The sequence below is a fragment of the Mustela lutreola genome, chromosome X (genome assembly GCF_030435805.1).
Source record: "Mustela lutreola isolate mMusLut2 chromosome X, mMusLut2.pri, whole genome shotgun sequence".
Classification (NCBI taxonomy): domain Eukaryota; kingdom Metazoa; phylum Chordata; class Mammalia; order Carnivora; family Mustelidae; genus Mustela; species Mustela lutreola.
Genome location: NC_081308.1, coordinates 48,330,928 through 48,403,016, shown reverse-complemented (window position 1 = coordinate 48,403,016; position 72,089 = coordinate 48,330,928). Strand labels below are relative to the sequence as shown.

The window sequence follows — 72,089 nt, the reverse complement described above, 5'->3', positions numbered from 1 at the left end:
TAAATTGGAAGGGGAGGTGAATCATGAGAGACTATGGACTCTGAAAAACAATCTGAAGGGTTTGAAGTGGCGGGGGCGGTGGGAGGTCAGGGTACCAGGTGGTGGGTATTATAGAGGGCACGGATTGCATGGAGCACTGGGTGTGGTGAAAAAATAATGATACTGTTATGCTGAAAATAAATAAATGAAAAAAAAATTAACAAAAAGACCTTAAAAAATGTCTACATAAAGGTATTGCAGAGGAAGAAAGAGAGCAGAGATGTAGAAGGCCAATGCTGAGAAAGCCTGCACTTGAAATAAATTCTGAATATCTGATTCCCAAAAAGTAAAGACACTACATACTAAAATTGCAAAAAATATATATATAAAAATAAATTCAACAGACAGAAAAAAGGACTAGAATGAACCATACATCTTTAAAGTGTAGAAGTGAAGAAAACTAAAAGTTAAAAAGCTACTTAAAAACATAAGGTGGGGTGTGAGTCCAAGACGACAGAGAAGAAGGAGACATTAATTTCATATGGTCCCAGGAATTCAGCTATGCAGCTATCAAATCATTCTGAACACCTGCAAACTCAAGTGGGGATCTAATAAAAGAATAGCTGCAATAGTATGAATAGAAAAGTGAGCACTTTCTGCAAGGTAGGAGGTGTCAAGAAGAGAATCTGAGGTGATATATGGGAAGATATACTGCAGGGGGAGGGAGATCCCATCAGCTGGCTATTGGTAAGTGATGTAGCAGCAACACACAAAAACAGAACTTTTAGAAGTCTGCTTCAGTCATGGACATAGTTCAGTCTGTTCAGTGGGTAAGGAACACTAGCTGGGGCTGTGTGGTCTCAGGATCTTCAGGGTCACAGGAAGCCTAGGGTTTCTTGAGTGTGTTAGAGCTCCCAGGCATTGGAGCCAGGAAGCCAGCTGTAAAGAGTAAGCCAAGAAGTGGGCTCTCGTCTTGGGGTTGCCATTAAACCACAAACTGTGGCACAGTTGGCCACCTTCTATCTGAGGAGGGGCCTAACAAGCAGCAGTACTGGGGACTCCCCGCCACCAAAGGAGAATGCAGTGTGGGAGTGCTACACAGGAGTCTCCAGGGTTTGGAGACTAGAAACGGGATCACATACCTGAGATGGGAACTTTCAGTCACAGCCCATGTGAGCATGGAGTGCAGCTGGAGACCAAGGAGAAAGGAGTGATTGCTTTTCTCTGAAGGCTTAGTGAGAAGTGGGAACCTGAGCTATCAGTTTCAGAGCCAGAAAGATGGGGAAGCTGCCATTTTCATTGTCATCTAAAGCTTCTCAGAAAGACTTCAGAGAACAAAAGCAACATACACAGATTACTTAGCCTAGCCCTGGAGCAAAGGGACTACACCTCTGCCAGGGGCAAATATACTTGAGACTCAATGTAACAGGCCCCTCCCCCAAAAGACCTCCAAGAACATCCAGCCAATATCATCAGGAAGTGCAAAACTTCACCACTAGGGGAATGTAGCCATAGAACTCATGGCACTCTTCCCATGATTCTTAGTCTTTCTTTTTCTTTTTTTTTTTAATTTTTTATTTTAAAAATTTTTTAAATTAACATATAATATATTATCTGTTTCGGAAGTACAGGTCTGTGATTTATCAGTCTTTTTTTTAAATTTTTTAAAAGATTTTATTTATTTGCCAGAGAGAGAGAGAGAGAAAGAGAGAGAGAGTGTGTACACACAAGCAGGCAGAGAGGCAGGCAGAGGCAGCGAACGAAGCAGGCTCCCTGCCGAGCAAGGAGCCCGATGTGGGACTCGATTCCAGAACCCTGGGATCATGACCTAAGCCAAAGGCAGCGGCTTAACCAACTGAGACACCCAGGTGTCCCTGTGATTTATCAGTCTTACACAATTCACAACCATAGCACATACCCTCCCCAACGTCCATTCCCCAGCCACCCCATCCTTTCCAGTCCCTTTCCATCCAGCAACAATCAGTTTGTTTCCTGAGATAAAGAGTCTGTTTTGCTTTGTTTCCCTCTTCAGTTTGATCTTGTTTCACTTTTCTCTCCCTTCCTCTATGATCTTCTGTCTTGTTTCTTAAATTCAGCATATCAGTGAGATCAGATGATAATTGTCTTTGACTGACTTATTTCACTCAGAATAATACCTTCTAGTTTCATCCATGTCATTGCAAATGGCAAGCTTTCATCACTTTGATGGCTGCATAGTATTCCATTGTGTTTGTGTATATGTATATATATATAATCACCTCTTCTTTGTCCATTTATCTGTTGATGGACATCAAGGCTTGTCCCATAGTTTGGGTAATGTGTATATTGCTACTATAAACATTCAGGTGAACATGCCCCTTTGGGTCACTACATTTGTATCTTTAGGGTAAATACCCAGTAGTGTGATTGCTGGGTCACAGTGTAGCTATATTTTCAACTTTTTGAGGAACCTCCATGCTGTTTTTCAGAGTGGCTGCACCAACTTGCATTCCCACCAACAGTGTAGGAGGGTTCCCCTTTCAGTGCATCCTCGCCAACACCTGTCACTTGTGGAATGGCTAATTTTAGACATTCTGACTGGTGTGATGTGCTATCTCAGTGTGGTTTTGATTTGTATTCCCTGGATGCCAAGTAAAGCACTTTTTCATGTGTCTTTTTGGCCATTCAGATGTCTTCTTTGCAGAAATGTCTGTTGATATCTTCTGCCCATTTCTTGATTGGATTATTTGTTCTTTGGGTGTTGAATTTAATAAGTTCTTTATAGATTATTTGTTCTTTGGGTGTTGAATTTAATAAGTTCTTTATAGATTTTGGATACTAGCCCTTTATCTGATATGTTGTTTGCAAATATATTCTCCCATTCTGTCAGTTACCTTTTGGTTTTGTTGATTGTTTTCTTCACCGTGTAAAGGCTTTTTATCTTGATGAAGTCCCAATAGTTCATTTTTACCTTGCTTCCCTTGATTTTGGTGATGTTTCTTGGAAGAAGTTGCTCTGGCTGAGGTCGAAGAGGTTGCTGCCTGTGTTCTCCCCAAGGATTTCGATGAATTCCTGTCTTACATTGAGGTCTTTCATCCATTTTGGGTCTATTTTTGGTGTAAGGAAATGGTCCAGTTTCATTCTTCTGCATTTGGCTGTCCAAATTTCCCAACACCATTTGTTGTAGAGACTTTCTTTTTTTCCCTTGGACATTCCTTCTTGCTTTGTTGAAGATTAGTTGATCATAGAGTTGAGGGTTCATTTCTGGGCTCTCCATTCTGTTCCATTGATCTGTGTGTCTATTTTTTGACCAGTACCATACTGTCTTGATGACAACAGCTGTGTAATAGAGCTTGAAGTCTGGAATTGTGATGCCACCAACTTCGGTTTTCTTTTTTAACATTCCTCTGGCTATTCAGGGTCATCTCTGGTTCCATATAAATTTGAGGATCATTTGTTCCATTTCTTTGAAAAAAGTTGATGGTATTTTGATAGGGATTGCATAAATGTGCATATTTTGTAGTAGATATGTAGCATAGACATTTTCACAATATTTGTTCTTCCAATCCACGGCTATGGAAAGGTTTTAAATTTCTTTGTGTCTTCCTCAATTTCTTTCATGAGTACTTTATCATTTTCTAAGTACATATTCGTTGTCTCTTTGGTTAGATTTATTCCTAGATATTTTATAGTTTGGGGTGCAATTGTAAAGGGGAACCAACTCCTTAATTTCTCTTTCTTCTGTCTCTTTGGTGTATGGAAATGTAACTGATTTCTGTGCATTAGTTTTATAACATGACACTTTACTGAATTCTTGTATGAGTTCTAGCAATTTTGGAGTGGAGCCTTTTGGGTTTCCCAGATAGAGTATCATATCATCTGCAAAGAGTGAAAGTTTGACTTCTTTTCCAATTCAGATGCCTTTTATTTCCTTTTGCTTTCTGATTGCTGAGGTGAGAACTTCTAGTACTATGTTGAATAGCAGTAGTGATAGTGGACATCCCTGCTGTGTTCTTGACCTTAGGGGTCAAGAACAGTTTTCCCCAATTCAGAATGGCATTTGCTGTGGGTTTTTCATAGTAGGATTTTATGATATTGAGGCATGTACCCTCTGTCTCTACACTGTGAAGGGTTTTGATCAAGAAAGGGTGTTGTACTTTGTCAAATGCTTTTTCAGCATCTCTTGAGAGTATCATGTGGTTCTTGTTCTTTCTTTTATTAATGTATCACAGTGATTTGCAGTTGTTGAACCAACCTTACAGCCCAGGAATAAATCCCACTTTGTTGTGGTGAATAATCCTTTTAATGTACTGTTGGATCCTATTGGCTAGTATTTTGGTGAGAATTTTTGCATCCTGTTTATCAGGGATATTGTTTTGTAATTCTCCATTTTAGTGGGGTCTTTGGTTTGGGATCAAGGTAATCCTGTCCTCCTAAAATGGGTTTGGAAGTTTTCCTCCCATTTCTATTTTTTTGGAATAGATTCAGGAAAATCAGTATTAATTCTTTAAATGTTTGGTAGAATTACCCCTGGGAAGCCATCTGGCCAGGCTCTTGTTTGTTGGGAGATTTTTCACTACTGATTCAATTTCCTTACTGGTTATGGGTCTGTTTTGGTTTTCTATTTCTTCCTGGTTCCATTTTGGTAGTTTATACATCTCCAGGAATGCATCCATTTCTTCCAGATTTCCTATTATGTCAGCATATATTTGGTTATAATATGTTCTTATACTTGTTTGTATTTCTTTGGTGTTGGTTGTGGTCTCTTTCATTCAAGATTTTGTTTGAGCTAGCTTGCTTGCTTGCTTGCTTTCTTTCTTTCTTTCTTTCTTTCTTTCTTTCTTTCTTTCTTTCTTTCTAAGTCTGGCGAGAGCTTTATCAATCTTAGTAATTCTTTCAAAGAACCAGTATCTAGTTTGGTTGATTTGTTCTTCTGTTTTTTGCTTTTGTTTCTATTTAATTGATTTCTGCTCTGATCTTTATTATTTCTCTTCTCCTGCTGGGTTTAGGCTTTCTTCGCTGTTCTTTCTCCAGCTCCTTTAGATGTAGGGTTAGGTTGTGTATTTGAGATCTTTCTTGTTTCTTGAGAAAGGCCTGTATTGCTATATACTTCCTTCTTAGGACTACCTATGCTGCATTCCAAAGATTTTAAAGAGTTGTCTTCATTTCCATTTGCTTTGATGAGTTTTTAAGATTCTTTTATATTGTGGTTGACTTATCCATTTTTTTAGTATGATGCTCTTTAGCCTCCATGTATTTGAGTTTTTCCCAACTTTCTTCTTGTGGTTAAGTTCTAGTTTCGCATTATGGTCTGAAAATATGCAGGTAATGACCCTGTTCTTTTGGTACTGGTTGAGAACTGATCTGTGAACCAGGATCTAATCTATTCTGGAGAATGTTCCAGTGTATATTCTGTTTCTTTGGGGTAGAATGTTCTGAATATATCTGTGATGTCCATCTGGTCCATTGTGTCATCAAAAGCCTTTATTTCCTTGTTGATCTTTTGCTTAGATGATCTGCCCATTTCAGTGAGGTGGTTGTAAAAGTCCCCTACTACTATTGTAGTATTGCCAATGTGTTTCTTTGATTTTGTTATTGATTGGTTTTTATAATTGGCTGCTCCCACTTAGGGGTACAGATATTTAAAATTATTAGATCTTCTTGTTGCCCTTTAAGTATGATGTAGTGTCCTTCCTCATCTCTTATTATATAGTCTTTGTCTTAAAATCTAATTCATCTAATATAAGAATTGTCAACTTAGCTTTCTTTTGATGTCTATTAGCATGGTAATTTTTTGTCCGGCCCCTCACTTTAAATCCAGAGGGGTCTTTGGGTCTAAATTTAGTTTCTTGCAGAAATCATATGGATGGGTCTTGTTTTTTTTATCCATTCTGATACCCTGTGTCTTTTGATTGGGGGCATTTAGCCCATTACATTCAGGATAACTACTGAAAGATAGGGATTTGGTGCCATTGTATTTTCTGTAGGTTGACTGTTACTGTATATTGTCTCTGTTTCTTTCTGGTCTGTTACTTTTAGGCTCTCTCTTTCCTTAGAGGACCTCTTTTAATATTTCCTATAGGGCTGGTTTGGTGTTTGCAAATTCTTTGGGTTTTTGGTTGTCCTGGAAGCTTTTTATTTCTCATTCTATTTTCAATGACAGCCTAGTGGATATAGTAGCCTTTGCTGCATGTTTTTCTCATTTAGGGCTCTGAATATATCATGCCAGTCCTTTCTGGCCTGCTGGGTCTCTGTGGATAGGTTTCCTGCCAATATAATATTTCTACCATTGTTGCTTAGAGACCTCTTGTCCTGAGCTGCTTTCAGGATTTTCTCTTTGTCTCTGAGACCTGTAGGTTTCACTATTAGATGATGGGGTGTTGACCTATTTTTATTGATAATGAGGGGCATTCTCGGTGTTTCTAGGATTTTGACACCAGTTTCCTTCCCCAAATTAGGGAAGGTCTCTGCTATAATTTGCTCCCATATATCTTCTGTGCCCCTCTCTTTCTTCTTCTGGGATCCCAATTATTCTATTATTGTTTCATCTTATGGTATCACATATCCCTCGGATTCTACCCTGTGATCCAGTGATTGTTTATCTTTTTCTCTGCTTCTTTATTCTTCATCATTTGGTCTATATCACTAATTCTCTCTTCTGCCTCATTTATTCTAGCATTAGGAGCCTCCATTTTTTAATTGCACCTCATTAATAACTTTTTTAATTTCAACTTGGCTAGATGTTAGTTTTTATTTCTCCAGAAAGGGATTCTCTAATATGTTCTATGCATTTTTCAAGCCCAGCTAGCATCTTTATAGTTCATTCTGAACTCTATTCCTGACACCTTACTAATATCTGTATTGATTAGGTCCCTAGTAGTTGGTACTCCAGCTTGTTTGTTTTTTTCCCTGTCATTTTGCCCAGAGAAGAACAAGTGAATGAGAGAACAAAATGTCAAAAGGGTAAAAATGACCCCCCCCCCCCAATACACACTAACTAAATCAGAAAAGACCCAAAACCAGGGGGAAAAGAATGGAAAAAAAAATATGCTGGTGAATAGAACAGAGCCACACATTTGATTTTGGGTGTATTTTGGCCTATTAGAAGAAACTGCATCTGTTACTTTTTAAGAAAGAAAAACATATGTATATATAAAAAAATAAGGTTAAATACAATGAAGGAATAAAATATGACTATAAAAAGGAAATTAAAAAAGATTTTTTAAAAGATATTGATAAAATGGTTAAAATAGGAATGAAGAAAAATTAAAAAAAAAAAGAAAAAAACCCCCCAAATTTAAAAAGTTTAACTTTGAAAGACTAAAGAATCATGGGGGGGGGGAAGGCATGAATTTTTTATTTAATTTTTTAAAAGAATTTATTTATTCATTTGACAGAAAGAGACACAGCGAGAGTGGGAACACAAGCAGGAGAGTTGGCGAGGGAGAATTCCCATGAAGCAGGGAGCCTGATGTAGGGCTCAATACCAGGACCTTGGGATCATAATCTGAGCCAAAAGCAGATGCTTAACAACTGAACCACCCAGGCACCCCCAAAGCAATGAATTCTATGTACTGTATTACCCTAGTGCTGCTATTTTGCAGTTCTCATTGATCAGTAAACTTGGTCTTGGCTGAATGTTCTTGCTGATTTTCTTTTGGAGTGGCCTCTTGCAGTGATTCTCTAACACCATCCTTGCCAGGGGCCAGGCTATGTAATCAGCTCAGGATTGTTCTTGGTAGCTTTCATTCCCTGAAAGGTTACTGTAGATCCCTGGGGGATGAGAATCAAAATGGTGGCCTCGCAGTATCCAGCCCCAGGAGAACCAAGAGCTAGGGAGCCCCCTCTTCAGTGAGCCCTCAGAGAAAAGCAGTCAATGACTCCTGTCTCCCTGGTCTATGGCTGCATTCTGAGCTCACCCAGACTGTGACTGAGAGTTTCAATCTCTGGCACAAAGCCCTGTTTGGATTCTCCAAATCTAGTGGATTCCTACAATGTAATCCTGCACTGCACCTCCTGATGGAGGAAGGAGGGGGTCTCTGCTCAGATCACAGTTTATGGCAACCCCAAGCTGAGAGCCCACCCCTTGGCTCTGTCTTTAAACCAAGCTTCCCTGCTCCTATACCTGGGACATTTGCCACACTCTGTCACTCCTCATCTTTCTATGACCCTGAGGGTCCTCACACTACACTAACCCAGTGAGGATTCCACTCCCTGCTTAGCCACTGGAGTGGTGTACCTCCTGGAGCAGACTTCTAAAAGTTATGATTTTGTGTCCAGTGCTCTCTCAATTGCGGGGAGTTGGCTGATGGAGTCTCCCATCCCCATGGTCTATCCTCCCATATATCACCTACGGTTCCCTTCTCATACATTTTACCTTCCGGAAAGCACTCATTTTCTTTCTTTTTTAAATTTTTTATTTATTTTCAGCATAACAGATTTCATTGTTTTGGACCACACCCAGTGCTCCATGCAATCCATGACCTCTCTAATACCCACCACCTGGTACCCCAAACTCCTACCCCCCCACCACTTAAAACCCCTCAGATTGTTTTTCAGAGTCCATAGTCTCTCATGGTTCACCTCCCCTTCCAATTTCCCCCAACTCCCTTCTCCTAACTCCCCATGTCCACCATGCTATTTGTTATGCTCCACAAATAAGTGAAACCATATGATAATTGACTCTCTCTGCTTGACTTATTTCACTCAGCAGAATCTCTTCCAGTCCCGTCCATGTTGCTACAAAAGTTGGGTATTCATCCTTTCTGATGGAGGCATAATACTCCATAGTGTATATGGACCACATCTTCCTTATCGATTCATCCGTTGAAGGGCATCTTGGCTCTTTCCACAGTTTGGCAACCGTGGCCATTGCTGCTATAAACATTGGGGTACAGATGGCCTTTCTTTTCACTAATCTGTATCTTTGCGGTATATTTACCACTTCATAGAGAAGTTCTATTTTTAATTTCTTGAGGAATCTCCACACTGTTCTCCAAAGAGGCTGCACCAACTTGCATTCCCACCAACAGTGGAAGAGGGTTCCCTTTTCTCCACATCCCCTCCAACACATGTTGTTTCCTGTCTTGTTAATTTTGGCCATTCTAACTGGTGTAAGGTGATATCTCAATGTGGTTTTAATTTGAATCTCCCTGATGGCTATTGATGATGAACATTTTTTCATGTGTCTGATAGCCATTTGTATGTCTTCATTGGAGAACTGTCTGTTCATATCTTCTGCCCATTTTTGGATATGATTGCCTCTTTTGCGTGTGTTGAGTTTGAGGAGTTCTTTATAGATCCTGGATATCAACCTTTTGTGTGTACTGTCATTTGCAAATATCTTCTCCCATTCCGTGGGTTGCCTCTTTGTTTTCTTGACTGTTTCCTTTGCTGTGCAGAAGCTTTTGATTTTGATGAAGTCCCAAAAGTTTATTTTTGCTTTTGTTTCCTTTGCCTTTGGAGACATATCTTGAAAGAAGTTGCTGTGGCTGATATCGAAGAGATTACTGCCTAGGTTCTCCTCTAGGATTCTGATGGATTCCTGTCTCACGTTGAGGTCTTTTATCCAGTTTGAGTTTATCTTTGTGTACAGTGTAAGAGAATGGTCGAATTTCATTCTTCTACATAGAGCTGTCCAGTTTTCCCAGCACCATTTATTGAAGAGACTGCCTTTTTTCCACTGTATATTTTTTTCCTGTTTTGTCGAAGATTAATTGACCATAGAGTTGAAGGTCCATATCTGGGCTCTCTACTCTGTTCCACTGGTCTATGGTTCTGTTTTTATGCCAGTATCATTCTGTCTTGGTGATCACAGCTTTGTAGTAAAGCTTGAAATCAGGGAACGTGATGCCCCCAGTTTTATTTTTGTTTTTCAAATTTCCTTAGCGATTCGGGGTCTCTTCTGATTCCATACAAATTTTTGGATTATTTGCTCCAGCTATTTGAAGAATACCAGTGGAATTTTGATTGGAATGGCATTAAAAGTATAGATTGCTCTAAGCTGTATAGACATTTTACCAATGTTTATCTTTCCGATCCAAGAGCATGGAATGGTCTTCCATCTTTTTGTGTCTTCTTCAATTTCTTTCATGAGTTCCTCCAGTACAGATCCTTTACCTCTGTGGTTATGTTTATTCCCAAGTATCTTATGGTTCTTGGTACTATAGTAAATGAAATTGATTCCCTAATTTCCCTTTCTGTATTTTCATTGTTAGTGTATAAGAAAGCAACTAATTTCTGTACATTGAGAAAGTACTCATTTTCTGTCTATAAAATTGCTGGAGAGGGGCAAGATGAAGGAAAAGTAGGAGACCCTGTTTCAACCAGTCACTGAAAGTGAGCCAAATATCTGCCAGAACACTCTGAACACCCATGAAATCAGCCTGAGATGTAGGATTATACACTTCTGTATCTCCATGGGGACAGAAGACACCCGTGTAGAGGCAAAGTGGAGTGGGAATGCTCATACTGATATTAGAGGATAAACAGAAGGGGGAGGGAACCATCAGAAGTGACCCATTTGAAAGTAATACTGCAATACTAAAGTGCCCTTTGATTGAGGACAAGCATTAACTTGGAATCTGGTTTAAAGCACTCAAAATGAACAAAAGATCTTAAGGGGAAACTGGTGGAATCAGGCAGTCACAGGCACGGGCGTAAGCCCATGGACCCAGGATGGCTGCTGCTGGTTACCACCCATACCACAGAGGGTGAGGTGTAGCCTCTATTTCCTGGTCCCTGAGCCCCATTGTTGCGCTTCTTGCACCGCTGCACAGCTGGGCCCGTTTCAGCATGCGCATGAGGCAGTCTGGTGTGGGCGCCAGCCTGTGCTCTCTAGAATCACAGCATTTTGAGTACTGTGCACACTGCGCAACCAGGGTCTGACCGCTCTCCCGGCCCACACCTGCAAGACTTCAGGATGGGTACTAGCCAGTGGTCTCTAGAACAGGCCAAGTGTCTGGACACTCCCAGATGGCACCTGAAGGAACTCGGTATGGTCTCTGTTCAGCATTCCTTGGCCACATCAGTCTTCTGCGACCTGCACAACCTAGAGGTCTGGACCCCAGACAGCAGTACCAGCAAAGGCAGTCTCCAGAAGTAGAATCGCTGGACCAATATTGCTCACAGTTTTAGTGGCACAGGGGTGCAGAGAGAAGCACACACTGTGGGTGACACATGGGACAGTGGCTGGGGGTGCACACTGCCTGTGGGAGGTTGCAGTGTTCGGGCCCAGAACGGGCCCAGCTGTGCACAGTTTTTGGAGGGGAAGTCTGTGTGTTCTGGACCACCCAGAGGGGGAGCAGACTGAGGCTTCTCACTGAGGCAGAAGTCTGGGTGCAGTTTGTTTCCACTAAATTCCCAAAAGCTACAAAAAGCCACCAAAGATCTAAAACCTCCAGAGAACAAAAGCCTGAAAAACCGGTTTCCACAGAGCCCAGCCCCTTGATAGGGGGCAGGATGACTCAACCCAAACAAGACTGAATGGAAAACAATGCTGCAGGCCCCTCCCTGAGATAGCAAGCCAAAATAATGAGAAGACAACCACCACAGTATCCCCATAAAACTGTTAAACCCCAACATCAGGGGAAAACAAAATATTAAGCTCCCGGTATTGCCCTAAAACCTGTATATTTCATAGATAAAACTTTTTTGTTTTAATTCATTCTCACAATTCTTGTTATTTTAATTTTTTAAACCTACTTACCATTACAACTAGAGGTTTAAGACAACATATTCCATAATAACGTTTTAACATGAACTTGTTTCATACATATACCTGTGTTCTTCTCTCTCCTATTTTCTTAATATACATATAGGTATAAGCTTCAAGGTAATCCTCTATCCCTAATCAATACTACCCCTATATATAATCCAGTTTTCATTGCCATTTATCTCTGGAAAGTTGAGTCCTTTAAAAAAGATATCAATATACACCCAGGAAGAATCAAACTAACCTTCCATGCCCACATCAAGGATTTATAACCACTCTCCCATTTTTTTCTTCTGTCAGTGTTTCTGTGTATTTGTTTTTGTTCTTGTAGTCTACAAATCTTTTCCTTTGGGTTCATTTTGGCTGGGTTCTTTTTATTCTACTCATTTACTTTTGTCAGTCTTTTTGTTTGACCATTTTTGTTTATATACCTTATAAATCTTACTTTTGGGGTTCACTCTGGCTGGGTTTTCTCTTCTCTCTTCATCTCTTTCTCTCTCTTTTTAAATTTTTTATTTCCTTTTGGTGGTTACTTCTGATTGCACTGAAGCATTTCAGGGTGCACTTTGCCTGGGTCGTGGTTGAAATATTCAGCTATACAACTCCTCAACCTCCTCTCACCAAAATGACTAGGAGAAGGAACACCCAATAGAGGAAAAATTCTGAGACTGTGCTGTCTCCCTCAGAACTATTGGATATGGATATAAACAGTATGTCAGAAAGGGGATTCAGGGTAACAATTATCCAGGGAATAGCTAGGTTGGAGAAAACCATTAATGACAACATAGGGTTTCTAACAGCAGAAGTGAGAGCCATCTGGGAAGAAGTTAAAAAAGCTATCAATGATATCCAATCTAATCTAAATACTCTAACAGCTAGGGTAACTGAGGCAGAAACAGAATAAGTGGAATAGAGGACAAAATGATAGAGAAAAAGGATCAGGAGGAGGTATGAAAGAAAGAGCTTAGAAGCCAGGAAAACAGAATTAGGGAAATAAATGATGTCATGAAACATTCCAACGTCAGAAGTGCAAGGATCCTTTGGGGGTGGGGGTGGATAGAGAAGGCTAGAAGATACAGTTGAACAAATTCTGGATGAAAATTTTCCAAATCTGGGAAATGGAACCAGCATTCGAGTCCTACAGAAGAAAGAACCCCCCCCCCCCCAATATAAACGAATCTAGAAAGATCCTTGAGGAACTTGATTGTGAAACTTCCGAATCATAATTACAGACTGGAACTCCTGAGGGCAGCTAGGGGAAGAGATTCCTTACATACAGCAGAAGGTCCATCAGAATAACGTCAGAAGTCTCCACAGAAATCTGGCAAGCCAGAAGAGTGCTGGCAAGACATATTCAGGGCACTAAATGAGAAGAACATGCAGCCAAGAATACTTTATCCAGCAAGGTTGACATTCCAAATGTATAGACAGATAAAGAGCTTCCAAGATCAGCAAGGTTTAAAAGAGTATATGACCACCAAGCCAGTACTGCAAGAAATATTAAGGAGGGTTCTATAAAAGAAGAAAGTACCCAGGAGTGACATAAAACAGAAATTTAGAGACATTTATAGAAATAAGGACTTCGCAAGCAACATGGTATCAATAAAAACGTATCCTTCAATTATCTCTCTCAATGTGAATGGCCTAAATGTTCCCATAAAATGGCACAGGGTTGCAGATTGTATAAAGCAACATCTATCCATATGCTGTCATATCCATATGACACATTTGGAACCTAAAGATACATTCAGACTGAAAGTGAAGGGATGTGTAAGGATTTCTCATGCCAATGAACCTCAAAAGGAAGCTGGGGTAAGGATTCTATAAGAAAATTAGATTTTAAACTAAAGACTGTCGTCAGAGATGCAGAAGGACACTACATCATTCTTCAAGGGGCTACCCACCAAGAAGATCTAACAATTGTAAATATGTATGCCCCAACATGGGAGCAGTCAACTACCTAAGCCAACTATTAATCAAGATAAAGAGTCATATTGATATGAATACATTAATAGCAGGGGATCTTAACATGCTACTCTCAGTAATAGATCATCCAAGCAGAAAATCAATAAAGAAACAAGGGCACTGAATGACACATTGGACCAGATGGACCTCAGAGATATATACAGAGCATTCTACCCTAAAAAACCAGAATACTCATTCTTCTCAAACACACATGGAACTTTCCCCGGAATAGTCCACACAGTGTGTCACAAATCAGGACTCAACTGATAGCAAAAGACTGAGATTATTCCCTGCATATTCTCAGACCACAATGCTTTGAAACTGGAATTTAAGCTCAAGAAAAAATTTGGAAGGAATTCAAACACTTGGAAGGTAAAGACCATCCTGCTAAAGAATGTTTGGATCAACCAGGATATCAAAGAAAAAATTTAAACAATTCATGGAAAACAATGAGAATGAAGACACTTTGGACCAAACCTAAGGGATATGGCAAAGGCGGTCCTAAGGGGTAAATACATAGCCCATCAAGCTTCACTCAAAAAAAAAAAAAAAAAAAAAAAAAAAAACCAACCTGAAAAATCCAGAATACATTAGCTTTCTTTACACCTTAAAGCAATGGAAAGTCAACAACAAATGAAGCCAAACACACACAGAAGGGAAATAATCACAATTAGAGCAGAGACCAAAGAGATAGAAACTAGAGATACAGTAGAACACATCAATGAAATTAGAAGCTGTTTTTTTTTTTTTTGAAAGAATCAATAAGACTGATAAACCACTGGCTAAACTATTCTAAAGGAAAAAAGAAAGGACCCAAATTAATAAAATTATGAATAAAAGGGGAGAGATCACAATTAACACCAAGGAAAAGAAACAATCATTAGAAATTATCAACAGTTATATGTCAATAAGTTAAGCAATCTAGACAAAATGGATGCATTCCTGGGAACCTATAATCTTCCAAAACTGAATCAGGATGAAACTGAAAACTTGAATAGACCAATATCAAGTAATGGGATTGAAGCAGTGATCAAAAAACTCCCCAAAATCAAGAGCCCAGGACCTGATGGATTCCCTGGGGAATTCTACCAAACTTTCCAAGAAGAAATAATACCTATTCTCCTGAAGCTGTTTCAAAATATAGAAACAGAAGGAAAACTTCCAGACTCTTTCTATGAAGCTGGAATTATCCTGATCCCTAAACCAGGCAAAGATCCTACCAAAAAGGAGAATTTCAGACCAATATCCCAGATGAATGTGGATGGCAAGATTCTCAACAAGATTCTAGTTAATAGGATCCAACAGTACATTAAAAAGATTATCCGCCATGACCAGGTAGGATGTATCCATGGGATTCATGGGTATTTCAACATTCACAAATCACTGTGATAGAACGAATCAATAAGAGAAGAGGGAGGTACCACATGGTCCTCTCAATTGATGCAGTAAAAGCATTTGACAAGATACAGCATCCGTTTCTGATTAAAATGCTTCAAGATAGGGATAGAGGGAACATTTCTCAACTTCATAAAAACCTACCTATGAAAAACCCACAGTAAATATCATTCTCAATGGGGAAAAGCTGACAGCCTTCCCTTAGATATTAAGAACATGGCAAGGATGCCCACTCTCACCACTCTTGTTCAACATAGTATTAGAAGTCCCAGCAACAGTAATCAGACAACATAAAGAAATAAAAGGTATTCAAATTGGCAAAAGATGTCAAACTCCCTCTCTTCATGATGACATGATAACTTTTGATGGAAAACCCAAAAGACACCACCCCCAAACTACTAGAATTCACACAGCAATTCAGTAATGTGGCAGGATACAAAATCAATGCACAGAAATCACTTGCTTTCTAATACACTAACAATGAAACAATAGAAAGGAAAATTAGAGAATTGATTCCATTTACTATAGCACCAAGAACTGTAAGATACATGGGAATAAACCCAACTTAGAAGGCAAAAGATCTGTAGTCCGGGAACTATAGAACACTCATGAAAGAAATTGAAGAACACACAAAAAGATGGAAAAGCATTCCATGCTCATGGATTGGAAGAATCAACATTGTTAAAATGTGTATAATGCCTAAAGCAATCCATACTTTCAATGCCATCCTGATCAAACTTCCATCGGCATTTCTCAAAGAGCTGGAACAAATGATCCTAAAATTTGTATGGAACCAGAAGAGGCCCTGTATTGCTAAGGAAATGTTGAAAAAGAAAAGAAAACTGGGGGCATCACATTGCCTGATTTGAAGCTTTACTACAAAGCTGTGATCACCAAGACAGCATGGTACTGTCAGAAAAAAAAAAAAAAAAAAAAAAAAAGACATAGACCAGTGGAAGAAAGGAGGGAGCCCACATATGGACCCTCAAATCTATGGTCAAATAATCTTCAACAAGCAGAAAAAATATACAGTGGAAAAAAGTCTCTTCAATAAATGGTGGTGGGAAAACTGGACAGCTATGTGTAGAAGAATGAAATTCGATTATTCTCTTACACCATACACAAAGATAATCTCGAAATGAACAAAAGACCTCAACATGAGGCAGGAATCCATCAAAATCCTAGAGGAAAACATAGGCAGTAACCTCTTTGACATCGGCTACAGCTATTTCTTTCAAGATATGTCTCCAAAGGCAAAGGAAACAAAAGCAAAAATGAACTTTTGGGACTTCATCAAGATCAAGCTTCTGCACAGCAAAGGAAACAGTCAACAAAACAAAGAGATAATCCACAGAATGGGGGAAGATATTTGCAAATGACAGTATAGACAAAAGGTTGATATCCAGGATGTATAAAAAACTCCTCAAACTCAACACACACAAAACAGATAATCATGTCAAAAATTGGGCAGAAAACATGAATAGATACTTCTCCAATGAAGACATACAAATGGCTAACAGACACATGAGAAAAAGTTCATCATCATTAGCCATCAGGGAGACTCAAATCAAAACTACATTGAGATACCAGCTTATACCAGTTAGAATGGCCAAAATTAACAAGACAGGAAACAACATGTGTTGGAGAGGATGTGGAGAAAAGGGGACCTTCTTACACTGTTGTTGAGAATCCAAGTTGGTGCAGCCACTTTGGAAAACAGAGTGGAGATTCCTTAAGAAGTTAAAAATAGAGCTTCCATATGACCCTGCAATTGCACTACTGGGTATTTACCCCAAAGATACAGATGTAGTGAAAAGAAGGGCCATCTGTACCCCAATGTTCATAGCAGCAATGACCACAGTCACTAAACTGTGGAAAAAAACAAGATGCCCTTCAACAGAGGAATGGATATAGAAGATATGGTCCATATACTATGGAGTATTATGCTTCCATTAGAAAGGATGAATATCCAACTTTTCTATCAACATGGATGGGAGTGGAAGAGATTGTGGTAAGTGAAATAAGTCAAGCAGAAAGAGTCTATTATATGGTTACACTTACTTGTGGAGCATAACACATAATTTGGAGGACATGAGGAGATGGAGAGGAGAAGTGAGTTGGAGGAAATTGGAGAGGGAGACGAACCATAGGAAACTGTGGAATCTGAGAAACAAACTGAGGGCTTTGGAGGGAAAGGGGGGGGGTTGGGTGAGCCTGGTGTGGGGATTATGGAGGGCACATATTGCATGGAGCAGTGGGTGTGGTGCATAAACAATGAATTCTGGAACACTGAAATAAAAACGAAGAAAAAAAAAGAACAGCTTCTAGTTTCATTCATGTGCTCTACTGTTTTTGTACTTTCTATTTCATTGATCTCTGCTCTAATCTTTATTATTTGGCTTCTTCTGCTTGGTTTAGGTTCTATTTGTTGTTCTTTCTCCAGTTTATTTAGGTGTAAGATTAGCTTGTGCATTCAGTATTCTTTTTACTTTTTTTGAGAGAGACTTGGATGGGTATGTATTTCCCCCTTAGGCCCACCTTTGCAGTATCCCATAGGTTTTGGACCGATCGATGTCTTATCATTCTCATTGGTTTCCATGAATTAATTTCTTGTTGGATTTCTTAGTTGACCCAAACATTCTTGAGTAAGATGTTCTTTAGCTTCCAAGTGTTTGAATTCTTCCAAATTTTTTCTTGTGATTGACTTCCAGTTTCAAAGTATTGTGGGTTTGAAAATATGCAGGGAATAATCTCAATCTTTTGGTATCAGTTGAGACCTGATTTGTGACACAGTGTGTGGTCTATTCTGGACAATGTTCCATGTGTGTTCAGGATGAATGAGTACTGTGTTGTTTTAGGGTGGAATGTTCTATATATCTCTGAAGTTCATTTGGTCCAGTATGTTATTCAAAGCTCTTATTTCTTTGTTCATTTTCTGCTTAGATGATCTTTTACTGAGAATGGAGTGTTGAGGTCCCCTACTATTAAAGTATTACTATCAATATGAGTTTTTATTTTGGCTAACAGTTGGCTTATATAGTTGGCTGCTCCCATGTTGGGGGCATAAATATTTACATTGTTAGACCTTCTTGTTGGACAGACCCTTTATGTATGATACTGTCCCTCTGTATCTCTTACTACAGTCTTTAGCTTAAAATCTAATTTATCTGATGAGAACGGTTATCCCAGTTTTGAGTTCCATTGGCATGAAAAATTGCTCTCCATCCCCTCACTTTCAGACTGGATGTAACTTTAGGTTTAAAATAAGTATCTTGTAAATAGCATATGGATGGGTTACATCTTTATCCAATCTGCAACTGTGTACTGTTTCCTGGGAGCATTTAGGCTGTTCACATTGAGAGTTATGATTAAAAGATATGATTTTAGTGCCATCATGTTGCCTGTGAAGTCCCTGGTTTTACAGATTGTCTCTGTACATGTCTGGTCTATATTACTCTGGGGGCCTTTCTTCTTTTATAGACCCCTTTAATTTCTTGCAGGTTTGGCTTGTCACATATTCTTTCAATTTCTGCCAGTCCTTTAAACTCCTTGTCTCTCCATCCATTCTGAATGACAGCCTTGGTAGATAAACTATCCTCGGCTGCATGTTCTTCTCATTTATTACCCTGAATACGTCTTGCCAGCCCATTCTGGCTAGCCAGGTCTCTGTGGACAGGTCTGATGTTATTCTGATGTTCATCCTTCCATAGGTAAGAAATCTCTTACCCCTAGCTGCTTTCAGGACTGCTGCCTTGGTTCTAAGATTTGGGAGTTGTACTATTATATGTCAGGGTGCTGGTCTGTTCTCATTGATTTTGGGATCTGTTCTCACTGATCTCTGCCTCCTGGAATGAATGCTTGTTTCCTTTCCCAGATTAGGGACGTTCTCAACTACGATTTGCTCTAATAATCTTCTGCTCTCTCCCTCTACCCCATCAGGGAACCCAATAATTCTGGCTTTAGAATGTTTCATGGTGTCATTAATATATCTGAGTCTGATCTCTTGTGCTTTAAACCTTTTTTACAGGCCTCCTTGGTTTCCTTCTTTTCTATGATCGTATGTTCTAGCTCACTAATTCATTCTTCTATCTCCTTTACCCTCGCTGTCAGGGTATCCAGTTTAGAGTGCATCTCATTCATACCATTTTTAAGTTTGCCCAGATCAGATCTCATTTATGTCCTTAGAGATTCTATACAGTCGCTAATATTTTTCTCAAGCCTAGATACCGACTTCATAATTGCTACCCTGAAATCTATCTCTGACACCTTGCTTATATCCATATCCATTAAGTCTGTGGTAGAGATCACAGTCTCTGATTCTTTTCTTTGTTGGGGGTTCCTCCTCCTAGTCATTCTATTGAGGGGTGTTTGAGGGAAGGTAGAGTCCAGAGTGTTAACCATGACCAAAACACAATGCACCATTTTTTAAGGACCTTAGGGCTGTCATCCTCTTGTTCTTCCAGCCTGTCTTCTGGGGGAGGGGCCTGCCACTCTGTTACTCATGCAACTCTGCTTGGGCAGAGTTGGCCTGCCTCCTGTCAGAGCAGGGTGGGCTCAGTGGAAACCAGTTTTTTGACCTTTTGTTCTCTGGCAGCTTCCCGTGTCTCTTCTATCTCTCCCAAGAGTGAGAGGTGAAATGATTACACCCAAACCTCTGACCCAGAGCAGAGAAATCATAGTCCTCTTCTCACTGAGCCTTCCAGGACACACAGTCTCCATTTCTGTCTATGCTGCTAAAAACCACAGCCTCCCTCTTGGTGCATCCCACAGCAATTCTCCCAGAGGTCAATCCCAGGGCTGGGCACGTCTCTGGCCTTTGTGCTTGTAAAACTTTGAGTTGCCCCTAGTTGAGTTGCTCCTGGATCCTCTCTGGGGCTGTACTAAAGTCCTTTCCCCGCTGCTACCACTCTGCGCGTCTGTGCCTGGTCTCCAGAGCTGGATGTTTTTGTCCTCTGGGGTTATAACACCTTCCCAGCGCCAGCTTATGGTGACTCTCTCCCCCTTCTGATTATCTTCCAACATCTGTCTACTGAATCACGGCTCTGCCCTTCATACCTCATGACCACTGGAGATTTTCTGCTTGTAGAGATCCGGATATATATTCTTACATCTCAGGCTGATTTCATGGGTGTTCAAAATGGTTTGGTAAATTATCCAGCTAATTTCAGGGGACCAGCTGAAATAAGTTCCCCTACTCCTCCGCCATCTTCTGTGCTTCTCCTAAAACAGAACTTCTTGAAAAATATTTTAATATTACTTGACTAGCATAATGAAGGCATGTCCCATTAGGTGTAATGAAATATATAAAATTAACCATTTCTGGACTACAGAGAAGGAAGTTTTACATCTCATGAATCCTTTTTTCCCTCAACTTTTTATTCATTCCTTCTCTAGCTGCATCCTGGAAAAGACTTTTCAACACACCTCAGGTGTACATTACTGCCAAAGCTTCCCCAAATGCCACCAGTCAGCCCATATAATCTAGGTTAATTTTCTTTCAAAATTCCTTCCATATAATTTCCCTCCTCAAAAGCCTTTAATGGTTTCCTATTTCTTATCACATTATATCTAAAACTCTTCTACCTAACTTTAAGGCTATAATCTACCTCCATCCTTCCTATCCTACTTTATTCTGTAATATTTCCCAACCAGCAGATCCCCTCCCCCTAGGATAACTGTTGATATTCATTTGCTCTTTCTTAGGGAAAATCTGAAGAAACAAGGAAAAGAAAAACAGACACTGAAATCCCTAACTGCAAATGTTTATTTATAGTTGAAGTTAAGTAATATTTTTAATGCATGCTGAGAAAACAGTAATATTCCAAACTTACAGATTATTATTGGATAAGGAAAAGAAGATGATGTTGGGAAAGGCTTTGGCATACACAACTATTAGAACCAGTTTATCAGAACACACACTATTAGAATCTTGTTATCAGAACACTTACATATCACATAATTTTATGTCACATCAAGTCCATGAACAGCTCATCTTCTAACTTCTTACTGGCTATTTTAGTAAACAGCATTCAAGGTTAAACATTAAGACTAGAGAGTAAGAAAGAAATACAGAAGTGGTAAGCATCACAGTTCAGAGCCTACATATATGAATACCTTAAGATTAAGAAACAGTATCTCTAAGTTTTTTGAAACAACATTTGGCAATGTTTAGCGCATGAGAAGACACTGCTTTGGTCCATCCACCCTTTCCAGCTTTTCAAAGTGTTTTCTGGCATTGCGGATGTTGATCAGAGTAGCTGCAGAAGCTGAGGGTAGGGATGGAGGAGACAGCCAACAGAATAAGTACAGGTAGCCAAAGCAATGTCTGACTAATAAAAACAAATAGAAAAAAGAGAGCCAAATCTTTCAATGTATGTCACAGAGAACATACAGAAATAGGAAGTCTCAAGTTAACCATGACTTAAGTTTTCTGAATAAGTAGATGATTTGTTTATATACTAAATACTACATTTCCAAAATAAAATTTCAAAATATTTTGGTTTACTTTTAGAATAAAACCCATTATCTTATATTGCATTTTAATATTAACCTAAAATAGGAAAAGCAAGTGGATCAGAGATAATTTAAACTTCTGAGAAAATCCTAGATATACTCAACTAATGAATAATTGAACATTATATCAATAACTAATGATATAATTTGGCTAATTGAACTTAAATTTAAAAAAAAAGAAATACTGCTAGAGCCTTTATTTCAGTGGTTATAATGAATATGGCTACTATGGCATGGAAGTACCAAATACCTCCCTGTATATACGCCAATAACACAGATATGGGACTATCGTACTTAAGAATATACAATGACAAAATCGTTCAATATTTAGTCGTTCAGAACTTAGATTGATTAGTCTTTTAAAAAAATGTTACTATGTGAAGCATAAATCATACATTTCATTATCTTTTCTTTAAAATTCCTTGATTTAGTTACTAGATTTTTGAAATACCATGAAGAAAAAACAAAATACCCTAGAGTCTAAATTATTTTTAAGCTACAAAATGTAAGTCTATGAAACAAAAAACTATTTACTACTAATACTGAAATAGCTTTTTCATTGTGATAAATATACATAACAAAAAATTACCATTTTAACCATTTCAAGATATACAGGTCAGTGGCATTAAGTATATTCATACTGCTTTGCAACCATCCCCACTACAAATTTTTTTTATTATCTAATAAAGTACTACCTCTAGGTCAATTAAAGAATGTGGCTTTAAGGGTGCTTGGGTAGCTCAGTGGGTTCAGCCTCTGCCTTTGGTGCAGGTCATGATCTCAGGGTCCTGGGATCGAGGACTGCATCAGGCTCTCTGCTCAGCAGGGGACCTGCTTCCCCACCACCACCACCCTCGCCTGCCTCTCTGCCTACTTCTGATCTCTCTCTCTCTTTCTAATAAATAAATAAAATCTTTAAAAAAAGGAATGTGGCTTTAAGCCTATGTCTATGTCATTTAAGTTTAAACTTACGAATGGATGGATCAGACATCACGACCATCACATAAGTGTTGGATGTAAAGATGTCAATGAAAGCAGCAAAGTTAGAGTTCCTGACTTCCATGCTCTGAAAAGAAGCAGCTAGTTTGCTATAGGAAAAACGAGAAAAAGGAGAATATAAAATAATATCAATATAAAACATTTTTACCTTTTATGTTAAAAATTTCAAGGTATAATGATACCTTGACTCTCCACTTCATTAAGACAGTTAATCACTAACCCACTTTGTTTTCCAAGGAAACTCTAATGCTGAATTTAGTATGTTCTGGAAAGTAACTTAGACATAAAGTGGATTAGGACCTGATATTGACTGTAAAATGGGCTTAGAACCAGATCCATGTTAAAATATTATGTCACAAAAGATTTCTCTAACATTTAAGAAGCTTAAGTTGAACCTTTCCTATCACTGTGATTAATAACTATATTTTTGAATGTTAGTTATATTGCAATTCAAGAAATGCTCCCACTTCTTCAAAAACAAATAAGGTAATTATATTTGTATGTCATTTGCTATTTCTTCTCAAAAATGTAGGCATAAACACACCATTAAGTCTCAGAGAGTGCTAAGGCATAAAAAGAGTAAACTTATACCAGTACTTAGACCTGTTCTTTTTCTGGGCATCAAAGTTTTACCAGGATAAGAAATTTGCTGATTAAATCTTTACTAAATTATACTGTTCCATCATTCTTTCTTCCTATATTCACAATGCTATGATTCAAACTTGATTTTATCAAAGGTGAGACAACATGATCAGGCATTTCTAGAATCTATTCTATACTATTCTTGAATCATTACTTATTTTAATTACTATAGTTTTATAGTAAATCTTATTATTTGGTAGGATAAATTCTTTCTTCTTTTTCAAAACTTTCTTGGACATTTTCTGTTTATTTTTTCCTAAAGAGGATTAAGTATTTCAAAGGGTATTCTGCTTATTCTTCAATGCTTCTTCTCTATCAGTTGAGTTTGCATTAAAGGACAATGACTTTTACCTAAGTGAATTGCAGGCTCCCTTAGAGGTTAGCTTTCTTTTCAATTAAATGAACTTTTCTGAATACAGAAGTACAGTCTACTATAGTTATTTGAACCTCTCAAAAATGACAATAATTTCTTTCTAGACATAAATAAATCACACAAGATAGCTTACCTACAGCTCAGCTTAAACTGTTTAATAATGTTGCTGATTTTCTCAAATCTGTGGGCATCACGCTGCTCTTTACACTGATAGTGAGAAATCACCTATGAAAAAGAGCAATGCCTTTAAATATGCAATGTAGTCATATCACCCTCTGCTACTTACTCCTTGAGGCAGACCTCTGCCAGTCTCCTGGTAATTCTGATTTTCAAGGTAGATTTGGCACCTGGCTTACTGTCTCTTCTTTCCCATATTATGCCAATGTTTGTACAATTTAAATATCCCTATAGATAACCCAAACAGTAGTGTTTCATTATAATTTTATTAGAGAATTAAAGTATTATTTATTTTGGTTCAATGCTATTCTTCCTCACTTACTTTTAATCATTAAATATTACCTAATGTATTAATTTTAATGAAAGCTGTAACTTATAGTGGCTTTTGGTATTACATTTAAAAATCTTAAGTATGCAGTGAAGAAAGCCCCCATCTGTCCCTACCTCTTTCTTATCAGCACCCTCTCCACACTCCTGAGTGTCCCATGGGCCTGAAGTATTTACTTTGAAACAGAGTGTTCAAAGCAGGACCATAAAGTATAAGCAAGATTTTTTCCATAGCTGCCTGGATAGGCAGCTAGTAATAATGGAATAAGACTGGTTCCATTTTGTTGGTTTTCAGAATTGAGGGCATGACTAAACGGAACAGACAGGGCTATTAATATTGCACTGCTACAGGTCTAATTCTTGGATGGACATAGACCAGAGTGAAAACATTTGCCAAGAATGTTTTCATTAATTAAGAATGTTGGAGGTTCACTCATATGTGGAACATAAGCAATAACACAGAGGACCACAGGGGAAGGGAGGGAAATCTGAAAGAGGAGAAATCAGAAAGGAAGACAAACCAGGAGAGACAAAATAGCTGGGAAACAACTGAGGGTTTCAGAGGGGAGGAGGGTCGGGGGGATGGGATAACAGGGTGATGGGTATTAAGGAGGGCAAGTGTTGTGATGAGCACTGGGTGTTATATGCAAATAATGACTCATTGAACACTGTATCAAAAACTAATGATATACTATACAGTGGCTAACTGAACATGAGATATATACATCTATATATATATGTATATATATACAGATGTATATAAACAAAAGAATGTCAGAGGTTCAAAGATGATCAGATACTGTTGTAGTTCCAACCACAAATGATGCTGAATGATGATGCAGCAGCATTATAACCAAGACCTGTGAGGTAGCTTCTAGTAAACCAAAGTCTTTGGGTTCCAAAGGGAACCTTTGGGTTCCAGAGGTTACAAAGCTGCAATTTAAAGGAATTGAGGAAAGGGCACCACCATTCCAGGAGCCTGTGGCTTAATTTGATTCAACACTGGAAACCTCACCCAGCCTGGACATGGACAGGATTGACAGTGAAAGGTCCTTCCCAGTTCTGTGCATGGTGGTACATGGCTGTTCTTACTCAGTGGAGTAATTTTCGTGGTTAATTCCGATAATGAACAAGACTTTGGCATGTTAACTAGTTACATGACTCCCAAGCTAGGAGCACCCAAAAATATAAACCAGTTAATAACAAACATAAAGGAACTAATCAGTAATAATATAATAAGAGTAGGGGACTTTACATCACAGTTACATCAATGGACAGATCATTCAAACAGAAAATCAACAAGGAAACAATGACTTTCAAAGACATAATGTAATAGATGGATTTAATAGATACATTCAGAACATATCATCCCTAAACAGAATACACATTCTTCTCAAGTACACACAGAACAATCTCTAGAAAAGATCACATATTAGCCCATAAAATAAACCTCAATAAATTCAAGATTATTGAAGTCACACCATGTGTATTTTCTGGCCAAAATGCTATGAAATGAGGAGTCAACCACACACACAAAAATCGGAAAGACCACAAATACATGGAGGTTAAATAACATACTACTAAACAATTAATAACCATTAACAACCAAGAAATCAAAGAAGGAATTTAAAAAGTACATGGAAACAAATGAGAATGAAAACACAATAGTCCAAAACCTCTGGGATGTAGCAAAACCAGTTCTAAGAGGGAAGTTTATAGCATTACAAGACTACCTCAACAAGATAAATCTCAAATAATCAAGCTAACCATATACCTAAAGGAGGTAGAAAAAGAACAATGAACAAAACCTAAACCAGCAGAAGGAAAGAAATAATAAAAATTAGAGCAGAAATAAATGATAAAGACATTTAAAAAACAATAGAACAGATGACTGAAACCAGGAGCTGTTCTTTGAAAAAAGTTAATAAAATTGATAAACCTCTAAGCTGGACTTATCAAGAAAAAAAGAGAAAGGACCAAAATAAATAAAATCATAAATGAGAGAGGGGAAATAACAACCGACCATACGAACATAAGAGAGTATTAATTAAAACTATATGCCAACAAACTGGACAACCTAGAAGAAATGGATAAATTCCTAGGAACATGTAAACTACCAACACTGAAACAGGAAGAAATCGAAATCTTGAACAGACTGATAACCAGCAAAGAAACTGAATCAGAAATAAAAAAATCTCCAGGGACGCCTGGGTGGCTCAGTTGGTTAAGCAGCTGCCTTCGGCTCAGGTCATGATCCCAGTATCCTGGGATCAAGTCCCACATCGGGCTCCTTGCTCGGCGGGGAGCCTGCTTCTCCCTCTGCCTCTGCCCGCCATTCTGTCTGCCTGTGCTCGCTCTCCCCCTCCCTCTCTGATAAATAAATAAAATCTTAAAAAAAAAAATCTCCCAATAACAAAAGCTTAGGGCCAGGTGGCTTCACAGGTGAATTCCACTAAATATTTAAAGAAGAGTTAATGTTCATTCTCACAGTATTCCGAAAAATAGAAAAGGAAGGAAAACTTCCAAATTCATTCTCGGAGGCCAGTATTACCTGGACACCAAAACCATACAGAGACACCAATAAAAAAGAGAACTATAGGTCAATATCCCTGATGAACATAGATGTAAAAACTACCAATAAAATACAAGCAAACAAAACTCAAAAATACATTTAAAAAAATCATTCGCCATGATTAAATGGGATTTATTCCTGGGTTACAAAAGTAGTTCAATATTTGCAAATCAGTCAACATGACACATCACATCAGTAAGAGAAAGGTAAGAACTATATGATCATTTCAATAGATGCAGATAAAGCATCTGACAAAGTACAACATCCATTCATTATAAAAATCCTCAACAAAAAAAAAGGTTTACAGAGAACATACCTCAAAATAATAAAGTCCATACATGAAATACCCACAGTTAACATCATCCTTAATACAGAAAAACTGAGAGCTTTCCCCCTAAAGTCAGGAATAAGACAAGGATGTCCACTCACACCAGTTTTATTCGACATAGCAATGGAAGTCCTAACACAGCAATCATACAGCAAAAAGAAAAAAAAAATTATCCAAATTGGTAAGGAAGACATAAACAATTGATTACTGGCAGGGCACATGATACTATATACAGAAAACCTGAAAGACTGCATCAAAAAACTGTTAGAACTGATAAATTCATTATAGTTGCAGGATACAAAATCAATGTACAGAATTCTCTTGCCCATGTATATACGAGTAATGAAACAGCAGAAAGAGAAATTACAAAAGCAACACCACTTACAATTGCAACAAAAATACAATGATACCTAGGAATAAACCTAACCAAAGAGATGAAAGACCTGTACTCTGAAAATAATGAAACACTGATAAATTGAAAAGGACACAAAGAAATGGAAAAACACTGCATGTTCATGGATTGGAAAAGCAAATATTGTTAAAATGTTCATAATACCCAGAGCAATCTACATATTTAATGAAACCTCTATTAATATACCAATAGACTTTTTCAAAGAACTATAAGAAACAATTTTAATATTTGCACGGAACCATAAAAGATGCCAAATAGACAAAGCAATCTTGAAAAAGAAAAGCAATGCCAGAGGTATGACAATTTTGGACTTCAAGTTATATAATAAAGCTGTGGTGATCTAAACAGTATGGTCATGGCACAAAAACAGAGAGCAATAGGACAGAATAGAAAATCCAGGAATACATCTACAATTATATGGTCAGTTAATCTTTGACAAAGGAGGAAAAAACATAATGGGAAAAAGACAGAATCTTCAACAAATGATGTTGGGAAAACTGGACAGAAACATGTAAAAGAATGACACTGAACCACTTTTGTACACCATACACAAAATGATGAAAGACCTATATGTGAGACCTATAACCATAAAAATGCTAGAAGAGAACACAAGCAGTAACTTTGTTGACATCGGTCACATAATCCTGTTGCTAGATATGTCTCCTGAAGCAAGAAAAACAGAAGTAAAATCAACTACTGGAACTATGTCAAAATTAAAAGCTTCTGTACAATAAAGGAAACAATCAACAAAACTAAAAAGCAACCTATGGAATTGGAGAAGATATCTGCAAATGACATATCTGATAAAGGATTAATACCCCCAAAATATAAAGAACTTATATAACTCAACACCCCAAAAAATGAATAATCCACTTAAGAAATGGGCAGAAGACATGAACAAACATTTCTCCAAAGACATAGAGATGGGCAACAGACACATGAAAAGATGCTCGACATCATTCATCATCAGGAAAATACAAGTCAAAGCTACAATAAGAGATCACCTCACACCTGTTAAAATGCATAAAATGAACAACACAAGAAAGAACAGGTGTTGGTGAGAATGTGGAGAAAAAAGAACTTTCTTGCACTGTTGGTGGGAATTCAAACTGGTGCAGCCACTTTGGAAAACAGTATGGAGGTTCCTCAAAAAGTTAAAAATAGAACTACCTTATGATCCAGGAATCACACTTGTGGGTATTCATCCAATTAATACAAGAACACTAATTTAAAGGGATATACATACCCACCCCTAAATTTATAGCAATGGTATTTACAATAGCTAAGATATAGAAGCAGCCCCAGTGTCCATCAATTGATGAATAGATAATAAGATGTCACACACACATACACAATGGAGTATTACTCAGTCATAAAAAGAAAGAAATCTTGCCATTTGCAATGACGTGGATGGAGTTGGAGAGTACCATGCTGAGCAAAATAAGTCAGAGAAAGACAAATATATGATTTTACTCATATGTGGAATTTAAGAAACAAAACACACAAGCAAAGGGAAAAAAACAGGAGTGACAAATCAAGAAATCAAGAAACATACTTTCAATCATAGAGAACAAATTTATGGTTACTACAGGGCAGATGGGTAGGGGGATGGATTCAACAGACGATGGCAATTAAGGAGTGCAATTCATGGTGATGAGCAGTGTGATATATGGAATTGTTGAATCACTGTATTTTATACCTGAAACTAATATAACATGTATATTAACTGGAGTTAAAATAAACATTTAGAAAATTTTAAGTAAAACAAGCACAAAAAACAATAAAAGTTTTAACTAAAGGTTTCCCAGCTCAAAGGATTTACTATTTATACATGAACTTATTCATTATGGACACCCATGTTAGCTAAAAACACTTCCTCTATTTTTTGCGACAATGTGGATGGAACTAGAGCGTATCATGGTTAGCGAAATAAGTCAAGCGGAGAAAGACAACTGTCATATGATCTCCCTGATATGAGGAAGTGGTGATGCAACATGGGGGTTTAAGTGGGTAGGAGAAGAATCAATGAAACAAGATGGGATTGGGAGGGAGACAAACCATAAGTGACTCTTAATCTCACAAAACAAACTGAGGGTTGCTGGGGGGAGGAGGGTTGGGAGAAGGGGGGTGGGGTTATGGACATTGAGGAGGGTATGTGCTTTGGCGAGTGCTGTGAAGTGTGTAAACCTGGCGATTCACAGACCTGTACTCCTGGGGATAAAAATACATGTTTATAAAAAAAAAATTAAAAAAAAAAAAGAAAAGAAAAATAAAATAAATAAATAAATTTTAGCTCTAAAAATTATTTAAGTGTATATTATATACATGAATACATATTCACATAGCACATGCATTACATAATTAGATTAATAACACAAGACCAAGCTGGTGCAGCCACTCTGGAAAACAGCATGGAGGTTCCTCAAAATGTTGAAAATAGAACTGCCCTATGACCCAGCAATTGCACTACTGGGTATTTACCCTAAAGATACAAACGTAGTGATCCAAAGGGGCATGTGCACCCGAATGTTTATAGCAGCAATGTCCACAGTAGCCAAACTATGGAAAGAACCTAGATGTCCATCAACAGATGAATGGATCAAGATGTGGTATATATACACAATGGAATACTATGCAGCCATCAAAAGAAATGAAATCTTGCCATTTGTGACAACATGGATGGAACTAGAGCGTATCATGCTTAGTGAAATAAGTCAAGCAGAGAAAGACAACTATCATATGATCTCTCTGATATGAGGAAGTGGTGATGCAACATGGGGGCTTAAGGGGGTTGGAGAAGAATAAATGAAACATGATGGGATTGGGAGGGAGACAAAGCATAAGTGACTCTTAATCTCACAAAACAAACTGAGGGTTGCTGGGGGGAGGGGGGTTGGGAGAATGGGGGGTGGGGTTACGGACATTGGGGAGGGTATGTGCTTTGGTGAGTGCTGTGAAGTGTGTAAACCTGGCGATTCACAGACCTGTACCCCTGGGGATAAAAATATATGTTTATAAAAAATAAAAAATTAAAAAATTAAAAAAAACCCAGAAAAACACTTCCTCTAACACTTTCAGATTTTAATAAAACCATGTATTTCTTACAGGCTGAATATTCAGATATATAGTTTCCAATAGGAAGCAAAAGTGAGTTGCTCACCAGAAGAAAATTCACAGGGCAATTTACTGAAACCATGTGAAACTTTCAAAAGGTAATTTCTAAATCAATGGTGAAACAGGTTCCCCTTGCTTGACTTCAAACCCCTCAGTGAAAATGGTCCATCACAAATAATCTTGGTCTTCAAGAGAAACCAAAGCCACCTGTTACTGTTACTGAGGATAGGGAGCTTATACCAGGTTAACCTCTTTGATCACATGTAATGGATAAGGCAAGAGAGTCCTGCTGAAAGGAGGATTCTGCCATGTTGTGTACACCAAGATGATCAGAATAGCTTACTTGTTTGTTGCTTTTTACATTATCAGAAAAAGAAGACACAGGGTAGTATAATTGCAAGCAAGTGACCCCTGCCAATGGGCTCAGGCAGAAAGACACTCTAGTTAGGACTCCTTGCCATAGCTGTACCACTTAGAAGGAAGTATGACTCACAATCATGGCAACAGTTACAAATAATGTTTCCACAAAGGAAGGAGTAAAAATTACAGTTTGCATTCTCTGCCCTCTGCTGTAATAACAACAGAAGGAACCAACATTTAATAGTTTGCTGACTATATGCTAAGTTATTTATTTATTTATTTATTTGATAGACAGGGAGAGATCACAAGTAGGCAGAGAGAGAGGGGGAAGCAGGCTCCCCGCCGAGCAGAAAGCTCGATGCGGGGCTCGATCCCAGGACCCTGAGATCATGACCCGAGCCAAAGGCAGAAGCCTAAACCACTGAGCCACCCAGGCGCCCCTATATGCTAAGTTTTGCATTAGGGCTTAACATTACATTGTCCCATTTTAACCCATACAATAAACTTACAGATATGTGATCTCCGTTTTATAGAAGGGGAACCAAGCTCGAAATTTAAAAATGTGTTTTAAAATCACCAGACAGGGGCGCCTGGGTGGCTCAGTGGATTAAGCCGCTGCCTTCGGCTCAGGTCATGATCTCAGGGTCCTGGGATCGAGCCCCGCATCGGGCTCTTTGCTCAGCGGGAGCCTGCTTCTCTCTCTCTCTCTCTCTGCCTGACTCTCCGCCTACTTGTGATCTCTCTCTCTGTCAAATAAATAAATAAATAAAATCTTTAAAAAAAAAAAAAAAATAAAATAAAATCACCAGACAATCAGCTAATCAATCAATCAATCAATAAAATTCACCAGGCACTGATAGAGCTTACAAGCATATTATTTACTGTGAGCTGCTCTTAGAGTTATATTTATTAAACTGATCAGCAATTACTTATGCAGTGCTTTGTGACATCTCAAATTAGTTTGTTATTATTCTTTAAAATTTTACTTATAAACACAATATTGCATCCCCCTCGTGCCATGTATACAGTAGGCTCCTCAGTTAAGCTGAATTTATGTAAGAAAAATAAAAATACCAAGGTGCCTCTTTTCCCTTCCACCTCTCCATCTGAATTCTTAGTTATGTCACTGAGATAACCATAACATCTCTTCCATGTTAAAAGTCTTCATATCAGTCTTTTGGAGAAAGGAGTGGGATGAGAATTTTATCAAAAGGAAAATACCCCTCATTTTACAATAAAAGTCAATAGGAAATTAGGAATTCTTTAACACAAATGAAGTATTAGCAGAAATAATCTAAACTCTATAGTAAGGCCGGCTTGTAAAAATCTAAATTTTACTAACTACTAAAGAGCTACACACCAAAGGACTTCTTTGAGGTCACCTGCTAACAATACTACTTTGTAATTAAGGTTATACATGCTGACGTAAAGACAAAAGGAGAAAAGGTTTTTCCTGAAAATAGCAACGTGTTGTTCTCTGTTGCTTGACAGAAGAAAGTTAAGCGTGAAGTATATCTGCAGAATAGAAATTTCTCACCAGAAAAGTAGCTCTTTCAAACAAAAGCACTTCATCAGCCTCAATAATTTCAGCAAAATTCCGTAGGTTCATTTCCAGCTGCTGAACATTGGGAATCAGCTGATAAACAATGCTGGACCAAGCCTAACAGAACAGAAGTACAGTGTAATATTACTAACAGGTACCCAGTCCTGGACCTCTGCAAATGAGTAAGTACACTACAACATATGGACAGCAAAATATAGTAATATGAGTCCCAAACAAACATTGGTAACAAATATGATATAACACAAATAAAATGAGAAGATGAAGCTACTATTTGATTTTTATCTTTCAGCTGGAATTTTTTAAAGTTCCAAACATTTGTAAAATGCTAGAAAACTTCTTTCCATTGATAATTTTCAAAAAAATATTAATTTAGTTCCACATTTGCCTTAGGAATAATTGAAAACTCTGATTTACTGGGCCAAATAAAAAGTTTCTAATCCAGCCATTGAACAAATATTTAAGTCCAATAATGCAGACTGCTCTAAAGATCAGAACTTAATAATAATCACTTTTGTAAAAATATCAGAGTCACACAGAAAAATGGCCCCTCCCCTCAACATACAAAAGAAATTATAAGAGAAATTAGTAGCATTATCATTTCAAAAGGCTTATTGTCAGCTATATGTTATTGATCCAACTGAATTAAAAATGGTCCAGTGGTGTGCTTCCCTAAAGTAGACTTCATTAACCATACCCTCCCTCTATTCTCTTAAGGCTCTTTTATTTGCATTTCCATTGTAGTAATTCCTTCCAATTTGTCTAGTAAGCTGTATAATGTTCTTTTCTCCCCTACTAGAGGGCAGGAACCTGGTCTTAGTCATTCGTGTGTCCAAAAACATCAAGCAGATATGCAATGAGTGCTTGTAGAATAAAACAATATAAAAATTTAAGTCAGCTCTATGCAACATTGATGTAGAAGATAGTAGTGCTATGTCTCTGTTCCAATTAGTTTTATTACTTAAGCATGGGGGTTCAGGTTTCAAGTTCCCAGGTCGGTGTTAATGTCACTGCTGAATTTACCTTGGAGAAGGCACCAAAGCTAACCACAGCAGAGACATTGTCACTCACAGCAGTGTTGTGATTAGCCAATTGTCTTTGGTCGTGTTATGTATTGCCATCCTTCACACCGCAGTTGGTTCTTATCAGTGCGTCATGTCCATCCTTATTCACGGTTACCTGTTCTATGGGAATAAGGCTTTGAGAGAAATTCGGCCCAAATTAATCTAGAGCAGTATTTCCTAGACAGGTATCTCAAAATGATCTGTTATTAGAGTGAGGCTGGGTCAACATAATATTGGGAAAAAAATAATTAGTTGAAAAAATAAATCAATGGCTATTTTTAAGGTCCATTGATTTTTCTCCTTGGCAAATCAGGTTTTCGTGCTTCTCTGGTTGTAGATACTTGTCAGATGCAGTTGATACTGAGGCTGTAGCTACCAATGACAGAGAAGGATGCTTTCCCACTCAGAGTCAGACTTCTCAATGGATACTAGTAGCAGTCTGAAGGAAAGGTCTGACCATGAAAGGGCCCCAAAGAAGCCAGTCTTTCAAATCACTAGACCTCATAGGAGAAAGAGAGGAAGCAGGATAAGGAGCCTATGTGCTAGTAAGGTAATTTCAGTTTTTTCCATAACACAGCTACTGTTGTAACCTCTACAACTACTGCAGGCAGTATGGTATTCTTCCCAGCAATGGAAACAATCCTGGTTGAAGAATGCTAATCCCCACTTTGGCATGAAAGTTGAAGCTACCATATTCGAGGCATAAAGTATCTCATTATAAGACTCCCTTCTCCAAACTCTTCCCTAAATATTGCTATTGTAATGCCATCCAAACTGAAGCAGACTAGTTTATATCCTGAAGAGGTACCTCAATATTTGATACAGCTCCAATCAGCATTGAGATCACAACAGATCACAATGGATGATGGTCAGTGAAACCTCTGCTGTCACAAACATCAGTATCAAATTAATCATCATAAAACTGACTAATTCAGTGTGACTTGGTAGATATTGCAACACAATCTTAAGATCAAACCCAAAATCTCTTAAAGTTAAGTTTGATAGTTTTCAAACAATTTATTGTAGATTATTTCTTTTTTTTTAAATTCAACACATCTAAATGGATATAACAGAGATTAAAATCTTTTACTTTTGACAATACCCTTTTAACTTTTTCTCATGATCTTAAAATAAGGGAGCTCAGGGAAACATACACACCTTATAAAGAGTTTCATCCCAGATAGATGTTCGGAAACAAGAACATTCCAATGGGCGAGACAAACGCCTTAGATCTTCTTCTCGCTCTTTAAAAATCTGAATTAAAAAGTCCAAATATAGATCAGCATATAACAGGTCTTCTCTTTCACTGCAAAATCTGAGATGTAACTATTTCAGTGTATTTTAAACAGGACCATTTCCTCTTTCCTCAGAGGAATTTTTCAAGTAATTTTTCATTACTTCATGAACTAGGATGGCAGAAATCATTTCAGGTCAGGTCTAAAAGTACAACAGCTACTAGAATTCTTCAGGTCTCTGCTGCTTCTGCCAAGTACTCACTGAGAGCACTGTGTTGGGGAAAAAAAAAATCACCATACAGAGGAATGTTAATAAAATATATCTAACATTCCAAATCACCTAATCTGTGTCATTTTTAGATAGTATTATTGTAAAATAAAATAGTTTTACTTTTGTAGATATTTTTCTCTCACACAAATATATGCATATACTCATATATATTACTTCTGAATGGACTTTTTATTTGGCTATATAGATATAACCCCCCACACACAAATACAAATATCTATCTTACACATATTTATGTACACACACCCAAATACACATTAAAGAATATCTATCTAATATATACAAATATGTATCTACAGATATTTTCCATGACTGGGTGGATTTGTAGTAAGCATTATGTACACACTGTGACAGCCAATTTTATGTATCAATGTGGTTAGGCCACAGTACCCAGACATCTGGTCAAATACCAGTTTAGATTTTACTGTGAAGTGTTTTTAAGTGAGATTAATATTTATGTCAGTAGACGAAGCAAAGAACATTCCCCTCCATGATGTGGGTTGGCTTTATGCAATTAGTCGAAGGTCTTAAGAGATAAAGACTGCCATCCCACAGGAAGGAGGAATTCTGCCTCCAGTCTGACTTCTGATATGCGATACAACATTAGTCTTTCCTGGATCTCCAGCCTACTAGTCTGCCCTGCAGATTTGGACTTGCCAGTCTCAATAGCTGTGTAAGTCAATTCTTTAAAAATCCATCCATCCATCCATCGATCAATCAATCAGCCAATCCCTTTCTTTACCCCCCCCACGCACGCACACAGTCTTATTGGTTCTGTTTATCTGGAGAACCCACACACATACAGAGGGAAATATCTATCTTGAAATTGAGATTTAAGGAGGCACCCTAGCCACTCTGACTTCAAGATTTGAAAGTTTGAATCTTTAATGAAATGGGGTATACTTTTATTAATTGAGTTTAGAATCCCACAAAGAACATTAATATATTTTTGAGGATATAACATGTAAGCATGTAGGAAACAATACGCTGATTAAAAAATAATGAAAAGTAATTTAAAAAATCCATAAGGACCTCATTTGTTGGAATGTTGTTTTTCTATTGCAAACTGGGCCAGGGAATGAAATCATTTTTAAAGGAAACAGAACAGAAAACAAAACAACAGCAAGAATAATAATAACACAGCCCTCACAATCTGAAAACCCAGCCTACATACATAATTTTCTGCTGAATTACAATGGAATTAATACTTAGTGAGAAAAAGAGAGGGAGAAGGAAAAAAGACTACCTACTCAAATGTAATTTTTCAAATACTGAATCCTGCCAAGTCATTTGTGAAGGCCTGTAAGCTTCCTCAGAAACACCAAAACATGCCCAAACACTGAAACACTGGAGGCAATACTGCAACTAGTTATAGAAAAAAAGTATTCCTGACCACAGCTGTTACCAAAAAAGTCATTTAAATAAAGGATATCCTTAGATTCCTAGGCTCCAATCCAAAAAGGAACTGAATTCTTCTACATCACCAAAATATTCTAAAACTGCCTTTCTTACCATTATTCTTAGAGGATCTTCTCTTTTAGCTTAGAAAGAGAAAATCCTATTTTAGACCATATAAACTAAAGCTGGACTATATTTGTTTCTTGGTTTAAATTTATGTATACTAATCCCCATGCTAGAAAAGAAGGCAAAGATACCACACATTGCAATTAAAAAGGACTTGGCATTGAGCTTAACACAATGTGATTGCACTTCCACTGGTGCATACATGTTTCCTAAGTCAACCCAGTGACAGCTATAATCTTTTTTCATCTCGTCCCTGGTGGGTCTTCTAGCCTGGGCAATAATTGCCTATTCTGAAGAAAAATAAAACAGGGGCAGCAAACATAAAGGTATATAAAGGAGGATATAAATGGGGAAGATGGTGGAATAGGAGGATACTAAGCTCATCTTGTCCCACAAACATATGTATAAAACAGCCACATCAGTGCCACCAACCCAGAAAATGACCCAAAGACTGGCAAAACAGACTTTCTATAGCTAATCATGGAGAGAACACACTGAAAAGGGTAGGGGGGGCAGAGACATGGGGAACCAAACTCTCAGACAGACTAATCACAAATGAGAGAGACACCACAAGAATAAAGAAGGGAGAGAACTAGACCCCACACTAGGCACCCCAGACCTAGGTGCACTAGATGCACTAGGAAGACGAGTCCCCATAACATTTGGTTTGAAAACAAGGAGGGCTTAATTTCTTTCAGCTTTTATAACCAGGGAACTTAACTTCATGTACTTTAAAATCAGCTGGCTCAGCTCTGTGAGAGTTGGAAGGTAATAGGGAACTAAGTCTTCATCCTCAAAGAGCCAGCATATCAAACATCTCCACGAAGATACAGTATAGAAACAGCAGTGGAAAAGTGCCTGGGGTACACATAAAAGAGATTAATTTACTAATCTCAGAACACATGAAAGAGGGCAAGGGATCTTTAGGAGACTTCTCTAAGAATAAAAGAACTGGTAGGCACCATTTCTCTCTGCATCCCCAGTGTAGATAGCTGGACACTTGCAGAAAATACCACAAACACTCTCTACTTTCCATACTAGCACTATGTACCTCACCACCACAATCTCCTGCAGATCCATCCTATCCAACCTGCTCCATGCAGCAGGAGTCCTTCCAAAGCAGCTCCTGCATGTTTCATCCTGAAGGGAGCCTTGGCAGGGGCTAGCGCAATTCCTGTCTCAGGGAAAAGGGAAGATAACAATAAACACAGCCCCAGCAGCCAAATCTTATAACTGGTAATGAAAAGAAAGTACCCTGTCAAACAGTACCTCTGTAGCCCCTGCAGGAAACTGGCCTGACTCCTGGGCCTACACACCAACAAAAACCTCTCAGGGGACAAGGCAGGGAGAGCACCCTGCAGTTTGGTATTACTGTAGCTCCTGCAAACAAGCTGAGAGCAGGCGTCTGATCTGACTGCTGAAAGCATCCAATAATGATAAGTCCACAGCAGCCTCAGACTGACCCCTAACAGCACAGGGACCAAATCCTACCAAGTGTGTGCACAACAAGCAAAGTGGGCCATTGTAACATACTGATCTAAAGGCAAATGCAGCTCAAACAGAAGAGCATGGTGCACACAATCCACGTAGGAGCCACTCCTGAAGCACCTGGTTCTGTTAAACAGGGGACATGGCTACAGGCCACCAAAGGAGCTTTTCTTCATAACGTCTTTACTTCCAACATCAGGAGATAAAAACAATGTTCCTAATACACAGAAACAAACACAGAAAACTAGATCAAATGAGGAGACAGAGGGATATGATCCGAAAGGAAAAAAAAAAAAAAAAACAGGACAAAACAACAGCAAAACAGCTAAATGAAATGATGATAACCGATATGTGTGATAAAGAACTCAAAGTAATGGTCATAACGATACTCACAGGATTTCAGAAAAGAGTGGAAGATCTCAGTGCAACTCTTACCAAAGAGAAAGAAAAGCAAATAAGAAACGAAGAACTCAATAACCAAAATTAAAAATACACAGGAGGCGATCAACAGCAGATTAGAGGAGGCAGAAGAATGGATCAGAGAGCTGGATGACAGAGTAGTTAATAAAAAACAACCAAACAAAATAGCAAACAAACAAACAAAAAGAATAAAAAATAAGACTAGGTTAAGGAAACTCATCAATGTAATCAAGTGTAACAACACTTAGATTACAGGGATTCCAGAAGAGAGAAGGAGGCAGAAAATTTATTTGAAGAAATAACAGCTGAAAAATTCCCTAATCTGGAGAAAGAAATAGATATCCAGATCCTGGAGGCACAGAGAGCACCCAAAAAACCCAACCTGAGGAAGTCCACACCAAGAGACATAAAAATTAAAATGGCAAAAAGTAGTGATAAAGAGAGAATTTTAAAAACAGCATAAGAAAGTTAGACACAAAGGAAATCCCATAAGGTTACCCACTGCATTTTCAGCAGAAGCTTGGCAGACTAGAAGACAGTGGCAGGACATAGTCAAAATACTACAAGGAAAAAATCTACAACCATGAATACTTTACCCAGCAAAGCTATTATTTAGAATAGAAAGAAAGACAGAGTTTTCTAAACAAACAAAAGTTAAAGGCTTTCATCACCATTAAACCAGCCTTACAATAAAAGTTAAAGGGAATTCTTTGAGGGGAAAGAAAAGGCCATAATCAGGAGAAAGAAAATTATGAAAGGAAAACATTTCATAGGTAAATAAAAACATAATGAAAGTAGGAGACTAATCACTTACAAAACCAATATGGAGGTTAAACACAAAAGGAGTAAAATCAGTTATATCTATAAAAATCAGTCTATGGATTCACAAAATAAAAAGATACAAATTATGACATCATATGCATAAAACATTGTTGGAGGGGTGTAAAAATATAGTACTTTTAGAATGTGCTCAAATTTAAGGGACCATCAACTTAATATAGACTGTTATATGCATCAGATGTTATATATGAGCTTACTGATAAACACAAATCAAAAACCTGTAATAGATAACCAGATAAATGGAGAAAGGAATCCAAGCATATCATTAAGGAAAGCCATCAAACCATAAAGGAAGAGAGCAAGAGAAGGAAAAAAAACACAGAAAAAGTACAAGAACTGTGAAATAAATAACTAAATGACAGTAAGTCCATATCTATCAATAATTACATTGAATTTAAATGGACTAAATGCTCCAATTAAAAAACACAGGGTGACTGCATGTATAAAAACCAAGACCCATCCATATGCTGCCTACAAGAGACTCATTTCACACCTAAAGACACATGGAGGTTGAACATGAAGGGATGGAAAAACATTTACCATGCACATGGGAGCAAAAACAAAGATGGGATAGCAATGTTTATATAAGACAAAATAGACTTTAAAATAAACACTGTAACAAGCGACAACGAAGCACACTACATGATGATAAAGGGAACAATCCAACAAGAGGATAGAATAATTATAAATATGCATTCAACATGGGAGTACCTAAATAGAGAAACATAAACACAGGGGTAACTGGGTAGTTCAGTAGGGTGAGTTTCCAACTCTTGGTTTCAGTTCAGGTCATGATCTCAGGGTTCTAATACTGAGCTCTGTGCTCAGGCTCCACATGGAGCTTGCTTGGGATTCTCTCTCTTCCTCTCCATCTGCAACCCCCACCAACCTACCCATGCTCTTGCTTCTCTCTTAAAAAAAAAGAGAGAAACAAAAGAAACATAAACACATAAACATAAACATAAAGACAAGAATTGAGAGTAATAAAAGTCGGGAACTTTAATACCCCCACTTACATCCATGGATAGATCATCCAGACATAAAATCACCAAAAAACAGTGGACATTGGACCAGATACAACTAAGATACACTCAGAACATTCCATCCCCAAACAGCAGAATACACTCTTTTAAAGTGCACATGGAACATCTTCCAGAATAGATCATGATATGCCACAAAACAAGTCTCAATAAATCAAAACAGTGTGAGAGTATATCATGCATGTTTTCTGACCTCAGTGGTACAAAACTAGAAATCAATCCCAAGAAAAAAATCTGGAAAGAACCCAAATACATGGAGACTAAATGACATGGTACTAAACAATGAATGGATCAACCAAGAAATAAAAGGAAATAAAAAACTACATGAAGATAAATGAAAACACAATGATCCAAAATATTTGTAATGCAGGAAAAGCTGTTGTAAGAGGGAAGATAATAGCAACAAAGGCCCATTTCAAGAAGGAAAAATCTCCAATAAACAACCAAACTTTATACCTATAGGAACTACAGAAGTGTAGGGTGGTTCAGTTGGTTGAGCATCCAAATCCTGGTTTTAGCTCAGATCGTGATCTCAGGGATAAGGGTCACACTCTGTACTTAGCACAGAGTCTGCTTGATATTCTTTCCCCTCCTTCCTCTCCCTCTTCTTTCCCTGCTCATACTCTCACTGAAAGAAAGAAATAAAATCTAAAAAAAAAATAATAAAGGAACTAGAAAAAAAATGCTCAAAGGTAGTTAGAAAGAAATAATAAAGATCAGAGCAGAAATAAATGAAATAGAGACTAAAAAAATGACAGTACGGTCAATGAAACCAGGAGCGAGTTTTCCGAAAAGCTCAAAAAACTTGATAAAATTTTAGCCAGACTTATCTAGGAAAATAAAGAGGACTCAAATAAAATCACCAATGAAAGAGGAGAAATAACAACCAGAACTACAGAAATACAAAAGATTATAAGACATTATGAGAATTTATGTGCCAAAAGACTGGACAACCTAGAAGAAATGGATAAATTCCAAGAAATATATAACCTCTCAAAACTTAAACAGGAATAAATAGAAAATATGAACAGACCAATTACTGGCAATGCAACTGAATCTGTAATCAATTAAAATCCCAAAAACAACAACAACAAAAAAGTGCAGGGTAAGATGCTTCACAGGTGAATTCTACCAAACATTTAAAGAAGAGTTAATATCTATTCTTCTCAAACTATTAAAAAAAAAAATAGATGAGGAAGGAAAGCTTCCAAATTCATTCTATAAGGTCAGCATTACCCTGACACCAAAACCACATAAACTACAGAAAAGAAGACTACAGACAAAATCACTGATGAACAGAGGTGCAAAAATCCTCAGCAGAATATTAACAAACTGAATCTAAAAATACATTTTAAAAAATCACTCACTGGGATGCCTGGGTGGGCCAGTCAGTTAAATGTCTGCCTTTGGCTTGAATCATGATCCCAGGTTCCTGGGATCGAGTCCCACACTGGGCTCCTTGCTCTGTGAGGAGCCTGCTGCTCCCTCTGCCTGTTCCCCCTACTTGTGCTCTCTCTCTGACAAATAAGATCTTAAAAAAAATCATTCACCTGGCTAAAATCAACAAGTCAGGAAATGACAGATGCTGGCGAGGATGTGGAGAAAGGGGAACCCTCCTACACTGTTGGTGGGAATGCAAGCTAGTGCAGCCACTCTGGAAAACAGCATGGAGGTTCCTCAAAATGTTGAAAATAGAACTGCCCTATGACCCAGCAATTGCACTACTGGGTATTTACCCTAAAGATACAAACGTAGTGATCCAAAGGGGCATGTGCACCCGAATGTTTATAGCAGCAATGTCCACAGTAGCCAAACTATGGAAAGAACCTAGATGTCCATCAACAGATGAATGGATCAAGATGTGGTATATATACACAATGGAATACTATGCAGCCATCAAAAGAAATGAAATCTTGCCATTTGCGACAACATGGATGGAACTAGAGCGTATCATGCTTAGCGAAGTAAGTCAAGCAGAGAAAGACAACTATCATATGATCTCCCTGATATGAGAAAGTGGTGATGCAACATGGGGGCTTAAGTGGGTAGAAGAAGAATCAATGAAACAAGATGGAATTGGGAGGGAGACAAACCATAAGTGACTCTTAATCTCACAAAACAAACTGAGGGTTGCTGGGGGGAGGGGGGTTGGGAGAAGGGGGGTAGGATTATGGACATTGGGGAGGGTATGTGCTTTGGTGAGTGCTGTGAAGTGTGTAAACCTGGTGATTCACAGACTTGTACCCCTGGGGATAAAAATATATGTTTATAAAAAATAAAAAATTAAAAAAAAATCATTCACCATGATCAAGTGGCATTTGTTTTGTGATGCAAAGGGGATTTAATATTTGCAAATCAATTAATGTGATATATCACATTAGCAAGAGAAAGAATAAAACCCGTATGATCATTTCAACAGGTGCAGTGAGAGCACCTGACAAAGTGCAGTATCAATTCATGATAAAAACTCTCAACAAAGTAGGTTTACAGGGAACATACCTCAACATAATAAAGGCCATACATGAAATAACCAAAGCTAACATTCTCAATGGTGTAAAACGGAGCTTTCCTCTATGATCAGGAACAAGACAAGGATGTCCACTCTGACCACTTTTATTCAACATAGTATTTCAATAGTATTGAAAGTCTTGGTCAGAGCAATCAAACAAGAAAAAGAAATAAAAGGCATCCCTATTAGTAAGGATGAAGTAAAACTCTCAATGCTGATAACATGATACTATATAGTGAAAACCCAAAAGAATCCACCAAAAACTATTAGAACTGATAAATGAATTCAGTGAAGTTGTAGGATACAAAATTAATATACAGAAATCTATTGCATTTCTATACACTAAAATGAAGTAGAAGGAGAAATTAAGAAAACAATCCCACTTATATTTGTACCAAACAGAATAAACTACATAGGAATAAACTTAGCCAAGGAGATGAAATACCTGTACTCTGAAAACTGTAATACACTGAAGAAGGAAATTGAAGATGACACTAACAAATGGAAAATATATTCCATGCTCATGGACTGGAAGAACAAATGTAGTTGAAATGTCCATACTACCCAAAGCAATCTTCAGATTTAAGCAGTCCTACCAAAACACCAATAGGATTTTTAACAAAACTAGAACAAGTAATCCTAAAATTTATATGGAACCACAGAAAACCCCGAAAAGCCAAAGCAATCTTGAAAAAGAACAAAACTGGCAGTATCAGAATCCCAGATTTCAAGATATACTACACAGCTGTAGTAATCAAAACAGTATGGTACTGGCACAAAAACATACACATAGAACTATGGAACAGAATAGAATAGCACAAATGCACCAGTGTTTATATGACCAATTAATCTACCATAACAGAGGCAAGAATATACAATAGGGAAAAGTCTCTTCAACAAATGTTGTTGAGAAAAGTGGGCAGCAACATGCAAAAGATTTAAACTGGACCACTTTCTTACATGATACACAAAAATGAACTCAAAATGGATTAAAGACCTAAATGTGAGACCTGAAACCATAAAATTCCTAGAAGAAAACATATGCAGTAATTTCTTTGACATTTGCCATAGAAACATTTTTCTAGGTTTCTGGAAAAGGAAACACAAGCAAAATCAAACTACTGATTTTATTTAAATTTTTATCTAAATTTTATTTAAAAATAAAAAGCTTTCACATAGTACAGGAAACCATCAACAAAACAAAAAGGCAACCTACCACATGGGAGAAAATATTTGCAAATGATATATCTAATGAGGGGTTAAAATCCAAAATATATAAAGAACTTGAACAAGTCAAGCCCTCCAAAAAACAAATAATCCAATTTAAGGAATGAGTAGAGGATCTGAATAGACATTTTTCCAAAGAAGACATACAGATGGCCAACACACATAAAAAGATGTTCAACATTACTAATCATAAGGGAAGTGCAAATTAAAACCAGAACACTGTATCACTTTACACCTTTCAGAAAGGGTAAGCTAAAAAACCAAGACATAAGTATTGATGAGGATGTGGAGAAAAAGGGACCCTCGTGCACCACTGGTAAAATGCAAATTGGTGCAGGCACTGTGGAAATCAGTATGGAAGTTCCTCAAAAATTAAAAATAGAATTACCATAGGATCCAGTAATTCCACTACTGGGTATTTACCCAAAGAAAAGGAAAATATGCATGCAAAACAATATATGGGTCCTATATTGCAGCATTATTTACAATAGCCAAGATATGGAAGCAACTCAAGTGTGCCTCCATAGATGAATAGATAAAGAAGATATGTTTATATATGTATGTTACATACATATACATATATTTTGTATGTATAAGTTATATATATATGTACATACAGTGTAGTATTATACAACCATAAAATGAATGAAATCTTGCTATTTTCAAGAACATGGATCAACCTAGAGAGTATAATGCTAAGTGAAATAAGTTAGTCAAGAGAAAGATATATACCATATGACTTCACTCATTTGTGGAACTGTAGAAAGGAAACAAAGCAACAAACAGAGAAAAAAAGAGAGACAAACAAGAAAACAGATGCTTAAATACAGAGAACAAACTCCTGGTTGACAGAGGGGAGTTGGGGGGGAAATAGATGAAATAGATAAAAGGGATTTAGAGAACACTTATCTTGATGAACAGTGAGAAATGTATAGAATTAGTGAATCATTATATTGTACATCTAAAATATAACGCTATATGTTAATTTTACTCAAATAAAAAAATACATAAAGGCTGCTTAATGATATCACATTGACAAATTCCTTACCTAAATCTGAAAATTATTTGCCAAATGGATATTATATTCCCTTTACCATTTTTTGCATAGAAAATTTGCTTATGAGTGTTTTTAAAAACCTGACAGAACTTTGAGCACTAATGCTGAAATTTATTCTTCCTGAAAATAATCATACTATTTACCTATTTCTCTATAAAAGAAGTTTAGAAAGCATGTCAATCATTTCATGCAGCATCCTTTATGCTTCTTACCAGGTCCCGTTGATCCTCCTGTACCAGATCCATTTTGTGTACCAAGCAAAAAACTTTCGCATCTGGAGAATTCTGCAGAATGGCTTCTAAGCATGATTGGTAATAGTGCATGTCTTTTTCCAGTTCACGGCTTTCCACATCAAACACATATATCAGAACCTCCACATTTCGGAAGATGTTATCTCGTTGGCTAGTAAAATAATTTTCCATGAAGGTATCCTGTCTAATAGGAAAAAATTTGGTAATAACCAAGTCCTCAGTTTAGTCACTCCTACTTACAATTTATTTTGTGTTGGATTAATCAATGTGAAAGATAATCTTAAGGCTTCAAATTAATAGGCAAGTAAGAGTAAATTGGTACAGTTTCAACTTCTTAGTTGAGCCATACCTGCCCCACTCTTTGCCCCACCCTTTGCCCCTCTCCTTGTATTCCAAATACACTATGACCTTCCCTCAGTTCCACTGGGCTGTGATGTATCCACCAAGAAGCATTTACACATGCTATTTAATCTGTTTTACATGCTATTCCCCTATTTCTACATCTAATTAACTCCTACTTGTCCCTTTAGATTTCAAATCAATCCATATTTCCTCACAGAAACCATTCCTGACCTCCCTGTCTTGAGCAAATCCAGTCACCTTAGGCCCTAATAAAATTACATTGTTTTATTTTTAAAATAAAAAAAAACAGTAGTTTCGTTTGAATTTAAGAAACAAAACAAATGAGCAAAGGGAAAAAAGGGAGAGATACAGAGAGACAAACCAAGAAATAGACCCTTAACTATTGGGAACAAACTAATGGAGGAGGGGTTGGGTGATACAGGTAATGGGGATTAAGGAGTATACTTGTCATGATGAGCACTGGATATAATATAACACTATATTAACTGTACTGGAATTAAAATAAAATAAAATAAAATAAAATAAATAAAACAGTAGAGTTTGGTCATGGGGGAAAAAAAAAACATGTACCTAGCTTTCAGTCTTGTACTTTTGCTATTAATTAGCTGTGTGACCTTGGTGGATTCTTAATATCATTGTACCTCAGCTGCCTTATCTGCAGAATTAATGATAACATCTTAGGGCCTAAAAGCAAGGAACTTGGACTAATCTCTTGAAAGAGATTACAGAATTAGAAGAATGATAAAGATGAAGGATTTGTATGGAAAGAGCTCTAGAGCACTAAGTGATCCATCTGCTAGCAATAATGGGAATCATTTTCTTTTCTTTTTTTATTTTTGATAAACATATATTTTTATCCCCAGGGGTACAGGTCTGTGAATCGCCAGGTTTACACACTTCACAGCACTCACCATAGCACATACCCTCCCCAATGTCCATAACTCCACCCCCCCTTTCCCCAACCCCCCTCCCCACAGCAACCCTCAGTTTGTTTTGTGAGATTAAGAGTCACTTATGGTTTGTCTCCCTCCCAATCCCATCTTGTTTCATTGATTCTTCTCCTACCCTCTTAACCTCCCCATGTTGCATCTCCACTTCCTCATATCAGGGAGATCATATGATAGTTGTCTTTCTCTGCTTGACTTATTTTGCTAAGCATGATACCCTCTAGTTCCATAATGGGAATCATTTTCTTATAGAATACTTGGCTATTTCATTATTCTTTCAACAAACAACTCATTGGGCACCTATCCATGATTGGTTCTATGCTAGGAGCTGGTAAACACTGAGCCAACAATAATGTCTATTTATTTTGTGAGGAACTTTACTATGCATTTGTATCTCATCTTACTTAATCATCAAAACACCCCTATGATTTAGTACCATCATTATCCTTATTATACAGATGAAGAAACTGGCTCAGAGAGTTTAAATGATCTACCCAAAGTAACACAGTTAACAGAGCTGTGTTACAAACCCCAGTCTATCTCCAGACCCTAGGCTCCTAACCACTGTGCACTACACACTGCTGCTGAAACATGGAGATGCAAATGGCCATAGGGTAAGGAGCAATACCTCCATATAAGCACAGTGAATATGCATTTATGATGGAATATTCTGGAAGTACCTCAGCCATGAAAGGAAAAATTATTTCCTACTTCTCCAACAGTTGGTAACTCAGTTGGAGAATATGAGCTTAGGGCTGATCTACAGTGCTTAGACTGCCTGGAGATTGAAATAATAAAGAATGAAAAGGTATTACGGTATGATGGCTAAGAGCTCAGCACTGATATTATGCCACCTGAGATAAAAATCCAATTTCTTCTCCTGCAAGAGAGGGGGATAATCTATCCCATACTACAGATCCCTAGACACAGCCTATGTTAGTGCTGATTAAATATGTCACACAGAGAGGGCATTTCCACAATTACATAAAAGTCAGAGATCTTTATTTAATCAAGTGCCAATTATGAAACAATTTCTATCAAATGTATCTATTACAAATGATAGCTACTGTAATGTATTTTCCATGCTGATTATACTAGGTGCCATGATTACTGCCACTGGTGCCACAAACAAGCAAACAGTACTCACCCACCACAGTCCCACAAGTTCAATACCAGGTTTCCCAGAAATCGAACATGAGAATGTTCTACATCAACTGGAAGACAAATATGACAAAGCTAGTAACTGCAGCACATGAGGTAAAATTCAAAATAAGCAAAGAACTAACCCATGGAATTTAGAAGGACCAAAGTGGAGTGAAATGCTCAAAGCTTCAACAAGAAGGTGATTTTCAGCTTAGTAATATGGTTTAGTGGCAAGGTGGGCACCTAAACTATTCTGAGCTACAGAATTGGCTCTCAATGTAAGTAATTTTACTTTTTAGTAGTTTAGTGGTTAGAGCAGAAACAATCTCCAATTATAATATTGTTAAAATTTCAACATGTAAGACAAAGACATATACTATTTAATAACTCTTCAGTGACCCACCAACACCCTCCATAAAACAAATTTTTAAAATGACAACAAATACCAAATACAAAACAAGCATAAAACATAACCCAACTTGCTCCCTCTATTGGTTTCCCTATTTCAATTAATGACCCTATTATTGTCCCATTTTGGGGAAGATGGTCATTGTCGACTCCTCTGACATTCATTGCTATTTCTTTGTAATTCCTCGATTTCACTCCTTGTTTTACAACGTGCCACTAACAATAAGGAAGGCCCTTAATTTCTCAAGCCTACACAACTACAATTGCTCCATAATTACCACCCAGCAGGAAGCCATACCCTCTTACAGGCTATTGTCAGATTCATCTTCTTAACACTACTTTGAACATGTCACTCCCCATTCAAAAAACTTGCAATGGTTCCTCCGTGCCTACAGAGGGGCATGGAAGGTCCTTCAAATTTGGCTTCTAATCTACCTTTATATTCCCCATTGAATCACATTAATAAAGACTTTTGTTCTAGTCCAATTTGGTTTATTTATAGTCCTCCCCTATCCCACTACCTCCCCAACCCTCAACATACCTTACACATCAGGGGTCGCAAACTTGCTAATATGGGCCAGGCCAGTAAATGTACAAAAGCAAAGATGATCATGTATGGAGAGTGAATATCCACCCAAGAGGGTGATAGAGAAGGTGGCAATTACACAGCTCTAGCTCATCTGTCAAGGCAGGAATGTGGGATCAAGATGATCATATCTTTACACTTTTCAATATTAGAGAGAAACCAGATTTTTATGGAAACTTTTACCTATTAGTACCTAATTCCAATTTTTCTAAGACATTGTAGAAGCCAAACAAAACATATCTATAGGCCTTATCCAGCTTACAGACTGCCTGTTTGCGACCTCTGCCTTACACTTCCCTCCCCACTCTATACTTTGCCTACTCTGTTCACCTGCCTAGAAAGTCCTCCCCACCTTTCGTTCAAAGTTATATTCATCTATTAAGACCCAGCTTAAATTCACTTTCTCTAAAGGCCCTTCCTGGCCACCCCCACTTACTGTCATCACTCCCTCTGAATTCATTCAAACATTTATTAAGCATCTACTCTCTGCCAGGCACCAAAAATCACAAGGAAAAATAATGAAAGTTCTTATCTTAAAAATTTCTTAAAGTCTAGCAATCATAATTTTTACAATTTTTGTGATACTCAATCACACAGTGATGTTGCTTCTATGACCATCTTGAATCTATTGATTATATTGACTGCTATCTAACTTTTGTGCAATTTTATCTTCTCATAACCCAGACCATAAGCAGCGAAGCATTAGACCATGGGTACTAAAAAAAACATGGGCATTGGAGTTAAACAGTTCTTCATTTAAATACCAGCTGTACCTCTTTGTGTGACCTTGGGCAAGTCACTTAGCCTCTGGGTATTAGTTTCCTTTTCTATTACAAAAGGTGGAAGGGATGTTATTGACCTCACAGGATTGTTGTGAGGATTAAAGAAGTTATATATAAAGTGCCTGGCACGTAGTAGGTGCTCAAACTACTTCCATTCTCCCCCTTACTTCCCCATCCTTGGAAAAGGAATCATATCTTACATGTCTTTGTATTTCCAACAGAGTCTACGAGAGAGTAGGTGCTCAAACTGCTATTAATTTGAAGACTATGTAAACGGTCTAGTACTAAAAAAAAAAAAATGGAAAGAAGTGCTACTGAGAAAGGGAAAGACAATAACAAAAGAAGTGACAGAATTCAGTAACTGTTTAGGTATGAAGCACATGGGACAGAAATCTGGTTTCTACTCCCATATCACAGAAATTGTTCTCATCAAGTGATCAACGGCCCCCTTACCAAATCCACTGGACTTTTTAGTCCTTGTCTTACTTTCTGTAGCATGACACTGTTGACTACTCTCTTCTCAAAAAATTCTCTTCTCTTGGCCTCTGATATCATACCTATAACCTTTCTGGTGTATCTTCCTATTCTTTCTTCTGTCCTTTAAATGTTGGAGCACTTCAGTATTTCACCTATGGCTACCTACTTCCCCCCAGGCAAGCTACTCTATTCATATTGTTTTAACTTAAGTGTTTATATCTAATACAGATGTCCCTCTCCCTTTTTGAAACATATACTGGACATTTTCACTTGAATAATGCATAAGTATCCCAAACTCAGTGTATCCAAATATAACTCATCTCCCCATTTTTTCCTACAAAATCTATTCTTCTTTCAGTCTTCTCCATCTTAGTGAATTTAACCAGTTGCCTAAGCGAAAACCTTAATTTCATCCTTGAGTCCAGCCTTTCCTCCATTATTCCACCCAAACCTTTCAACAAGTCCTACTGACTCTATCTCTTAAGTATATCCCAAATGTATTTGCTTATTATATCTACTACCACTACCCTAACCCAAGTTAAGGCCCCATCATCTCTTACCTGGTCTACTAAAATAGTTTCCAAATCTGTCAATCTGTTTCTACCCTTGCCTTCCTCTAATCTATCCTCCGTGTTAGATATAATAGTCTCTTCAAAATGCAGATTTTACCCCATTATTCTTTAAAAAGAAAAAAAGTCTCTGTGTATATGACCATATATACCCGGAAAAAAAAAGGGCCTAAAGGACAATCTCAAACTACTAACGGTGGTTGTCCCCAGGAAGCAGGCCTGAGAACAAGGGAAGGAGCACACTTTTTTTACTTCTGCAATGTCTGAATTTTTCACAAGTATTACTTTTGTAATCAAAGTTGAAAATTAAAAATAATAAAATCTGATCATGTTACTTTTCTATTTAAAAACTCTCTATGGGCTGCCCTCTACCCTCAGTTCAAACTATCTGACTTGGTTTATAAGGCAGTTTATGATCCAATCCCCACATTCTACCTTCCTTTTTAGTCTTAAGTCTCCTAAGTGGCCCTCTGGCTCTCCTAGTCTTCCTGTCCTGCTGTCGTAAGAGCAACTGAAAAGAACCAGAACAGAGCATTAGGAAATCACATACATTTATGGGGCAGAAAGAAGAAAATATTTTTTAAAGGGGGTAGGGATGGTTAAAGATAAAGGAAGAAAACCAGAGTAATAAAGCATTAAATAAAAGCCAAGGGAACAGAGAATTCTGAGAAGGTAGGAAATCTTGGAACTGTCAACAGTGTTTGTGACTAAAATATTTTATAATCTTATTTTTATTGAGAAGCTTACTATTCCAACAAACACATTTTAACAGCCCACAAATAAATTAATTATATCACCATGCTGTACCCTTACCACAAATTTTAAAACACAGTAGGCTCTAAGTTTAACAAAATAAAATTGGATCTTTTTTCAGCAATGCTAGACTAGAAAAACACTAAGGCATTAAAGGTGATATAATATTTTAGAAGTACTCTTTTGCTACTGTTAAAGAAAATCAACAACTTCATAAAAAGGAAGAATAAGTAAAAATCAATGCACTATAAGTATTTTCAATAGTCTGTAAGTTTAGCAATAGAACCCAGACCTTTTTTCAACAATGACAAATTAGGTAATGATACATTAAAGCATTAAGTCCAACATAATATTTTAAAGCATACTTTTATTACCTTTAAGGAAATACAGTAATTGCTAACAAAGTATATCAAGAAAGGTCCCATTTGAGACAAAGCCTTGTCCCATTCACAGTGCCTGGCACATATGATGGTCCAGAAAAGCACTTACTGAATGAATGGGATGCTAAAATGTATAGTGTACACATAATCTGCAATATTCTGTTCATAATTTTTAATGATGCTGCTAGATTACTTCAAAACTATTTCAAGTAGCTTGAACAGTTCTGAAATTTGGGTTGTATGACTATTCACTAGACCAAGGGTAGTAAATCAACTCTGCTGATCACCTAAAAATAAAAATATTAATTGACTAGAAAACTGACCATTGCTTCAATAAAACGTATAGAACTTAAACCACACAAAGAAAGAAATCCTCCAAGAATGGTGACTGTGGCACAGTGGAGAGAGCAGGAACACAGAGTGATATTCCAGTTCTAAGGCTTGCTAGGTGAATAAGCTCACCTTCTAGATCATCTATCAAAATGAAGTTAATATAAAAACTAAAGTAAATTAAAAAGCATGTAATACACAGAAGCTTCCTCTAATTTACTGAAACCATATGATTATTAGGTCCAGATCTTTAACTTGGGATAATAGAAAAAAATTAAAATTTACCAAATCAAGATAAAGAAATCTGGACTGGTCCTTTCTAGAAGGAAGTCTCTCAAGGCATGACAGGCTATAGGACCCTGTCCTGACCAAAATTTTTGATGAACAACTTAGATGAAAACTAGATGAGAGGCTTATCAAATGTACAAAATGCACAAAGTTAGGAAGAATAGAGAATCTATCAGATGAGATAATAAGCACCTAAAAAGAAAACAGATCTGATAATCTCTTTTCTACAGATAAGGGAATTACAGCCCTGAGAAATAATGAGTGGTCCTGGACTTCATAGTTAACAAATACTGGATACAAGAAGATAGGTGCTAAAATAAACAAAACTGAATAATTTAATCAAGTAAGAATTTATTCTTAGATTCAAAATATTAGCTGCACAAGAAGAAGAAGGATGGTATGTGTTTTAATAACAATGTATGTGAGAAGGAATTTAGTTTTTAGTATGACTCAGTATAATAAAGCCACTCCACAAAATAAGAGTAGGGGACTAGACTGTGTTAACAGCAGTGTGAGGCCCAAAATAAAAGATATAATAGTCCTTCCTTGCCCTGATCAGATCACATCTATATTCAAATCTCAGCACTTTAAAAAAATGTAGATATATTCAAACAAGTCTTTAAAAATGTTTCAAGATGATGTCGCATGAGGAATAGATGAAAGAACTGGACATGTTTAACTTAAGGAAGATAAGATTTGGGAAGCAAGGATGGCTAGGAGAGATTGAGACATCAATCATACTCAAATATTTGTAGAGACTCAGTGGAACAGAAAGGAAGAAACAAAGAGAAACAGATTCAGGGTTCTAAGAAATAGCTTTCTAACCACTAAGGCTGCTCCAATTATGAGAGTATATATAAACTCCAAGCACTTTATAAAGAAAAATACGGTTTCCTTCTTTATATCCTAGGGTCTGGAACACAAGTTGTTTTAAAAATGTTTGTTTTTTTGGAACCAGAGTGAGATACCTTAAAAGAAGTAGTGGGTGACTTGTCCCTAAAAGTATTCAAGATGCTAAAAACTCAGATCAGGAATCTTGGAAAGCCAGGTAGAGCAATGCTTTCATCACTGATAGGCCAAGGACCATGGCAGAATCCAGAAATGCCTGGATGCTGCAAAACAAAATAGCATTACACTCGAAACAGAAGAGGTCTCCCAGAAGCATAGATCCACTGAACGGCAGCCATGGTAGCCCAGCTAGGCCATTATTAAGAAACCAGACTTAACATTCACATTATAAAGGGCAATGAAACATTTCTCAAGTCAGCTGGAACTCCAATGAGAACATCTATGTATATCCAGGAAGAGAAGCAGCAGAGTACACATCAGGTTAACCTTCCCCTCACAGCCCTGCCCACCCCACTCAGAATGGACCTTTTAATGAAGATTAGGACTAATCTTTAAAAAAATCTTAGGAGATTTTGTTATGCTTGTTAATAAGTATCAATTAATTTCCCTTTATATAAAAAATTAAAAAAAAACTCTCACAAAAAATAAAAAAGCAAACAAAAGAGTCCCTATGTTTGTTTAATAAAGACCAGGATAAAAAAGCAAGTTGGACAAGGGTATCCCACTTGGTAAGCAACCTAGAAAGAAGCTCCCCAGACAGCAAGCAGTAATAACCAGAATTAGGCTGTACCCCTTCGAGAAAGAACGAAAAAACAGGAAAACCTGCTCCAAAACAAATGTCTCAATTTCTGCAACCCTAAGTTACTGCAACCAAGTGTGTTATGCGGATTATTAATATTTAAGATCATCTGATTTCGGAATTAGATAAAACATCTTACTTGTTGCACCAAGGCGACGTGTGTCTCGGGCAATATAATTTGCAAAGATAATAGACCTCATGCTGGTCTTACCAGACCCACTTTTACCCATTAACAGCACCTAAGGACAAAGTAAGAAAAAAACAAACTTAGAAATCTAGAGCAAATCAAATCTAAAAGGATCTGTTTCTCTCTTGTACTTGACGTTTTACTGAAGTTGACAGTACCAACAACCTATTGCCGGTACTTGTAACTAACTTAGTTCCCTGACCAATGGTAAATGCAGAGATACCAAAAATTCCAGGAGTCAGGCACATATGTCACACACCTCTTAGCGATAAAATAACACGAATTTATTATGGTAGCATTATACACTATCATTCATTCAGAACTATGTTAGAGAAATAACAACTTGAGGAAATTGAACCCTGATCTCTCATAATCTAATGCTTTATGCACTGAACTACCTGGCAGGAGATTTCATTATAACTGAAAGTTCTCTCCCCTGCTCAAGGTCAACCTTCCCATCTCTGCCCTTGATCTCATCTCTTCTACTTGCTCTATGATTTTTTTCATTAATTACTCTGAATCTTTTTTTTAAGGCGTCCCATGGCATACATAAAAGACCTTCCTTGATCTGGCTTATCTACTCCTCTGTCCTTACCTCCTGGCCTAGAACATTTAGAGTCCGGGAATAATAAACTGAACTAAACCTATTATAGTCCCTATGACTGCTCCCACAATTCCAGGGAGCCCAGTTCTATGTCTTTGTTTCATGCTGTACCCTCTGCCAGTTATTTCCCATTCCTTTTTCTTCCTTCATCTAAGCTCCACTCATCCATCCCTCAAGACTTGGTTCAGTAAGCGTCTCCCCAAGAAGCTTCCCTGACCTCAATGACCTAGGCTGGTGTAGGTGTGTTTCACGCCTTTCCTCCCATCACACTCCTATTGTATTGTAAAGACATAACTGCACTGCAGTTATTTGGGCTGTGTGTGTTTGTTTGTTTGTTGTTGTTCTTTGTGTTATTTTTGTCTGTGTCTCCCAAGACTGTGAGTTCTTGAATGGCAGGGAGAATTCCCTTTGTAACTCCAGTGCCAAATATATAACAGATGCTTAAAATATATTCATTGAAAGAATGAACAAGCTATCTAAACAAAGACAGAAGACAAATAAGTTTTTAATGATGAGAACTGTCTAATGGAAAAGGTGACATTATGAAGGTGAATAACCTTTATGTCAATATCAGCACCTAACAAAGACAGAAAAACACCTATCAAAGATGCTATTGATTCTTGCACAAGGAGGAAACTGTGTAAGGTGACATTTCAGAGTTTTTTCAAACTTTAACATTTATGGACTATAGTTCCAATTACCTTACTTTTCAAATGAAGGTGTTACAGGTTGTATCTTCACTCCCAAGAAATTTTTAAAAATTTTCTAATTACAAATACAGGGAATATTAATGAAAGTATACTTCACTCAGTGTCAATTTAACCTAGCTATTTAGGCACATAACTTTATTTCACTAAAAAAATGTTACTAACAAGACAGGCTAGGGTAGTTACAATTTCTTTTTTGTTTTATTCTTAGTCATGTAGAAATTTCTGGTATTTTTAGCCATCCTTGTTGATAACAACTTTAGATAACTTAGATAGGCTCATCAAAAACATTGCTTTAGGAAATTGAGTTATATAACTGAATTGTTAGATAAAGGATAAATATGGCATATTTCTTGTGTTTTTTATTTAAGAAATCTTCAACTGCTTATGAAAGACTAACCATGCATTTACTCACTTAAACTTCATAATGACCCTACGAGATAGGTAATATTATTATCACCATCTTACAAATGAAGAAAGAGAGTCCCAAAGGTTCAGAAATTTAGACCACAACTGTGTCCTTATTGATTCTGCCTAAACCCCAAAGTGGGGCAGAGCACAAGAGGACACTCAATTCCACCTGGAAAACTCATAAAAAGACCTTATATACGTATCATTTAAATTGGGTCCGCATAAATGTGCAGGAAGAGACCTGTGTAGTGTTTGTGCATGGCCCACAAAATGAAAATTTATAAATTTGGAGAAAAATTGGAGAAAAATAGCTTCTGTATGGCTATAATAGGGTGGTACAGATATGGCAGATCAATTTAGTCAGGAATAGAAGGGCATTCTATATGATGAAATCATTTGGATTTTATTCTTTGAATCTTGGGAAGTTATGAAACAGTCTTAAGTATGTGAATGACCCAATTACATTTAAATATTAGAAAAATTAAATCTGATAGCAAAGAAGAGGACAAGAGTCAAAGAGTACAGATAGAAGATTCCTGCAATGGTCCAGGAAAGATGGTACATATACATCAAAAATCTATTTCCTGAATCATAACTTACCTTTACTTTCATGAATTTGATCTACCTAATATGTCTTACCTTTTTCTTCATGGCTGTATTTGGTAGCACCCACCTGCAGATATAAACCAAAAGACAGTTTCCAGGATCCATTGCCTTAGAAATTGGAATTTTAAAAATACAAATAAATGTGGAGGTGCAAAAGAACATGCTTAGCACAACGGCTGAGTACAGCTGTGTGTAGGAACCCAGTTAAAGAGGCCCTTGTCTTCCTAAATTATAAAACTGGGTTCAAATTCCCTACCCCTAATTACAATACTCTGGAGATGGGTCTTAAGAAGACTGGCTTACTAATATAAATGAGCAATAAAATTCAAGATTCAATTTTTTTATCATCTTAAAAAATGCATCAAAGCAACACATACAAGTGCTTTAATAAATCAAACAATATTATCTTATTTGAATGTCCTTTATAATTTTTAAGTTAGGTTATTTTCAAAATGTGGGTATGTTTAGCCAGCTGTCCTTCCAAGTTAGATTTCACTCATTACAGGTACAAAGTATATAAAATACAAATCTCAAATTCAGGTACAAAAAGGTACTGAAATCACCTTTTAAGCCACTGATCTCTGCCCCCAGAAATACCAACCTTCTTCCTAGTCTTCTTATCCTCAACACGATGTTAAATCTCCTTTAATGAAAATTCAAAGCAACCCAGAACTGCCTTCTCAATTAGAACACTCCCCACCCCACCCCCAAACCTCGGGATTGACATCAGGCCCATCCCAAGGGCTGTTTCTATCCAGTTACCAACCAACCAGTCTTGCCAGTTTATCCTGACACCAAAAGCATGACGCCAATCAACCTTACTGGTAAATCAAAGCAATTTATCATAGGTGGGGTGTTCTAATTCACAGTATTTTCTTAGTTAGAACTCCATCACCACCTTCCAGGTTTTACATAATAAACTTCACCCACCCAAGCGATCCTTCCGGTTCCCCTATGGGAGGACCCATTCTTGGCCCCAGATTCTCTTTCTCCATCTTTCTCTCAGAGTCAGATTCTTCCATCGTGCAACAAGTCCTTTCCAGTTCTTTCTAGACCGTAGTACTTTCTCTCTTTTTTTTTCTTTTTCCTTGTTCACACCCTCAGTCGCTTATTTTTATTGCCTGTGGCCGCGAGGCCTGCTCTATTCTTGCCTCCGCCTTTGTCCACTGGGGGGGCTGTTTTCCCCACACCTTAACCACCTCAAACTTGGCCTCAAGGCACAGCCGAGTTGGCCACCTCAAAAGCTGAATGATGTGGTTGGTGGCGCAAAGGAAAAGACGGAGAATGAGTGGGAAGTGGGGATGGCAAGGGTTCGTGTCGAGTTTGGGCCTCAGGCCCCAAAGTCTCGAAACGCAAAGGTGACTTCACCCGGGAAGAGGTGGGGACGGCGGAGGTGGCAAAAAGAGCAGACCCGTGCGGTAGGCACTAAGTGGCCAACGCTTCCGCCAGATTATTGTTACCGAGCCTGGCCGCCCAAGAGCCTCCGCCGTTTAACAGTAGTTACGACCCAACCACCCGCCCTTAAGGAGCCCAGGTACCTCACCGCAGGCTGAGACTGCAGGCCAGGATCACGTGGGCACCTGCCGTAAACCCGGAGCCCGTCACGTGACAGCTGCTACCCGAGGGGCGGGCCGACTGGGAAGAAATACCATAGAGACTGCGCAGAGAAAGAGTGTCACCAGTCCCCGTGACGTGGCTCCAGTTCCTCCGCTTCTTTGAGACGGTTAGGGAGCACTCAGTCTATAGGCTCTTCGCTTGTGGTCCCCGTGCCCCGACCCGTCCGGCACAGGGACGGAATTAAAGGAGTCGTTTTAAATTTCAGTGCTTCAATGCGTGTGTGTGTGTGTGTGTGTGTGTGTGTGTGTGTGTGTGTTCACTTAAGGCCCCCGTAGTCCGACCCGTCTGACACAGAATTAAAGGAGCCATTTTCAACTTAAGTGCTTCAACACTAGCCCGTGTGTGTGTGTGTGTGTGTGTGTGTGTGTGTGTTGCTGTAGTTCTTGTTCTTGTTTTTAACTATTTCACCGAACTTAACATTTTGTGGTGAGGAAGGCCAAGCATTGTTTTTGTCTTCCTGTTTTTTACTACTAGCCCCTGTAACCGGGCTTGTAATGAAATGAGTTAATACATCCAAAGTGATTACAACTATGTGTTCCAAATACTAAGCACACAATGGAAGTTATTATTGCTGGGAAAAGGGATTCACTGGGAATTTTAGGACACATACTCATCTCCCCCACTTGTTTAAAACTGGAAGCAAGGGAAATAAATTCTCATAGAATTTATTTAAGAAGTCAATAAATTCTACACTTGATAACTGAAGGGCTATTGATATGTATTTACATACTATATTTAGATATAGAGACCTCCAGATAAAAGGGCCCAAACAGTTCTCCTTCTGGAGAGAAAGATGGGGATAGGAAGTGAGAGGACTGATGCTTTCATCTGAAGCCCCTTTGTACTGTATCTATCATCTATGCAGATAGATAGGTATATCACATGTATACTTTACTCAATGAGAAAGGAAAGGAAGGAAAGAATGATGGGAGGGAGGGAGGAAGAAAAGTAGAAAGGGAAGGGAAACTAGATAGAACTAGGGTGCTCCCTGATTCCAGATTTCCCCAACTTCTGTTCTATATGATCCCTTCTCATCACAACTGCCATACCTCAAGAAAAATTTATTTTATTCTGATCACAGCTTCCTTAGCCCTATCACTCTGTAGTCTCCTCTATCCTCTCCACCAACTCCACCCAAACAAGCCATTGGTCTAGTTTTTCTTGTATGATGAAAGATTCTGAGTCCCAAACCAGGAAGTGACTTTAGATTCATTGCCTTCCATACCAGACAGTGATAAACAAATTCTAAGTTAAAGCATTGAAAACAGACTTTATTTAATAACTACTGACAGTAGTGGGGAAAGCTTAGTTCCATTCCAATATGTGCAGAGGTGACTAGGCTTTTAATATTTTATTACATATTTATTTATCAGGGAGAGAGAGAAAGTGTGTATGTAGCTTGCAGGGGGAGAATCAGAGGGAGAGGGACAAGCGGACTCTGTGGTAAGCACAGAACTCCATACCAGACTCACTCTCATGACCCAAAATCAGGACTTGAGCTGAAATAAAGAGTTGGATGCTTAACTGAGCCCCCAGGAGCCCAAATTGGGCCTTTCAAAGGGACAATAAAGGAGGGGAAAGAACTAGGCCTCATTTGAGTCAGAGAAGTGAAAAATTATAGAAGGTTGGTCAATATAAATGTGATTAAGTTGTTTGTTAGCTTATCAAAGTTATCAAAGTGGTTATCAAAGTTAGAAATCTATCTTCCCACAGAGACTTCAAAACAAAAGTCCTATCCTTCCTGATGGTTACATTTCAATGGGATGGCTCTCAAGTCCTTGAAAAAGACTACTGAGTTCTAAGAGCTACATATTCACAATTGTAAGCCTTTATAGTAAATGATCTGAGAAAAGTAGGTCAGACTTATACCATCAGGCTAGAACAAACAGTATATTATCTTTGCTGTGTTGAGTTTGCTCAGTCAGGCATTTTAATAGAACATTGGGGTCAACAGAGTATTGGGGGCCATCATAGGGGGATGGCAAATCTCTTGGTGCAGGGGTTTGGACAGAGTTCTATGCTGAGAGGTCTGCCATTCCATTAGTCCATTTTCTACAACCTATCTCCTCTTCCTTACTCTTCTGCTATTTTTGTTCCAGCTGTTATAATATCTGGTCTGGATAATTGCAATAGACTGCTAAATGATTTTTCCTATGGTGAAATTTCCAGAGTTGTTAGGAGTGGGTGGAATAATCTTCATCAGTCATCTCACCCCCCAAAAGCATTCAATGGAAGTAATACGTGCATGTTATGTAAAGGTAGTTTTCAAACATATCCTCCAATCTCCACTATGACCAGGCATCACCATCCAAATTTTTTCCTTACACTGTACTATTATAGAAATCCATTGTCTCCTTGTTGCCAGTATCCCTCTCCACCCCTCCAAACCATCACATTTATCTACCTTCAAAGTCCATGAAGAAGAGATGAAGAAAGAGAGGAGAAGGAATGAAGAAGAAAAAGAGAAGGAATGGGCGGTTGAGTGACTCAGTCAGTTAAGCTTCTGCCTTCAGCTCAGGTCATGATCTCAGGGTCCTTGGATTGAACCCCACATTGGGCTCCCCACTTAGCAGGGAGCCTGCTTCTCCCTCTTTTCCTGGCTTGTGCTCTGTCTCACAATCTGATTCTCTCTCTTAAATAAATAAATAAATAAATAATCTCTAAAAGAGCGAGGAGGGAAAAGTGAAGAGAGGAAAAAGGAGAAGGGGAAAGAGGAGAAAAAGGAGTCAGAGGACATGAGTGGAAGGAAGGGATTTGAAAAAAGATTGAAGAAATAAACCAAATTAAGAGTTCATCCCAAAGAAGTTGAGTGAGACTGTTGATACAATGCATTCCTATATGGTCTAGAGGTTGAGATTCTGATTTGCACTCAGACATCCTGGGATGCTTATTTTTACACTTTCATTGAAGAATCTTACAGAGATAAAAGATAAAACTTTTTGGTCAAAATTAACTTTTAATTATACATACTTTTTAAAAAAGTGTTGATTAAGCTCTGCAGAGTTATCCATGCATCCATTTGGCAAATATTTATGAAGTAAGAATTCAGTTCCAGAAACTATATTAGACACTAGATATGTAAACATTTCTATTTCTGGTCCTATTGCATGTCAGACACTTCTGTCTGATAACTCAACTCCACTATACTCACACACATATACACACACATACAAACACATTAGCATTCTGTTTATCCAGATCCCACACTGTATTTTTTTCAACCATCCATCTCAAAAAGAAAAAGTAATAGACTGCTAAGATCCAATGTGATACATTCCCTTATACTCCCTAAATTCATTCCAGTCACTTTTATACTCAGCCACATGCATGGGTCTCCAATTCCCAACTGTTCCTCATAACTTCTTGTCCTTCTTTTTCACCACCCCCTCTTTTTCCTGTGTTCTCACAGCTCACTGATATTTCCCAGAGGCCCTTGAGCTTATTCCTATAACTTTATGGCAGCTCTTTCTTTTCCATTCCCACCACTTAGCTAGACTTAAGGATTTGAAGAATGAAATTCTAATGGAGGGAATTTCTGGTTCCATACTCAACATGTAAGGACCTTAGGAGTTGCCACTCCAAACTAATAAGTAAAAGACTGAGAAAGCTGAAAAATCAACAAATATTAGATTTATCAGAGAAGTGAAGTTACAGGACAAACTGCTGTCCCTGAAACTGGAGAGGAAAAACAAGTGGATACAGAGAATAGTAACTCTCTAGAGCAGACCTTCCACCCCCAGGAAACATCTGTAGGAACCATTATCAGGGTGGAAAAACCTAAACTGTAATTGACAATTTGTTGGAGGCTCAATGAGGACAAGTCTGAGAGTTAAAAACTCCAGGGCAGCCCAGAGAGGTCTCCACACTTTTGTGAATTTTACCTCCAGAAACTTTACTAGATCCTCAAAGTAAATATCAGAGAAAATTATCTTCCTACTACTGGAAGTGAGAGGTGAAAAGTAAACATTTTGAAATAAACTAGAACTTTCTGTTCTCCTTAAGAAGACTGGCCCATGGGAGAAACTATTTTACTAGAGCCCAACTTGCTAGGGTTTTATCAGTGCATAGGCTACCTGAGGAAAGGGAAATACCTAACTCCAGCCCACTTTAGACATCCTGTCCTAACCAGAGGAAGAAAAACTTTAGAAACACTGGTGAAGATCACAGTCTAGAGACACAGGTTCAGCAAAGATAGACAATAACCATGGGACTATGATTATAGCGCCTCAAATGCACACATAAACTCATACCATCACACTACTAAAAACCTATTTGCCAAAGTTCCTCTCACCTCTACATTATCTCTACCTTACACAAAAAATTACGAGTCATACAAAAAAAGCAAAAAATGCAGATTGAAGAGACAGAAAAAGAATCATAACTGGATAATGGCAGAAATGTTAGAAAAATCAAGTGTGAATTTAAAATGATTAATATGTTAAGGACTCTAAAGGAAAAATGCAGATAACATGCAATAACTGGTATGTGATATGAGCAGAGAGATGGAAATTCTAAGAAAGAATAAAAAAGAAATGTATGAAATTAAAAAAATACTGTAATAGAAATGAAGAATGCTTTAGCTGGACTCATTAGTAGACTGGACACAACTAGGGAAAAAAATCTCTGTCCTTGAGGATATGTTAAAAAAAAAAACCTTCCAGAACTGAAAAGCAAACATTAAAAAGACTGAAAAAAAAAAACCCAGAGAAATATATGTAAGAACTGTGGGATAACAACAAAAATGTAACATATGCATAATGGGAATACTAGAAGGAGAAGAAAAAGAGAAAGGAACAGAAGCAATATTTGAAGGAATGATATTTCTTCCAACTTAATATCAAACATCAAATCACAGATTCAGGATGCTCAGAGAATGTGAAACAGGATAAATGCCAAATCTACCCATAAGCATATCATTTTCAAACAATAGAAAATGAAATATCAAGAAATAAAATCTTTAAATAAAACAATGGCATATCCAGTTTCTAGAGGCTCTATCACACCTTCCAAGAGTGTGTTCTATGTCCACCATCACCTAGCCAAGTGAGACATGTTTCTCTACCATTAGGCCCAAGGCCTAACATCCTCAAAATGGCAACTGATATGGGAGGGAGGAACTGGAGTGACTGCTTAATGGGTATGGGGTCTCCTTTAGAGATGTTCTGGAACTAGACAGGGGATGATGGCTGTACAATACTGTGAACACACTAAATGCCATTGATCTGTACACTTTAAAATGGTTAATTTACATTATGTGAATTTCATTTCAATTAAAAAAAAAAAGGCAGCTGAAATAAGACCACGATGTCTTTCATCATGTTGTTAAAGGTCTATACCCTTTAGAATGCCCTGTGCTGTCCTGACAATTCATTCTACCTATGTCTCTCTACCTTCCAAGCTGTTCCAGTGTGCCTCTGGCACTGTCTTTAGCAATAACCTGGACATTTTGTCTTAAAACTCTTTTCTTATTGTTTCTCCTTACTTTCTCCTTACTTTAAAATAAAATTGGCTCTCCTCTATGTACAATAAAAAAATAAAATAAGCCAGAAAATAAAACACCGTTTCCATAGCGGAGCAAATATAAGAATTATATCTCACATCTTCTCAGAAACTATGGAAGAAAAAACATGGTGATGTGAAATATTTTAAGTGTCTAAAGAAAAAACTCAACAACTGAAAACTCAGTATTCTACAAAATTATTCTTCAAAAATTAAGAAATAAAGACTTTTAAGGAAAAAAAGTGAAAGAATTTGTGCCCAATAGACTTGCTTTGAAAGAAATGTTTAAAAAAAAAAAGATTTTCAGGAAGAAGGAAAATTATATAGGTCAGGAATCCAGATCTAAATAAAGGAAGAAAATTTGAGAAGGAAAAGTGAAGATTTACATTTCTTATTCTTAACTGACTTAAGAGATAACAGTTTATTCAAAATAATAATAACAGCTAAGATAGCGGAGTAGTAGGAGGTCCCTAGGCTTGCCTGGTCACTTGACCACAACTACATAAATATTAAATCATTCTGAATACCCAAGAAATTGTTCGAAGGACTGAAAAATAAAATAAACAGGACAACTAGAGGGAGAGAAGAGGCCACGTCACAGAAGTTAGGAGGCGTGGAGGCATGATTTGGGGGATAAATGGATCATGACCAGGGAAGGGACCCCTGGTCATGGAGAGAAGAGAGAAGGCCGGGGAGCACACAGGAGATCACACAAGGAAAGCACTTCCCCAAAGTGTTGGGAAAGTGAGAGGGGATGATTTTTGTGAAGTTTTACAACCGGTGAGCCTCAAAGACTAGAATTTTAGAGGTCCATGGGCATGACTGATGTGGAATCCTGAGGACACTGCAGTGCTCCTGTGGAGAAGGAGGGCAAAAGCTCAGGAGCAGAGAGCTGAACTGAGGTTCCCTTGAGGTGCACTGGGAGAGATGGTACCCCCTTCTTGGGCACATCTGGGAGAAGTGGCATTGTCTCTCTTGGAACAAAAGAGCCAGTGGGCGCCATTACCCTCCCCACCCCATAGCACAGATGCAGAGACACCTGCTGAGGGCAGCTAACCTGGACAGCAGCTTCTTGCTACACTTTTATCCAAACTCCACGGCCCTGCAGTGTGACTGCACTTCTGGGTCAAACCTGCATCAATTCCAGTGCAAACAGACACTACCCCCAGAGGACCAGCGCAGGTCCACACAATGTCAGGCCCCTGAAATTTGGAGTTGTACAACTCAGCTAGCCTGAGTTATCCTAGCCTGCCTAGGATAAAACACAAGTGCGCTGGGCAGGCAGACAGCCCAGACACAGACGGGGTGAAGGCAGGGATCTGAGGGATGCCTTAGACATAGGAGGTGTGAGAGTTCACTGTTCTGGGAGACTCCCCAGACAGCAGTGTGTGTGAATTCCCCTCTTCAGGAAAGAGGAGAGGGCTGGCACAATTTCCCTTCCTGTCCCTCAGCATAAACTAACTTCAGTAAGCAACACAGCACCCACAGTGGAGGCCTAAACTACTTATATCAAGCCATACCCCCTCAGTGTTCTGCAGGTGTTACTTATATCTGCAAGTGTACCTGAGAATCAGAGCAGCAAGCATGTCTCCCAGAAGACCAGTACAAATACCCTGCACACACCATGTCTACTGACTATAGAGTTCTGCAAAACTTTAGTTCTAGTGGAAATAGCATCAGGTCTCTTTTAACAAGCGACCAGAGCACACTTAGTCAACAATCATCACACTCTGGCCAAGGTCCAAACACACTCCACTGCAGGCAAGAAGAAATTCTGCAGAGGACTGACCTGAGGAAAAGAGCAGCGAGAACACAGCAGCAGAGTGCATGCAGCATTCACCAGAGATAATTCCTGAAGTGCCAGGTGCTTCACAATGTAAGATCTCTTCTTCAAAAATCCATTACTCTCAGTAACCGGAAATATAACAGGTTTTCTAACACAGAGAAGAAGACAGATACCTAGAAAAAAAAAAAAAACCCACCAAGATGGGGGGATTCATTCCAAAAGAAAGAACAAGGAAAGATCATAGCCAGGTGGCAAAGCAATAACAGAATCCCAAGCATGACACTGTGGTCTGCGGATCCCCTGGGTTGCAAGAAGAATGGATGGCACCTAAGGGCTGCACTGTTCCCAGGCATAGGAGTGTGGAAGCCAGCTGAGAAAAGCAAGTCAAGGTGCGGACTTTCTGCTCTGTATTACTATAAACCTTGAACCGCTGCTTGATCATGTGACTGCATACCTGGAATGGGTACGGCAAACAGCAGAAGTGTGGCAAGACCCTCCCAGGGAGGAACAGCATGGGTCTACACAGTGGGAGTCCCTAAAATTTGCAGGCCTGATATAAAGAAGCTTGGACACAGGCAGGGTAAACACAGGGATCTGACAGAAACCAGGGAGATTAGAATGACTGATTGCTCTTCTGTGAGAAATCTGAAGAAGGGAGGCTTGAATTTTCAGCTCCAGGGTTAGAGAACTGAGCACTGCCACAGTAATCCCATCCATCAATGCTGAAAGCCTTCAGGGAGCAAAACAGAGCCACCTGGAGCTGCTTACACTAATCCCTGCCTTCCAGCACCCTGGAGACACATTTCCACGAGGGCTATTCCACTTGAATGTCAGCTCAACAGGCCTCTCTCCTGGAAGACCAGCACAAACAACTCACCTACACAAACTTTACTGATCATAGAGGGCTGCAGTGGTCAGCTAGAGGAGAAAATAGTATCTACTATCTTTTGTACTTTTATTCTTTATTTTTTAATTATAACTTCTTCATTTATTTCCTTATTTTTTCAATTATTTTTAAACTTTTAAATTTTAATTTTATATACTTTATGTATACATATTTTATTTATAATTTAATTTAATTATTCTATTTTATTTTTATATATATTTTTTCCTTTCTTATTTGGGGATCTATGATTTAAGTAAGCAGACCAAAACACACCCAAGATCTAGTTTTTGTTGTTGTTGTTGTTGTTGTTTTTGTTGTTTTTGTTTTGTTGGGTTTTTTGTTTTTGTTTTTGTTTTCTTTTTCTTTCTTCTTTTCTCTTCTGGACAAAAATGACATGAAGGAGAACTTCGCCTGAAAAGAAAGTATGGGAGGTAGTACTCACAGTGAGGGATTTAACCAATACAGATATAAGTAAGATGTCTGAACTAGAATTTAAAAGAATGATTATAAGGCTACTAGTTAGGCTTGAAAAAAGCATAGAAGACACTAGAGAATCCTTTACTACAGAGATAAAAGAACTAAAATCTAGTCAAGACAAAATAAAAAATGCTGTTGTTGAGATGCAGTTCCCAGTAGAGGACATAAAAATGATTATGGATGAACCCGAGGGGGTGAATCAGTGATATAGAAGATAAAATTATGGAAAATAATGAAACCTGAAAGAAGAGGAAAAGAAAGGTAATGGACCATGGAAGTGGACTAAGGGAAATCAGCAGTTTACTAAAATGGAATAACATTTGTATCATAGGAGTCCTGAAGATGAACAGAAGGAAAAGGAGGCAGGTTTATTCAAACGAATTATCACTAAAAACTTCCTAATCTGGGGAAGGATATAGACGTCAAAATCTAAGAAGCATAGAGAACTCCTATGAAATTAAACAAAAACCGACCATCACCAAGGCAAATCATAGTCAAGTTCACAAAATATACAGGCAAGGAAAGAACCCTGAAAGCAACAAGGGAGAAAAATGTCCTTAACCTACAAAAGAAGACAGATCAGGTTCGCAACAGATCTTTCTACAAAAACCTGGCAAGCCAGAAAGGAGTGGAAGGAAATATTCAAACTGCTGAATTGGAAAAATGTGCAGCCAAGAATTTTTTATCCAGCAAGGCTTTCATTCAGAATAGCAGGAGGAAAAAAGAGTTTCCCAGACAAAGAAAAACTAAAGGAGTTTATCACCACTAAACCAGCCCTATAGGAAATTTTAGGGCGGACTCTTTGAATGGGGGAAAAAAAATGGCCAAAATCAACAGAGACCAGAAAGAACTATAGAACATCACCAGAAACACCAGCTCCACAGGTAACACTATGGCACTACATTTATATCTTTCAATAATCACTCTGAATGTAAATAGACTAACTGCTCCAATCAGAAGATACAGGATATCAGAATGGGGTAAAAACAAAAACAAAAACAAAAATGCGATCCATTTACATGCTAGGAACAAAGTGTCATTTTATACCTAAAGAAATCTGCAGATTGAAATTGAAGGGATGGAGAACAATCTACGTGATAAGGATGGCACAAGAAAACTGGAGTAGTCATACTTATATCTCACAAGCTGGGTTTTAAACCAAAGACTGTAATAACAGTTGAAGACGGGAATGGTATTATAATTAAAGGGACAATCCATTAAGAAGATCTAACAATTGTAAATATTTATGTCCTTAATTTGGGAGCACTCAAATATATAAATCAATTAATAATAAACTTAAAGAAACTAATGGATAATAATTCAATGATAGTAGGGACATTAATGCCTCAATTACAGCAGTGGACAGATCATCTAAGCAGAAATTCAACAAGGAAACAATTACGTTCAATGACACACTGGACCAGATGGACGTAACAGATATATTCAGAACATTTCATCCTAAAGCATCAGAATAAACATTCTTTTCAAGTATACATGGAACATTCTCCAGGATAGATTATGTACTGGGTCACAAATCAGCCCTAAACAAGTACAAAAAGATTGAGATCATACCATGCATATTTTCAGACCACAAGACTATGAAACTTGATATCAACCACAAGAAAAAAATTGGAAAAGGCTAAAAAATGTGGGGATTAAAGAATAAATGGGTTAACCAGGACATTAATGAAGAAATAAAAATATATGTAGAAGCAAATGAAAATGAAAACACAACACCACAAAACATTTGGGATGCAGCAAAAGCACTCCTATGAGGGAATTCTATTACAATACAGGACTACCTCAAGAATCAAGAAAAGGCCCAAATACAACTAACTTGACACATAAAGGAGCTAGAAAAGGAACAGCAAATAAAGCCTACAGCCAGCAGAGGAAGGGAAATAATAAAGACTTGACCAGAAATAAATGGTACAGAAACAAAAAAAAAAAAAAAAAAAAAAAAGAAAACAGAATGGATTAAAGAAACTAAGAGCTGGTTCTTTGAAAGAATTAGTAAAATTGGTAAATTCCTATCCAGACTCATCCAAAAGAAAAGAGAAAATACCCAACTAAATAAAATCATGAATGAAAGAGGAGAGATAACAAGCAAAACCACAGAAATATAAACAATTCTAAGAGAATACTATAAAAAATAATATGACAACAAGTAGGGCAATCTGGAAGAAATTGACAAATTCCTAGAAACCTACAAACTACCAAAACTGAAACAGGGAGAAATAGAAAATTTGAACAGACCAAATACCAGCAAAGAAATTGTATCAGTATTCAAAAATTTTCCAAAAAACAACAGTCCAGGAGCAAATGGATTACCAGAGGAATTCTACCAGACATTTAAGGAAAATTTAATACCTGTTCCCCTCAAACTGTTCCAAGAAAAAGAAATGGAAGAACTTCCAAACTCATTCTATGAAGCCAGCATTACCTTGATTCCAAAGCCAGACAAAGACTCTACTCAAAAGGGGAATTACAGGTTAATATCCCTATTGAACATGGATGTAAAAATTCTCAATAAAATACTAGCAAATTAAATTCAATAGTACATTAAAATAATTATTCACCACAATCAAGTGAGATTTATTCCTGGGCTGCAGCAGTGGTTCAATATTCACAAATTAATCAGTGATACACCACACTGATAAAAAGAAGAATAAGGACCATATGATCCTGCCAATAGGTGCAGAAAAAGAAAACATTTGACAAAATATAGCATCCTTTCTTGAAAAAAAAATCCTCAAAAAGTAGGGATACATGAAAGATACCTCAATATCCTAAAGACCATATATGAAAGATGCATACCTAATCTCATCATCAATGGGGAAAAACTGAGAGCATTTCCTTTATGGTCAGGAAGAGGACAAGGATGTCCACTCACGCAATTACTATTTAACATAGTACTGGAAGTCCTAGCCCAGCAATTAGACAACAAAAAGAAAGAAAAAGCATCCAAATTGGCAAAGAAGTCGATTTTTCACTATTTGCGGATGACATGACACTTTATGTAGAAAACTTGAAAGACATCACCAACTTCCTAGAAGTAATACATGAATTCAGAAAAGTTGCAGGATATAAAATCAATGTGAGGAAATATTTTGCATTTCTATACACCAATAACAAAGCATCAAAAAAATCAAGGAATCCCATTTGTGATTGCACCAAAAACAATAGGATACCTAGGAATAATTGTAACAAACAGGTAAAAGTTCTATTCCCTGAAAACTACAGAAGACTTATGAAATAAATTGAAGAGAATACAAAGAAATGCAAAAGCAATCCATGCTCATGGATTGGAAGAACAAATATTGTCAAAATGTCTATACTGCCCAAAGCACTCTACAATTTTAAGGCAATCCCTATCAAAATATCATCGACATCTTTCACAGAACAAACAATCCTAAAATTTGTATGGAACTACAAAATATTATGAATAGCCAAAGCAATTTTGAAAAAGAAAAACAAACCTGAAGACATCACAATTTCAGATTTCAAGCTATATTATGAATATGTTGTGATCAAGACAATATGGTATTGGCACAGAGACAGGTGCATAGATCAATAGAACTGAATAGAGAAACCAGAAATGGACCCACAACTATGTGGTCAACTAATCTTTGACAAAGAAGGAAAGAATATCCAATGGAAAAAAGACAGTCTCTTCAACAAATGGTGTTGGGAAAATTGGAAAGCAGCATGCAGAAGATGGAAACTGGACCACTTTGTTACACGATACAGAAAAATAAATCCAAAAGGATGAAAGACCTAAATGTGAGACAGGAAACCATCAAAAGTAGGTGTAGAGGGAACATAACTCAACAGAATAAAGGTCATAAATGAAAAACTCAGAGCTGACTTCAGAGTCAATGTTGAAAAACTGAGAACATTTCCCCTAAAATCAGGAACGAGACCAGGATGTCCATTTTCACCAGTTTTATTCAACATGGTGCCAGAAGTCCTAGCCACAGCCATCAGACAAAAAACAAGCAAGCAAACAAACCAAAAGCAAAACCAAAACTACAATCAAAAGCAACAGGATCCAACAGCACATTAAAAAGATTACCAACCATGACCAGGTGGGATTCATCCCTGGGCTACAAGGATGGTTAAACATTTGCAAATCAATCAATGTGATACAACAAATTAATATGAGAAGAGAGAAGAATCACATGGTCCTCTCAATTGATGCAGAAAAAGCATTCGACAAAATCCAGTATCCGTTACTGATTAAAACGCTTCAAAGTATAGGGATGGAGGGAACATTCCTGAACCTCATCAAATCTATCTATGAAAGACCCACAGTAAATATCATCTTCAATGGGAAAAAGCTTGCAGCCTTCCCATTGAGATCAGGAACAAGACAAGGATGCCCACTTTCACCACTCTTGTTCAACATAATATTAGAAGTCCTAGCAACAGCAATCAGACAACAAAGAGAAATAAAAGGTATCCAAATTGGCAATGAAGAAGTCAAACTCTCTCTATTCGCAGATGACATGATTCTTTATATGGAAAACCCAAAGACTCCACCCCCAATCTACTAGAACTCATACAGCAATTCAGCAACGTGGCAGGATACAAAGTCAATAGTGCAGAAATCAGTGGCTTTCTTATGCACTAACAATGCAAATACAGAAAGGGAAATTAGAGAATCGATTCCATTTACTATAGCACCAAGAACCATAAGATACCTGGGAATAAACCTAACCAAAGAGGTAAAGGATCTGTACTTGAGGAACTACAGAACACTCATGAAAGAAATTGAAGAAGACACAAAAAGATGGAAGACCATTCCATGCTCTTGGATCAGAAGAATAAACATTGTTAAAATGTCTATACTGCCTAGAGCAATCTATACTTTTAATGCCATTCTGATCAAAATTCCACCAGTATTCTTCAAAGAGCTGGAGCAAATAATCCAAAAATTTGTATGGAATCAGAAGAGACCCCGAATCGCTAAGGAAATTTGAAAAACAAAAATAAAACTGGGGGCATCACGTTACCTGATTTCAAGCTTTATTACAAAGCTGTGATCATCAAGACAGCATGGTACTGGCATAAAAACAGACACATAGACCAGTGGAACAGAGTAGAGATCCCAGATATGGACCCTCAACGCTATGGTCAATTAATCTTCGACAAAACAGGAAAAAATATACAGTGGAAAAAAGACAGTCTCTTCAATAAATGGTGCTGGGAAAACTGGACAGCTATAAGTAGAAGAATGAAACTCGACCATTCTCTTACACCGTACACAAAGATAAACTCAA

General features: G+C 37.7%; 1 protein-coding gene across 8 annotated transcripts; it reads right to left on the bottom strand.

The window, feature by feature from the left end:
* Positions 1 to 20,777: 20,777 nt before the first annotated feature.
* Positions 20,778 to 58,188, bottom strand: RRAGB (Ras related GTP binding B). 8 transcript variants are annotated; one of them, XM_059157222.1, is made up of 11 exons: positions 58,086 to 58,188; positions 56,576 to 56,609; positions 54,167 to 54,266; positions 49,783 to 49,866; positions 47,811 to 47,877; positions 45,315 to 45,537; positions 34,632 to 34,727; positions 32,386 to 32,508; positions 23,692 to 23,783; positions 22,517 to 22,632; positions 20,778 to 21,360 (listed from the first exon to the last, which is right to left on the bottom strand). In XM_059157222.1, exons 2-11 carry the CDS (start codon positions 56,585 to 56,587, stop codon positions 21,200 to 21,202), a joined length of 1,074 nt encoding a protein of 357 aa, XP_059013205.1. In that variant the 5' UTR covers positions 56,588 to 56,609; positions 58,086 to 58,188; the 3' UTR covers positions 20,778 to 21,199. The 8 variants fall into 8 exon arrangements, with proteins under 8 accessions (XP_059013205.1, XP_059013206.1, XP_059013202.1 ...); XM_059157223.1 differs by having other exon boundaries at positions 58,081 to 58,183; XM_059157219.1 differs by lacking the exon at positions 58,086 to 58,188 and adding an exon at positions 57,473 to 58,074.
* Between the last annotated feature and the right edge of the window lie 13,901 nt (positions 58,189 to 72,089).

What these genes read in the sequence shown, in the direction of transcription:
- RRAGB (XM_059157219.1), bottom strand. Translation starts at nt 57,564, where the DNA reads ATGGAAGAATCTGACTCTGAGAGAAAGATGGAGAAAGAGAATCTGGGG. An exon ending in GAACCGGAAGGATCGCTTGG is followed by an intron (nt 56,610 to 57,472) that starts GTGGGTGAAGTT and finishes TTATATCTGCAG; the next exon opens with GTGGGTGCTACCAAATACAG. An exon ending in TTGAAAGAGCTACTTTTCTG is followed by an intron (nt 23,784 to 32,385) that starts GTGAGAAATTTC and finishes TCTTTTTCATAG; the next exon opens with GTGATTTCTCACTATCAGTG.